The sequence below is a fragment of the Eucyclogobius newberryi genome, unplaced genomic scaffold (genome assembly GCF_026437365.1).
Source record: "Eucyclogobius newberryi isolate DKJ021-1_F unplaced genomic scaffold, fEucNew1.0.hap1 SCAF_3, whole genome shotgun sequence".
Lineage (NCBI taxonomy): Eukaryota > Metazoa > Chordata > Actinopteri > Gobiiformes > Gobiidae > Eucyclogobius > Eucyclogobius newberryi.
In genome coordinates, this window is record NW_027315945.1 from 29,319,839 (window position 1) to 29,372,357 (window position 52,519).

Sequence of the window (52,519 nt, forward strand, 5' to 3'; positions counted from 1 at the left end):
CTAAATATCTGCGTTATACCTAATCTGCGTTTCCAGGCAAATCCCTCCCGGGGACTACGTGACGAAGCCCAGCGACGCAGACTCGTTCTACAGCGACATGCCTCCGGGCGTCAGCACCAACTCGGGCTGCAGCTCCAAGAAGAGGTCAGCCTGCCTGTCCCACCTGCAGCTCTGCACTCTGTCCTTCACTCCCTCCATCCCATCATTCTCACAGAACCTCTCAGTGTTTGGCTTCAGGTGCGCCTTCATCATCATCATCATCAGCGCTCTGTGTGTGTGTGTGTGTGTGTGTGTGTGTGTGTGTGTGCGTGCGTGTGTGTGTGTGTGTGTGTGCGTGCGTGTGTGTGTGTGTGTGTGTGTGAGGAGCAGTCAGGACGGCTCACTGCTGTAGACAAGTTCACTAAGCGCTCCATCACGCTTGTAAGTACCATCTTTCCTTTTACAGTCTGTGAACATTTTGGGAAGTATAAAATGTTCACAGCTCATGCAGCGTCTGTGGTCGACAGAGTATGAATACAGTGTCTGTATTTGAATACTCCATTTTACCACGTCATGCCCTACATTTAGCTGCATATAACTCCGCTAAAATGGCTTCTTTTCTTTCACTGACCTCGTCCCTTCATCACACGTCCAGTTTACAACAGCTGCACCTCAACATTTACAACTGTCCTGACCTTTGACCCTGCTCTGACCATGTTGTGACTGTGCACATGTGTAGATCCAATGGGTTGTCCCACTCGTGGAGTGAGAGAATCCCAGATGCCAAACATATCTCTGACATCTGTGAGAACGGCCGGCCAAGGAGCAACTCCTGGCAAGGTAACAGACCAGTGCCACGGCAAAACCTCTGTGGAAACGACTGACTTTGTGGTGTTTCTCATCAGGAAATCTGAGTGGCAATCGTAAGAAACTGAAAGGGAAGAAGTTTCGTGCTCGCTCAAACTCCACAGAGTAAGTCTGATCTGATCCCCAAAGATATTTAACCTTTTTATCATAGTAAACTACACTTTCAGCATAGAGGGACGAGACCACGCAGTTAGACACTGTAGTTTTACGTTCATGTTATTTCTAATAGCAAACATGTGCACAGATCCTTTCTAAAATGTATAAATGATTGACCAAAACGATGTGCTTCTGAACTAACAAACTAGGCATGATCCCAGACAATCTAATAATCTTAGACAATATAAAGTGAATGTATTCTTGAAGTTTATCATTCCTCTTTGGTTAATCCCATGTGATCAGTGAAATGCAGACTGCACGATTGGCTTTGGCGTTGTTTCTTGGTGCATTTGGAGCTCTTGGTCTTGCATTAGTTTGCTCCAGCTCCTGTAGCGGCATGAGAGTGATGGAGTGGGCTTTGTGCTTTGGGTTTGAGCCTGTTTGAGCCTGTGACACTGGACACTGTTTGTGATGTTGCTTCATCTGAATCTCACAGGTCTGACACCATTTCCTCACCATTTTCTTGATGCATCTTGGTGTTTGTTCTGACAATCTTTGCTCTGCTCTGCTTTCCTAAAATATTTCCTCTCTCCTCCTCCTCTTTTGTGCTTATTCTGTGTTGTTTTCCATTTGTTTTATCTCTTTGTGTTGTGTTCATCACCCTCCCACAGGTATTTAACCCCTCCCGTCAAAGAATGTTATGATGTAACTAAATGGGTAGAAGACGTGAATAAAAACACTCGAGGACCTTACCTTAGGTATTATCTCCAACCCTATACTGTGCCCTCGCGCTTGTCTTTAAACGCCACTTTTAGTTTAGTTTGATTATTTTTGTCAGGGCAAGTTCAAATTATTATTTGGTTTTGTGAAAACATGAGTATCTGGCATGTTGTGTCCAGCAGGGGTTTTGGATAAAGCTGGATAAAACAGTGTTTACAAAAACAGTTTTGATTTAGACTTTTTCTTTGAGCTTTTTTTTGTTGCTTATGTTAATGATTGTGGCCTCTGTTAAACCTCTTGTATATATTAGAAACCTACTATATAATTTAAATATTATTTTAACACCCCCACTGGCTCTTTATTTGGCCTCCTCTTTGCTTCCTGTGTTTGTGATGTTGCATGTTGTTGTTGACGGCATGTGCCACCTCTTGTGCCTCAGCCTTGTGATGACATCATCACTGCGCTGCCACAACAAAAAGAAAAATCTCCCTCAAGGTCTATAGATGATAATAATGCTTGAGCTTCATGGTCAAAACAACAAGGACACAGCCATCCTCACCCCAACTAACAAATAGTGACCAAACACCACATCAGCGTGGACATCTATAGACCTTACAGTTTCTGAGAGCTTTTATAAAAGGGAGCACATTGTCAAAGAATGGAGAGATTTTACAGTTTCATCTGCTGTTGAGAAGGGCTTTATCAGTGTGGATACATTTCCAAACTCTGTCAGTGATTATGGGTTCAACTCATATTTTCCCAAATGATTTCTGAGTGGATTCTCTGGCCACGTCACAATTCTGCTCGTCTCCTCGACTCCTCAGCTGTCAATCACATCTACGGAGAAGAGAGAGGGAGGGATGGGAAACTATCTGTCTCTCTCCTCTTTGGCTCTCACTGGATTTACACCTGAGGAATTATGGAGGAAATGAAGCAGAATTGCGACGTGGCTTTAATCCCCTCGTCTCTGTGGGTTCTGCTCCCCTCCACTGTCTCAGGATTCGACATAAACGGTCGCTCTAATCGGCCTGTAGTGCGTGTCTTTGGCTGCGTTCACATTTAAGCACACGTCACATTCAAATTGGAAATAAACTGGGACTTAACACAGATTTAAACCAGGACTAGAACAAATAAAGCTGTCCCTAACGATTTATCTAGTTTATTTTTTCAATAGTTCGACTAGTCACACCATTATTTCTATTGTATTTGAGTCTTTATATAACATTATCAACCACATAAAGGTTGAAAAAAAGGCGTCTAGATAAAGAACATTTCCAAATAATGTACTGATCAAACATTTATGTTGTTGACTTAAAACCTTACTTATAGAGCAATATTAATTTTCTACCGCTTTTTCCCGTTGGGGGTCGCGGGTGACCCTGAGCCTATCCTGAGCCTATCCCAGTGACTTTGGGCCTTAGGCGGGGTACACCCTGGACAGTGGCCAACAGACATAGACACACAGATAACCATTCACTCTCACATTCATTCACTAGGGTCAATATAGAGCAATATTTCTCAGATAATTAATAACATGGTGTTGAATTGGTGTCAAGAGCGTTCTCTCTCTCTCTCTCTTTCTCCATTATTTTGACATTGTGACTTCTTCCTCGACTCGTGGGAAAAAAGCTCCCAGTCCGATCGCTGTCGCCGGTCGCTCAATGCACTCCGACATCGATCATTTGAGAGATACTGAATGTCGACACGTCTCTGCAGGGTTTTGCCTTCACAGAGACATGTGTTTTGTCTCGGAACAATCTCCTCTTGTGTAAAAGTGGAGTAGTTCAAGGATGCTGCAGCTCCAAAGTCTAAATTTAGAGCAGCGCTTCCCTGAATGAAGCCTAATTTACCCGTGGCCTACTCTGAACCAAGCTCCTGTCCAAAGGAGATGGGGCATTATTCTAACTTTGATTGTCTCTAATTTATAGGACGCTGTCTCCTGCCAAGTCTCCCACCTCGTCTACGGGGTCTATCGCCTCGAGCAGGAGATACCCTTACCCCATGCCCCCGCTGCCCGACGATCAGAGGAAAGCCAGGCAGGGCGCCAAGGTGAGGCGCTTACGAACATTTAAATAATAAACTTGTTCATTAGAATTAGAGTTCAATCGGTTTTGAAAATATTTGTTTTCTTTTTAATACCATCTTCTACACATATCATGGAGCTCAACACTTCGAAGTTCATTGTGGTCCCGGAAGCGGCCATTCATTTTTCCATTGACTTCTAGAAATGTTGAATTATGAGTTAAAAGTTCAAAGTTATAAGTTCAAAAGCGCGACAGAGCTAAGCAACTCTGTGGTAACTAATGTCCAAAAACACAAGTAAAACTTCGGTTTGTAAAGTTTCAGAGACAAATTTGAAATAAAATGACAGGTCTTGTGTTCATTATTTACCTGATGAGTAAGAGTTAATTGTAAACCTTTGACACTTTTTTCAAATTACACAAATCTGTTTTTGCAAATAATAGAAAGTAGAAAGTAAGTTGTAAAGTATACTGTAATTTATCGCTTGTCTTGCAATTTCTCCTTTCAGCTTTGGGAAACATCAATATAACTGCACTCTGGTCTGCCGCCGTGAAGGAAGGTCACTTTTTCTATGGATAACACACGCTAACGCTGAAATGACTCTTTGATCGAGGAGAACGTACAACGGACGTACGAGCGAGCGACTTCAGCGAAACAAGCGCCGCCGGAGCAGCCCAACTGGTCCTTTGGTTCATGTTTAGTGGGCGAGTTTGCACTGAGAACTCACACATAATCGCTGCAAAGAAGATTGAGCTGTTGACAACTTTCTTTTTTTCCGTAGGGGCCGAAAACCACTTTTAACTCGAGTCCACATCCACTCAATCCAAGTAACCCTTTTTTGGCCTTTTTGCGGGCATAATATACTGAACTTTACACAGGTGCAGAACATGTCTCAATATCCGTTTGTTCAGCCATTTTGACGCACGTGAACCCCGTATAGACACGCCTTCACTGTATAGCATGAGGAAAGGCCCGAGTTTGAGGCGGTGGTGAAACAGCGGACTTCACAATAAGCATGATGCAGGGGAGGTGTTTTGATACTAAAAGGCTCTCTGTACACGATAACTAACCCATATTTTATCAGCAGATCGTATTATTACCCCATGGTGGACATTTGTAAATATGTACAGTCACACACAATCGGCTTTCTCGCACTGGGAAAGTGGAATTGTGCTTTAGGCAAACACTAGATACCCGCGCTCATGATTTGTGTGTGTATTTTCCACTCCGTAAAGTGTTGAAATCGTCCCCTCCCTTTGCATTTCCCCGTCTTGAGGCCACAGTTTAATGTTTTTTAATACGTCTGAGCACTGGTTTTTGACATCTTGATAGAAAGTGTTGGTGTGTGATGCAAGTTTTGCGCAGCACTTTACGAAAGGAAACGTATTCATTGATTTTATGTACAGTTTATTGTGCCATTGCTGTTGGATGTGATGATTAGACCGAGATGTGTTTGGTGTAGTTAGAAACGCTACTTTTCACTGACTCTCAAAGATTTCCCCTAGTATTCAATTGAAATACGTGATTATTTTTTGGACCAATGTGCTGTTTTAATTCATTTATCAAAGCATGCCATTGACATTGGCTCAGTTTTATTAGACTGACGTGAGTGGTTGAAATAAGAGATGAAATGTGCGAAAACCGCGATTGAAAAATGCATTTTGGGTTTAACTGCGGTGACATATTTAGCCTTGTAAGCGATTAATTCTGCTGTATAGTGCTTGCTGTTTGAGCTTATGAAAGATATGATGACCAACAGCATGACCGCGCCCTATTCCTAACGATTTCCCCGCTCAATAATAATGTTTAGGAGTGATAAGACCACGGCATGTCACCGAAAGAACCCCTCGAATTCACACAATGTCCTAAAGTATTTGTGAATTCAACTTTTGTATTTGTAAGATGCACCATTCCTGTAAAATCATGTCAGAAAGCTCCCCGTTCTCCATTTTTGTTCCGATGTGGCACTTCATGTGTAACGATTATGGTTGTGTAGGTGATTTGCCTTTCACAGTATTAAACCAACTACAGTACATTTTTATTATCTATCTTTGTAATGATTTGTTTTTGTCAGCATTCAAACCGTGATTAAGTGCATTATTGTAAATGTGTATCGATAATACGATTGAGAGGAGCTGTGTTTGATAACTACTGTACATTTGTTCCAGGAGCACAAAACGTGGTTGTTTTTTCAGATTCCGTACGAGAGCGGAAAAACCTCTTGTACTTGTCTTCTGATGGGTTGCGTTCACGTGACATTTCAACATTTACAGTTGATTCCTTTTCGCTGGTTTTGCGAACGTCTCGATCTGGTTCGCAATAAATACCTCTGTAATTACTGGGTCTATCCACATGAAATGTATCGTGACTCCACAAATGAACCAAGGTGGAATTCTTTCTCACAATTTTATCAAAGACCTTCAGAATTATTCATTGTTACAGTAGTCAATGGAAAGGAAAACCAGTATGTTATTAATATGGCATACTTGACATTCTTTACAAAATGTTTCCATGTGATGTATAAAGAAAAATATGCACCAACTGGGGCTGGGCGAAAGTGATACAAATGAATACCTTGATATATAATTACTATTTAAATTGCACCTAGAGGTGGACAATATATCGATAATATTGTGAATGTTGTGGTTGAACATATGCTAAGTTCGAGTTTATCGTTTATAGTAAAAATAAACACTATAAAAAGCTGGTTATGTTAAGGATAAGGTGATATTTTTGCAGTTTTGTGATTCATTTATCATTTTTCTGATTAAATGCATTAGTTGAAGTTTAATAAAGCCATGTTTTAGCCCATTTCTGTCCAAAAGATATTGTCCAACCCTAAATGCATCAAAGTCTCACACAAAATCTGAATGAACCGTAACATTAACCACTAAAGTGCAGGAAAAACCTTGTTTGAAAGATTACACTCTTTTTATGTTTAATCTACTGTTTTTGCTGTCATGTGTTGAAGTTTTAATTATAGACATTGCACTCAATATTCTGTTTGCATAACCTTAAAAATACAATTGCGATTATATACAGTTTTCCACCTTCCCTCAAACGTCAAATAAAACGTGAACGCAACCTACTGTTTCCTTAATTTTGCCCTCTAAGATCCTGTGGCTGTGAGGAGAACAGGAGAAACTTTGGGCTTATGTATTATCGATCTCCTGTTCAGCCTCGAACATCGGCTCAATCTGAACTCGGCTCTCTGTCTCTCGGTCAGAGGCATGAATGTAAAACGCAAACGACTCACTCAGCCATCGCTCCAATGGCCAAATGTACTGACACACTATATCCACACTGCTGTTACGCCCCTTTGTAATCTTGTTTTACCTGTATGCTGTAAAGACTGACGATGCAAAAATCAATGCCCCTATTTTTTCTTCTTCTCTTAATCAGTATTGTAATATATTTAATAAAAAAATACTCTTTTATGGACAGATCCTAGTTTTTTTCTCTAATCTTTATTGGTTTCCCCGTTTATAGCGGCATTTGAGGACTTTTGACCATTCAAAAGACATTTAGATTTGAATCGTTAAATCGCTATGCAACGGTGCAAGATTTATCACTCTGAAACACAATTTATTTACAGAAATGAGCACATATCAAGTTACAATTAATTGTATTAAAGCAGCAAACAATGTACACAGAACTAGTGAACATCAGGGCCCTGTAAAAATGCATTTTAAAGTACATTTTGTGTGTGTTCCATAACTTATTTATAAACTCATTTATAACACCTTTGTTTGGTGACAGTCCAGTTCAGTCACATTTCTCATGTCCTTGGTAACAAACGTTGAATGTCCATGATTGTTACATGGGCCGTCTGAGTTCTTGCAGTTTCTCTTGAAGCACATCTTTAGTTTTAATCTCTTCCTCTTCATCGAGAGACTGTCGAATGCAGTTTTTAAGATGTTCAATCCCAAGTCCAGTGAGAGCCGAGATAGGAATTACGTCTTTAAAGTTTATGTACTCCTTTGGTATCATGTCAACATCCAACAGGCGACAAAAGTCTGTCAGGGGCCAATAACATTCATTAAATCGAGCAAATACAATAATTCTGCTTGCACAAATGATTAGATTAAACGTTTACATTACCTTCTGGGTTTTGAAGCTGTATTTTGAGAGCGGCAAGCTTTTCTTCAGCATCAGGGAGGTCCATCTTGTTCACCACCAGTAAAGCGGGTTTGGACACGAGCTCCTCCTTGTACAGCTCTAGTTCCTTGTGGACAGTGAACAGATTGTGGGCAGAACGTTCTAAATAAAATACTTCATTATTATGGTTCTTACCTTTGTCAGAAGCTGTATGGCCTCAAAGGCAGATCTGAACGGCGTTTTACTGGCCAGCTGGAAACCGCCAACATCCACCTGGTTTAGAGACAGTACAAATTAACTTTAAAATTAAACTTACAATTAAAATAACAGCTCCAAGCGATTTTGCCGTTTAAATAAATGTAAGTCAAAAGAATATACACCACAAACAGCAGCTGTTTAGTCCTCTCCACGTGTTTTAGAAACTTGTGTCCCATGCCTTTGTTTAAGTGAGCGCCTTCAATGAGCCCTGGGAGATCGGCGACTGAAATCTACCAACACATGAGTGAATAAAATATAAGTTCAGCACAAATACAACGCAATAGATAAACAGATGGACAGAGTCCTAAAATAAATGACTCACTAAAACACTAAACACTGACTGAAATTGACTAAAATAGATACATATAAACATAATCTTTACCTGTTTATGATCTCTGTACATCAGTTTCCCAATTTCTGGTTTTAAAGTTGTGACTGTAATAAAGAGTAGTGATGTTAAAAACATGTTTAATTTTCAATGAAAGTGTACAGATAATAATTAATTTAAAAAAAAAGTGATTTACATGCATAGCTGGCAATTTGAGGTGTTGCATTAGATATGGCTGTAAGAAGAGATGATTTTCCAGCATTGGGGAATCTGAGAAGAAACACGGGTTTAGAAATGAATTGCGTGACTGACCTTATGGACAGTTCATTGAATAAATGTTTGCAGTCTCTTACCCCACTAAACCTATGTCTGCAATTAGTTTCAGATCCAGCCTAATGTGCTTGGGTTTTGCTTTACTGGGATTAAATAACGAGTGGTATGAGCCTCCACTTGCACCTTTGGCGACCTTCACACTTTCTCCAGGAGCATTCAAGTGACCTTCAAAAGGAAAATGTTAAAATTATAACTTACACCACACAAAATGATTGGATTAACATAATTGCTCTTGAGATAATAGAATAAGAGTATTTCCTACCGATTACCCTGCCATTGTCTGTAGTGACAGTGATGCCGACAGGTGCCAGAACGCTACAGTCGTTGCCTCGCTCCCCTTTCAGAGACTTGACACTGTTCAGACACAATTCAGGTTTCATTACGTCACTTCTGTCATAGCGGATCAATAGTAAAATAAACACCAGACAGTAAATTAGAACTAAAGAATAAACTGTTTATTAGACACCAAGAACGATACTATCATATATAACAAGACAAACATATATATGTATTTATAGTATTTAAATGGAGGAGCCATTCAAAAAGTACATTGATTTAGTAGTAGTAATTCTAAATAAATGAGTTGATTTCTGACTCATTTTATTTCATGTGCTTGGTGTGTAAAGTAGCCTGAAGACAACTTGTGTCCCCCACAGTGCCCGACTGTAGGAAGCACTGGAAAAGTCTTGACATTTGACTTAAACAGCAAGATTATCTAGGCCTACAAACCTGCTGTTTACCCCTGCTCCAGCCACAAAGCGTTTCTGTGGATATTTGTCTTTCATCCTCTTTAAGGTCATGTCTTTGGTGGCCACCACAAAAACATCTCCACCATCTCCTCCTTGACCTCCCAGACGGGGCAAACCCATGCCGCCGCTGCCTCCGCGCACATACAGCCGCAGATTGTCCAGGAACTTCCCATACTGTAATAAAACATGCAGAATGCATTGTATATTAGTGTAAAGTTTAGCGTCTGGCTAGTTTGTAAGCTTTCTACGGTTTTAATAAGAACATTTTAACATTACATGTGTTTAAGATTATTTACTTGCCTTCCGGTGACAAATTCTGGTCAACTGAACCATCTTCTGTGGCGTTTAGGTGAATGTTTGTGTAGATTATGAAGCTAACGGCTAATTCACATGTTTCGGGAGAAAACAGGAAGTGAATTCCGGCAGCCCGTTCTGATTGGTCCGGTGTGAAGAGGGCGGGACTACTGCTGACACTCATTCATTTATAAATATTTATTTATTTGATTTATAACGCAAATAAAGTATACATATATAGTTTTCCAATTACCCGAGGCCTTTCTATTTTACTAACTTTAAAAATAAATAAAATAAATAAAGTTATCTATTAGGGCGTGTCTACAGAATAATCTCAAGAAATCAGAAAGACGTTTTATTGGCATTGTCAACCGAACAACCGAACCGGAAATTCACGAACAATTTAATTGTTTCGGCAACACATAACAAATAATACTAGTACAATACAAAACATAATAAAAAGGCACGCGCAAAATAAGGTGTTGCATACAATACACTTTGACTGCATATAATGTGGCCTACAGTATGGACAGAGTAGTACAAAACTAGCTCTGCAAATAGATAACAATAATAATAAAAACGTTGTTGTATTTTTTATTATGATTATTGTCGATTTTTACATAGCCTATTCCACAGACTCGGGGGAAAAAAATAAGAAAAAATAAGATATCAAAACCTAACACAAAACAAAAAAAATATTCTGTAGGAAAATATTCAGTTGCAGTCATCTGCACACTTTTCTCTGCTTTCAAGAATAACTCTTTTTCTAAAAACAGTGTCGAGATAACGACAACTGAATCTTTTTCTACAATGGAAGACTCCTGGATGAATGAGGGATTACACTGACTCGTTTCTAAAAACAACTTACATTTACCCATTTAAAATCTATTGTTAAAGTAAATGAGTCTATTTAAAAAAACATTATACTATGAAATAACTTGTAGATCTTTAAGAGAGAAAAAAAATCATATCAAGTCTTTTAATTAGTCTATAACCCACTAACCCATAGTTACAAAAGGATGCTGCGCCGCCGGTGAGTGCTGCTGTGCTGCTGCTGCTGTGCTGCTGCTGCTGTGCTGCTGCTGCTGTGCTGCTGCTGTGCTGCTGCTGCTGTTGTGCTGCTGCTGTGCTGCTGCTGCTGTTGTGCTGCTGCTGTGCTGCTGCTGCTGCTGCTGCTGTGCTGCTGTGCTGCTGCTGCTGTGCTGCTGCTGCTGTGCTGCTGCTGTGCTGCTGCTGCTGTTGTGCTGCTGCTGTGCTGCTGCTGCTGTTGTGCTGCTGCTGTGCTGCTGCTGCTGCTGCTGCTGTGCTGCTGTGCTGCTGCTGCTGTGCTGCTGCTGCTGCTGCTGTGCTGCTGCTGCTGTTGTGCTGCTGCTGCTGTGCTGCTGCTGCTGCTGCTGCTGCTGTGCTGCTGCTGCTGTGCTGCTGCTGCTGTGCTGCTGCTGCTGTTGTGCTGCTGCTGTGCTGCTGCTGCTGCTGCTGCTGTGCTGCTGCTGTGCTGCTGCTGCTGCTGCTGCTGCTGTGCTGCTGCTGCTGCTGCTGCTGCTGTGCTGCTGCTGTGCTGCTGCTGCTGTTGTGCTGCTGCTGTGCTGCTGCTGCTGTGCTGCTGCTGCTGTGCTGCTGCTGCTGTTGTGCTGCTGCTGCTGCTGTGCTGCTGCTGCTGTGCTGCTGCTGCTGTGCTGCTGCTGCTGCTGCGCTGCTGCTGCTGCTGCTGTGCTGCTGTGCTGCTGCTGCTGTGCTGCTGCTGCTGCTGCTGCTGCTGTGCTGCTGCTGCTGCTGTGCTGCTGCTGCTGTGCTGCTGCTGCTGCTGCTGTGCTGCTGCTGCTGCTGCTGCTGCTGCTGCTGTTGCTGCTGTGCTGCTGCTGCTGCTGTGCTGCTGCTGTGCCTGCTGCTGCTGCTGCTGCTGCTGCTGCTGCTGTTGCTGCTGTGCTGCTGCTGTGCTGCTGCTGCTGCTGTGCTGCTGCTGCTGTGCTGCTGCTGCTGTGCTGCTGCTGCTGTGCTGCTGCTGCTGCTGTGCTGCTGCTGCTGCTGCTGCTGTGCTGCTGCTGCTGCTGCTGTGCTGCTGCTGCTGTGCTGCTGCTGCTGTGCTGCTGCTGCTGTGCTGCTGCTGCTGCTGCTGTGCTGCTGCTGCTGCTGCTGCTGTGCTGCTGCTGTGCCTGCTGCTGCTGCTGCTGCTGCTGCTGCTGCTGTTGCTGCTGTGCTGCTGCTGTGCTGCTGCTGCTGCTGCTGCTGCTGCTGCTGCTGTGCTGCTGCTGCTGCTGTGCTGCTGCTGCTGCTGCTGCTGTGCTGCTGCTGCTGTGCTGCTGCTGCTGTGCTGCTGCTGCTGTGCTGCTGCTGCTGTGCTGCTGCTGCTGCTGCTGTGCTGCTGCTGCTGCTGCTGCTGTGCTGCTGCTGTGCCTGCTGCTGCTGCTGCTGCTGCTGCTGCTGCTGTGCTGCTGCTGTGCCTGCTGCTGCTGCTGCTGCTGTTGCTGCTGTGCTGCTGCTGTGCTGCTGCTGCTGTGCTGCTGTGCTGCTGCTGTGCTGCTGCTGCTGCTGCTGCTGCTGCTGCTGTGCTGCTGCTGCTGTGCTGCTGCTGCTGTGCTGCTGCTGCTGTGCTGCTGCTGCTGCTGCTGCTGCTGCTGCTGCTGCATCCTCCAACTCCTCCTCCACCACCTCCTCCTCCTCCGTGAACGCGCTTACGTCTGGTGCATGCGCACGTGACGACAAAGACAGAAGAGCCGGTGCCACACTGGATCATTTTCCTCCAGAAGCGTGATTTTAGAGAAACTGCTTCAGAAACAGCGGGACCTGAGTGATGCCCGCGGTCGTGCGCGTGTGATCGCCTGTGTGTGTGTGTGTGTGTGTGTGTGTGTGTGTGTGTGTGTGTGTGTGTGTGTGTGTGTGTGTGTGTGTGTGTGTGTGTGTGTGTGTGTGTGTGTGTGTGTGTGTGTGTGTGTGTGTGTGTGTGTGTGTGTGTGTGTGTCGGCATGTGGTCCTCCCCCTGACTCTGCCTATTTATACGGCCACTAGTACCACCACGGGTCGTGATAGCTGGACACTACTGGGCACAGAGAACAAGTCACAGTGCGGTAAGACGGCTTGTTTTGATCAAATGCAGTAAAACAACGGGAATGTTTTTGACTGCTCTTAATGATGTAATGACGAGGTGTGCCGCGTGCAGTTTCTCATATGGAAGCGCAGTCTTCACACGAGGGTGTCTGCTGGGGTCCCATTCCCCACTCCCGCACCACAAGTCTGGTGGGCTCTATACATGTGTATTTGGAGTGGGTTCGGTTTTGTGGGGAAAATTCTAGGGCCTATAATAAAATCTTGTGCCCTACAGCAGCATATTGCATAACGAAGGACTAGACAGTGGGATGCATTTGACTATTAATATCACAATGTGACAGTGTCATAACATGTTCTCAGCTCTGAGGATGCTGCTGTGAAGTGCAGATGATGGAGCTACACGCTGAACGTTGTAACCTGAGGATGCATCAAGCAGCTTGTGTTTCTGATGCAATAGGCACAGGACTGGAGTCACACTTTAATATGCACATGGCAGGTTTTCACTTTTTCTAATCATGATTTTGTTTGACAGGATGGAACCTGTGGTAAACCTGCATCATGGCTTTACATCAGTCGGGAGGGGAAATGAATACAAAATATTTAAAAAATCAGGAATGAATCAATAGCCTACACAAAATGATATTCAAAATGCAGACAGTGTATACACTCTGTCTGATACTTAAAATATATTCATTTAACACACTAATGCTTCAGATTCCTGTTACTGGTAAAATGTTGAGGACTTTTTACCATTAAAAAGAAAAAATATATAACATATTATCATTCTAAAACTCTTTACTAGTCATAACTATTGTCTAAATTAGACGAGCGTTGGCCCTTGTTTACAGTATTGTTGCTAGGTGACGGAATTACCTTTGTCACATCTGCCCATGTCCAATCAGGAAGTAAAATGAAAAACATCTACAGAATAGTCAAAGTGGGGGAAACGTAAGGAACAGGAAGCTGAAACCTGTCACCCGTTTTGATAAGACGAGTGGCCTGAACTGTCAAATGCACTTGGCTGGTGTTGGCGGCATTATACATGTGTTGCTAGATATCCAAAGCAGACTTCACAAAATAAAAAAAATAATAAGGCCTCCCTGAAACAAAAGATTAAATCAAGGTGAAAGTGAACCTTGGAGCTCAGATCGTTGCAACACATACTCGAGCACAAAGGCAAAATAAACCACAAAGGGACTGGTAACAAAGAACAGGCAACATTTACATAACTGTGCACTGTAACAAGAATAATGTTGCTGAATGCACTGAGATTTCCTAAAGTCATCTTAAAAAACCTGTTGGAAATACAGCAATGCCACAGAAATGAAAAATGAAATGAAAATGCTCACCTGCCAAAATTATGACATGGGGCACATTCTCCAAACTGGTGGAGCAATGTGTGGAATCTGAGCGCTTTCACTGATAAGCGTAAACAGTGCAGAGACGGTGGCTGCAGCCAAAGGGCACGACACTGTGACTGGATGTGATTTTATGAATGCAGTGATGTTTTGATTGGTTTGGATAAGGGGCTTTAGTTTGCTGTTGTGTTTTGGTGAGAGCGTAGAGACTATAGACTAGAGACTTCATTTGTCGACTTTATTGTTAAGGGCTTGGTATCTACTATTCTATTTAAGTAGATTTCATTAATGCTTCATTTAGATTTAATAAGACTTGTTAGAACTATTTTAATTGTTAAGTGTGTCAATTATATGAATGATTGTTAGTGGTGAGATGCAGCCTATGGTAGGAGGATGGGGATGTATAGGTGACATTGAGGACTTTTCACCATTCAAAATATATATTTTGTTGCTATGGTAATTGTCCTCCTTTTTTGAGATTGTGAAATCCATGGATAGGCTGCCACGAGATTATCACTATAAACATATTCGTTAACTTAATATAATTACTGCAAAAACACTTACATTCTTATTCATTTCAGAATTAGTTTATTGGTGAATTAAAATGTAAAAATGTCAGATTTTTTTGCATTTTATGCCAGATTTTAGTCTAAAATATGACACCGTTTGAGTGGTAAATTAAGTCAATTACATTTTTGTTCTACATTAACTAAATCTCCACTCACTGTAAGCTGAAATGGCGCGACAATAAACAGCTATAGAATATCTTCTCAACTTGTGCAGCCGCAGTTATTATGATGATTGTAACTGTCAGCATGCCAGGAGCACATTTCCATCCTGCTGCTTTTGAAAGAGGCGGCAAAGACATAAACCGGACCAGTGGGATTAAGCCCCACTGAGGAATGATCACGGGGGATTTGCTGCTCGGCGGGTGCACAATGACTCCACTGAACATGCTTCACGGCAACGATTCACAACACACCCAGGCCTACATAAATCTGATTAAAACTGGCCTTTGTTTTGGAAGCGGCAGTAGGGGTTAACATAGGCCCGTCCTGCCGCGGGCCATGTTAGACGGGACAGGGGTGTATGGGCGCTAGAATGGGGGCACGTTTTGTTGTGACGGGATGTTTCCACGTGTGTAGAGCTCCAGACAGACGGGGAGGGTCCACTGTGGGAACACAATGATCAGATGAGGAAAAAAAGTGTTTTTTTCCTGTGTGTTTCTGTATCAGCTGATCCGACGGGAGCTAAAGCAGTGTATCAATACAAAGAGCAAGCCGGTCTGTTGAAAATACTCTACATCTAGTCAAACCTTTCACACAAACTACCTCCTAAGAAAACATTAGCCACTTACCACTAAATCTAAATCAGGTCTGTAACAAGAATATACTGGGTCTAAACTGAGATAAAACAATGTCTAAAATGGGATAACACTGCACCATTGCTACAGTAGTCCTAAATGTGAACTAAAATTAGGTCTGAATTATTAATGGTGCACTATGTAACCTTTCTGGTAAGGAGATGCTACCTGTTCGTTTCCATCTAGATTATATTGATTGGAATGTTCCACACCACGGCATTGAACTTATGTTTTTAGTTGTTAAAAATACCTTGTAAAATATACCGCCATAATCTGAATCCAGCTGTTTTGCTCTTCAGTGCAGGCTCGGGCCCAGGCTGCTGCCATGCCTTTACTAGAAGAAACCACTATGCTACAAGAGCGCCCACCAACAATTCCCGTGGTTATCATCGGTACAACTTTTCCTCTCACTTTTCTATAGTATCAACTGGAGGTGTGGACCTGCAAGTCCTGACTTGGACTCAATTTAAATTAGAGTTAGAAGTTTGATGACTTGAGACTTGAATGAAGACTTAAAAAGGATTCAAACAGTGAGCTTGGACTTGACTTGAGACTTGCAAAACAAGAACTTGGTTCCACCTCTGGCACACACACACACATAACTTATGCAATAATGCATTTTGTGTTCCTCTCTAGGGAATGGGCCATCGGGTATTTGCCTGTCCTACCTCTTGAGTGGATACAAGCCTTATTTGGACAGAAAAACTGTGCATCCAAACCCAATACTGTACCGAAAACTCCAGGAGGCCAAGCACATACCAATCACTGAACAGGTATGACGACCAGAGACCCCAGGGCCATATATGAGACAGAATAATGATTATAGTATTTGTTTTCAGGACCTTGAATATTTGAGCGAAGGTCTCGAGGGGAGATCTAGAAATCCAGTGGCCGTGCTCTTTGACACCCTTTTGCACCCAAATGCAGATTTTGGCTTTGAGCTCCCAACAGTGCTTCAGTGGAGGAGGGACAAGACTCAGCACATTCCCCATGTGGTCCTGGGCCGGTCTACACCTGGAGGAGCCTGGCATGTACGACACTACAAGTTTAAACTGACTCTGGTTCTATATAAACATGATGCTCCTGTTTAGGCCATGGAAGGATCCATGCTGACCATCAGCCTGGGCATCTGGATGGAGCTTCCAGGTGTGAACTACAGAGACTTGACCAATGAGAAACACAGGTAGGAGCCACCTCAAGAGAAAATAATACATATGTTGTTTTCAGATCCCAAAGGCAGATCCTCTTTTGACTTTAGGGATGTGACCAGTGACAGAGCGACTCCCGAGGAGATTTCTTCTTATTACTGCAACTATGTGAAGCTGAAAGGGCTCCATAACAACTTTGTTGACAACACTTACGTTACATCTGTCCAAAAGCTGTGCCGTGGTCACAGCGAGGAGGGTCTGGAGAAGGAGCACTCTAGTCCAGACAGCAGTGGGGGTAGTGAGTGTGTGAATGGGGGGGCTCTATGGGAGGTCAGGGGGTACCAGCAGCTGCAGAACCACACTCATGTGCCCTTCTCCCTGTTTGCTGAGAACGTGGTCCTGGCCACAGGGGCATCAGACTCTCCAGTACGACTGGGTGCAGAAGGGGAGGACCTTCCATTTGTTTTCCACAGCATTTCAAACCTGGGGCAGGCAGTGAGCCGCAAGAAGCTGGACATAAACTCTGACCCAGTTTTAATAGTGGGCGCTGGTTTAAGTGCTGCGGATGCTGTTCTTTGTGCTTGCAACAACAATGTCAAAGTGCTGCATGTCTTCCGCAAAAGCACCAGTGATCCAGACCTCATCTTTAAGCAGCTGCCCAAAACTCTATATCCTGAATACCACAAGGTCTACCACATGATGTGTTCACAAACCCACAGTGCAGCCTCTTCCACTGCTCCTAACAGGCCACAAGCCACGAGTATTGCCTCATCAGTCTGTGCCAAGATGTGTCCAAAGCCCCAACTCCCCTCAGCCAAACTCACAGAGAACCTCAGCCTCTTTCCTGACTACACCAGTTTCCCAGAGCACTGTGTGGTCTCCTTCCACCCCGACATGAAGTGCTTAATTCAGGGAAACAACTCCCTAAAAGCATTCAAGGTCTCTATGGTTCTGGTCCTGATCGGGACCAATCCAAACTTGTTTTTTCTAAAAAGTCAAGGCCAATACCTCGGTCTAGACCCGACTAAACCCGTGTCATGCAAACAGAACCCCATTGACATAGATCCATACACATTTGAGTGCACCAAGGAACCAGGCCTGTTTGCAATGGGTCCACTAGTTGGGGACAATTTTGTGCGCTTTTTAAAAGGCGGGGCTTTGGGCATTGCATCCTGTCTGCTAAAGAGATACAAGAAAAAAGAACAGCTCATCAGCAATGACGGGAATAATATTATCTGAAACCAGTGTCAAAAACCCTTTATCAGTGGTAGGAACCATAACAACAATCATTTAAAGTAAAATGTTTTAATAAACATACCTTTAACTTAAAAAAACAAAATACAAAAAAAAAAAAAAAACACACACGCCATGCCCGTCATCCATAAGGTCTTAGAAGTCCAAACTACAATGTGCCAACTTCAAGTCAGTCTGTGACCTCATTACCATTGTACCTTATTTTTTCAGGGTTATTTTTTTTATAGGAGTATATCTGCGTTAACCATGGTTAGTTTACATTTGGAAGTGATCTGTTACTTATGATACTTATGATACTTATGATCGTAAGATTTGTTACCAGAAATCAACCCATCTGCAGGAACAGTTAACAATAACATTCTGCATGATGTGTGACTTGATATGACAACTGGTATATGCTATGTAGCAACGGTTTGAAGAAAACATCAAACCATGTTCTAATTTACAATCCATTCAATTACAAAGTTCAACTTCTAAACTTTGGAAGAAATCGCTCTCAAACTATTAATGGAGGAATCCAAACTAGTTGACATTGACATTGAACCTGGAAAATATATAAATTATATACGTTTTATAGTGTGTTTATTCTCATATCTTTTTAAATACATTTTACTCCAGTGACCTCAAACTACAGAATAGTAGGCTGCATTATGGTTGATCATCTTGATGAGGATTAAGCTTTAAGTTATGGTTTTCTAAGGTAGGCATTCATTTGTGCTAATTTAGTAGTACAATAAAGTTATTGAGAACATGTTTGTTTTATGCGACTTCAGTTTTCGTTGTATTTCAGTAAAAATATGCAGAGTGTTTGATGAATTAATGAATAGCAGCAGGTTGTTGGTTCACACCAGGGGCCTCATTTATAAAGTCTAAATGACACTTCATACACAAAGGCTGTGATCTCTTAAGCATAAACCTCCACTGTCCCTCCCTTTACCCCACAGACTTCTATGTGCATGCATAAATGATATTGGGCTACATTGAGTGCGCATGTTTATATGAATCTGAACATGTACTTGCATACTATGCTTATGGCTTAAAGCATGCACATGTTTGTGGAAAAGGGGCAACAGACATCTTAATAAATGAGACCCCGGGTACTTCTAGTAAAGAGGGACAAGATGTTGTAAAACTGGACAATCCTTGACTGTAAATTTAACTTGATAACATGTTTATTTCTCTTGGATATTTCGTTTGAAAAAGCAATAAGCTAAAAGTGCTTAAGGTCTCCTCACTTATAGTCAGATATAACAGTGAAACAGATGTAACTCTCGTTTGGAGGTGTCTCTGAACAGATCTGTTAAGTGCCTGATGGAGAATGGGCTTGCGCAAGTTCATTTTCAACACTTGAAATTCTTCATCGAGCTGAGCACACTGAACTTACTTCAGTCTGAAGAATGCTTATAATGCGCTAAGCTCTCTAAACTAAAGACTTGTTGATGTTTTGTATGTAGTGTTTTTTTATTAATCACAAATAAAACTTTTGAAAAAACATATTTTTTAACAATTCTTGCTGTCGATTACTTAATTTTAGAAACAATAATATATGATATAAAAGTGAAAACCGGGCAGAACAGTGGAACACAAACATTTAACATAATGACTGCAAATATCTGGACTTTTATCAGAGAATCAAAGAACCACATGGAGACAATCTCATCGTCTTCTGGCGATTTTGCTGGGGTTATACCTAAAACAAAACACAGAAGTTTGAGGTCAGGTGGGCGTATTCCTCTACGGCTGCATTCACATACTACTAAACTGGGACTAAACCTGCAACTAAACCAAATCTTCATCAAGATCAATCCAGGACAAGTGTGAATGCAGCTTACGTCCTCAGATGCTTTTTGGAAATGATAGAACAAAGCCAAATTAAGAGCTATAAACCAGAGACATTGTTTGCACAGTTTAAAGCAAACAGGCTTCTTTTAACTCAGGTCTGGAAGCTCACAAAAAAAGTGCAGTGTTTTCTTAGCGGTCGAGTCTGTTCCCCGGATACGCATGACTGAGTGGCCATGACTCAGTGATCAAACAGCGCGCTTCGACGCACACAAAATCAATATCACAGCGTCTCCTTTCTGCTCCGTCAAAGAAAACAGCGGCGGCTTACGTCACATCCGTTACCGCGGCAACCCTGGTGACGAAGGAGCTGCGCGTTTTGATTGGTTGAACGCAGCCGCCGAGGCCCCACGGTCCTTAACTCTCTTGCGTTGACATTGTCCGCGCGCGTGTTGAAATGACAAAAGACAAGTTTATTCCTCACCTAAAGAGGTCGTCTCCTGCGCTCTCATCTCGTCGACTCTGCAGCTCCTCCTGAAATGAAGATTAGACACAGAATAAGATCAAATGGTAAAATTTCTCATAAAAACACAGATTTTCGTACCCATGTAGACTAAATTGCGCTTTTTCTATCACATTGTGAGTTAAAACAAAACTTACTACTTTCTTTGTAAAGGAAAGGACAGGAAAATTGTCTAGTTATTTAAAAATGAAATAACCAATGCAGTGAATGAAACGCCGCTTTACAAATAGGGGCATTATTGTAAAAATGTCAAGATTTGGGAAAAATGTTGCGGCTGTGCCGCATAAAGACCGTAATGTTTAATGTTTAATAAATGATTAATAGGACTAACGCTAGGAGGAGTTCGTAAAAGTGTAAGCATGTTCAAAAGTCAGAGAATTGGCAATTTTCCCATTAGAATAACATGTGAGGCTTCTGTCATCGCTACGCCCTAACAAATATGACATGGGTCTCATTGACTTTTTTGAGACAAATTTCATAAAATAAAATTTAAAAACTGTTAATTCTAGCTCCAGACACCGTGAAAGATATCAAAAATAATTTGGATAACTTTTGATGTCCCACACCTCAACACCATTTTCACCTCATTTTAGTTTTTTCGGGGCCAACGCCCTGGGAGGAATTTGTAAAAGTACGACATTTGGAAAAACTTCTGAGTCATGCTTAGCAAATTTTGATCTAATATGGCCGACATTTGGTTGGTTGGACGGCGTCAGATCTTTTTTGGGCCATTTCCAATCTCGCGCCTGATTTGTATTTTATTCTTATATTCAGGTCTAACAGAATAATCGTACCGATAAATAACGGCTAAATGTATATATTTGACGATTCACTGTATTGATTACCCTTGATGAAAAATGTTTGAACACCCCTGATTTAGATACTGTAGCATCCAAGTTATTATTTTAAAGTGCGATCTGAACAAGTGACATTGATCAATCTTGCCACGTTTCAGCGACAGTACCTCTGCAGCGTCTTTGAGCCACTCGTCCAGGGCTGAGTTTCTGCCCCTGTTATGAGCCAGAAGATCTGCGCCTCCGATCACAGGAGCCGGACCACGCATCTGGACCTTTGGATTGAAACGTCAATATTAAGAACACTTCTACATCGATAGTACACGCAGTCCTGCGCGTGCTGTTACTTTCGGTTCACTGACTTTACGGAAACATTTGAAGTTCTTCGTGTAGCCGTTGCTCTGCTTGGGTTTGGTCACTTTTGTTGGCGGCTCTGACACTTTAAGATCTCTAAACTCCACCTGCAACACGTTCTTGGGCAAACAGTCATCCATCTTTGGTTTCTGTAAATAAACATATCAAATAAATATATAAGAAGGAAAAAAGGACACGGCAAACTAACTAATCATTATGGTTTGCACTGACATAGAACTCTGCTAATATAAAACCTCTAGAGAAAAATAGCTTTATTTTTTACACTTGCCTTAAAACTGGAACCAGTGCAATGATAACAATAACTAACAATAATGAAAACATGAGTATACAAAATATTATATAGAAAGTAAGTTATGATATTTAAAATGACAAAGAAAAGCAGATTTGATAGGATTTGTGTCTCGTTCTGACTCCAATGCAAACGCATCTAGAGTCTCACACTAACCTGCAGTTTGACAATCACGGGTTTTACAGGAACCTCGATGGCTTCCACTTTAAGGAGTTCTTCATCCTGCAAAATGTGACAAAATGAACTAAAGAGAGATGTCAAAACTTACAAAGACTCAAAACAAAGCGCACCTCGACAAAACCACTGCCACCATCAGAGAAAGGAAGTCTGATTTGGGTTTTATCGGCTGCTGTTTTAGCTGGAGCATGGCAGGATTTCTTATATCAGATATAAAAACACAAGTTATGATAAAAACAGCTTTGACACAAAAACAAATATGAGGAAAATGAAGTAATTGTATTCTCAATTATGTCAAAACCTACTAGTTTGACCTTTTTTTTTTGTATTGTTTGTTAGGGAATAAAAGTTGGGATGGATGGCCTTTTCTATTTGAGCGGGCCCTGATTTGTTTATATTGTGTTTGTTCTGTTTGAATAAAAATGTAGGCAATATTCTAGGGAAAAATGTTTGTGGGATTGATGTTTTGTTACACTTACTGACCTCCTGTTTTTTAATCACCGGGACCTCAGTGGCTTCCATTTGAAGGAGCTCTTCAGATTTCTCTTCGGAATGTTCAAATGCATCAATGTTTACAGATACATTTTGCTCTTTTATGTTGCCTGTTGTGCTTTCCCTCGAGGTTGATGGTTTTTCCAACTGCTGACATTTCCAGTCGTCTTGCTCATCTTTCCCCTGAAGTCGTTGTCTTTTGCCGGAAAACTCAGCTTTACCAACTTCTTTATGTGGTTTTGGATCGTTGGCTTTTGCCTGGCTTTGGCTTCTCCACGGCGGTTCGTCAAAATCCATATCTTGGGACATCAGGGACTCCAACTCCTCCAGTTCGATCTCCTCAACGTCTTTCCTCTTTTGACCCTGCGTGTTGTTTTCAGTCGCCCCTCGTAAGCTCTGCAACGCGACTGTCGGCCCCTTTTCTGAACGCGTTTCTTTAAACGTTTCTGGAGGCGGCGAGTTTATCGAAGAGTCCCGGGCAGATCGTTTTGGCTGGGACATTTCGGCAGTATTGTCATCCTCCAATTGCCTTTAAAGATATAAAAAGAGTTAGACCAAACTTCATTTCTTGTGGAATTATTTCAAAAACAATAATAATGTGTCAGAAGTGTGCTAAAATGTGTTTGTTTAAGTCTAGGCTGAGGTTCAAGTAGTGCATAAAATTGAATTGATAATAACGTTAAATCAAAATTGCAGAAATGTCTTTTACCTCTCTTTTGAAAGATAATGATGTGTGTATTGATTTGAGTTATCTTAATGTGCTCTCTTTAGTAATAAAAGACATGTAATTGAATAACTCATAATTGTGCATATCATCAAAACACTAAGACAAACTTTTACCTTTTCTTGTTGACCGGCTGAAAGAAGCTTGTAAGTGATGACTGCTTTTGGGGCGACAGCTTTTTGGGTGATCCTTGTCCAAAACTATTTGTTTTCTGAGGTTTTTGTGATAAAATCTTTGTACCGCCGTTGGGTTTTGCAAAGACCGGCTGCTGTCGAACACCCCTAGGTTCTTCTTCTGAAAAATAAAGAGTTGGAATAGTGTCTAGGCAAGATTTTTCACTCTCAGCACCATCTCTTGTAACCATATCCAAACCATATTATACCAGGCTTAAAACACAACACAAAAGGATTAAACTAATGTATTTTGACTGAAGATAAAAACTCAAATGTGAACCAAAAATTCAATATTAACACAGCGCTAGCGATGATGGCTCTCACCCCACGCCCGCCTTCCCCCGCGCCCGCCTTCCCCCGCGCCCGCCTTCCCCCGCGACCGCCTTCCCCCGCGACCGCCTTCCCCCGCGACCGCCTTCCATGTTTTCTGCTGCGTTTTGCAGCATACCAAACGACGCTCAGTAATTCACCGTTGATGATTGCATAGTTTGCGATTCAAATAGTTGTTTGTCCTGACAAATAGCAAGATCGTGCTGAACTCACGCCTGAGCAGGGAGAAAGCGAGAGAGCCTCGGTGACCCAGGACTTTTCATTGATGTTCAGGGGGGTCAAAAATGCCCGAGTTGTAGTAGAAAGAATAAAGTCTAAAGAATAAAGCCTAAAGAATAAAGTCTATAGTATTTAAAGTCTAAAGACTTTATTTTATTCCCCTCCTCCCTGTATCTCAGTCACCTAGCAACAGAGACCCGCCGCTAATGCTAAAACCGCTGCGCGAGAGGAAATGTCCCATCAAAATGAAAGAGGAAGAGGAAGTGAAGGCATTAATTGCGCCCCTGCTGGCCAATACCCGATGTGGGACTTTTCATAGATGTTCAGGGGGGTGAAAAATGCCCAAGTTGTGGAAGAATAACCGAGAATAAAAATAAGAAGAAGAAGATAAGAGGCTCTTGCCATTTCATGGCTTGAGCTAATAAGAAACTAGGCGAGAACAATAACTCCTCGCATTCCATTCCATGGCACGAACCAATAATTGACAGTTGCAAATTAAACATACTGTGAGATTCGAGGATCACAAGACGCAAACTGTGTAACAATGTTTGAGAAGTAAACCCAACAAATAGACCTTACCGGTACTCATTTAATAAATGAGACATAAACAATTGCGACAGTGGCAATAAACCTTTTCTGATTCTGATTCTTATAATTTTTGGGCTCAATATTCATCGTCTGCACCATTTACCGGCAGAGCTGAACCTTTGCTTATTTTTTGTTCTACATTTATGTACATTTGAGCTTTATTATAGACACTAACTACCATCTTAAGTGTTTAATTGTTATGTTTACTCGCAGCAGGTCTTGCTTTTGATTAAATTGTTGTTTTTTTAATTGTTTTACTGGGATTATCATGCTTTGGGTTAAATAATGTCATTATCAATATGATTTTTTACATCAGTATTTTCTGACAGGCCTCACAAGTTTTCTCAACTTTTACCTTATTTGACAGCTCTTAATTACACTTTGCAAACATAACACAGTACCTGTCAGTTTGGATTCCTCTATAGTTTGTCTCGACTCCGTTTGCTCCACAACGTTGAATGAGAAGTTGTGCGATTCAGCCACACAATATTGTGACTCAGTTTTCTTCTCTGTTCCTGGCTTTTTTGCTTTTGGTTGTTTTTCTGGCGTCTCTCCCACTGCTGAAACTCTCGAAACCTTTTGGCGAGCCAACCTGGTGAGGACACAGACCATTCAACAGCCTTTTCTTGCATAAATATAACACATTTGGCTTAACACTAATCATATATCCTTGTTCGTGGATCCCTTATGCATGCAATCGTTTAGTAATGAATTCAAACACTGAGCTCAAAATCACATAAATAATATGTCTATTACTATAAGCCATGTTTCAGTTGCTAGAAGATCTCTTAGGGCCCATTATACTCAACCTGCTATGCTATTTATATTCAAGTTGCTGCAATATATATATATGAAATTCTAGTTTTCTTTTGAAATGTTGTAGAAATCCCAACATGACAATGTACAGTAAAATTTGGAACAGGTGTGATATTTGAGCAATATAGGGATCTTTTTTATGGTTGATGTGTGAAGTACTTTGAATTGCCTTGTGTACGAAATGTGCTCTACAAATAAACTTGCCTTGCCTTGATTAATTTTTGCAGTATGGTGGTTTTTTGTGAATACTTTTTCAGTTCTTTTGGACAGTACAGTGCAGAGATATGAGGACATTCAGCAAATAGTCACAACGCTGAGGTTTGTGCTGCAGCGAAGCCTAAAGCCTTTAGATGGGACCGTATAACTGTTGTCATATCGTACCCTTGTGAAGGCTCGGTGTTGGCTGCGTAGGCCGTGATGTTCATTGACGGAGCCGGTAGCACAGTTTCATTCACTGCTAAACTCTGTAAACTCTGAGACAGCGACGCACTCGGGATCCTGGATTTCCCTTTAGGTAAAGACTCTAAAACACATAAAAACAAATGATACAAACAAAATTAACATTTTAATTATCTCTACAAAAGACGATATCTAGTTAAAATTATTTCAAATAAGTATATTTTACCATTACATGAGTATCTATCAAGTAAAAATATGTTCAGAAAATTATATTGTGTAAAATATACAAAGCCAAGTTAAAACTAGGGCAGTTAAGATATAAAAAGTTATTGTGAGAAGAAACAACACAATTTAAAATTATTCACAATGATTGACACCAAAAATGACAAACAAAAACATTCTAAAAGCCTTTTTTTTTTGGTAATTTATGTCAAGAAATTACCAGATAAAAAGCATTTGTTTAGATGCATGTTTAATTTTATTTTAGAAGAAGTCAATTAAGATAATTTTCACTTCTAAACATGCCAAATTGAAAAGTTTTTGATTATATGACCTCCCTCGCCCTGATCAAACATTCTCAAATCAAGTACCTCACTGTATTCATTGTACCCAATTGAACACAATTACACCCTTGAAAAGAAATATAAACAACAGAAATAGGATCTCACCGCTTTCTGTCAAACGTGATGAATTGCAGTGTGTGTCACAGGACGCGTAAACAGCCGCTAACCCAATCTCAGACTCTGTGATGACTCTCAGGCCTTTCCTGTAAAACAGAAGGTAGTTCCAATCCGTCAAGATTAATTAAAAAAAAATCTTGTTCAGGCATAGTCACCAGCACTTCCTTTAGCTTGGCAAATTATGTTTTAGAACACATTTTTATTTCATAATAATCAAAATTACATTTGGATCGCTGCCGTTTCCCTGAGTGTTTGGCTTTATCTACTGGCTGCAGAGGGAATTGCACACTTGTAGATGAACAGATTTTGACTTCTCACTTCCTGGTGATACAGTTGTACTGATCAATAATTTATAGACTTAAAAACAGCAGAGAAGATTCTCAGAGCCACGTCACAGATTGAGAAAACGTCAGTTACCCAGGAGATTCAGAATTAATTATTTTTGACGCTCGGAAGAGATGTTTTTGATGAGGGAACAATGTTAAAAGCTCAAAAAGGTACATTTATCATAATTTTGTCCTTTAAAATCACATTATACTATTTGCCATAGTAAGTACCGTACATAAAATAATACACAAATGTCCTCACTTTTCAACAATGCTCTTCACAGAGTTTACCCAGTCCATGGTGGCTGAGGACAGGACAGGTTGAGAGGCTGAAGATGTGACGTCGATCACGCAGCTCTGAGCCGACTCCAGGACGTCCCGTGGCAACGAGCCCTCGTCCAGGAGTCTGCAGCTCCCTCCTCCACAAGTGACCACTGCACTCAGGCGCAATAGCTACAAACACACAGGGAGCCATGATGTGAACAATAAGTCTCTATATTTCAAGCCTCTACTGCTCAAATCTTATACTGCTACTAATAAAGCCTAAGGCTCAACAAAATCTTAAAACAAATAAAATAATAATAATAATAATAATAATAAGGAAGAAAGATGTGGACAAATTATCACAGTGATCATCCATCCATTTTTTTAAACTGAATTTTTTATTTATTTATTCATTCTAGTTCTCAATCATAGTGGTTCAAAAAAAATAAATTAATCCTTTTGATTCTGAAATAAAAAGGATGAACAAAGTCTCACCTGCTTGGCATTTAGAAAAACAAAGGTCTTCCCAGTAAAAAGTTCTCTCCGTTCGGAAATCACTCCAATTTTAACCTTGTCTTTGTTTAAGCTAGGCTCATTTATTTCAGGTATGAACCTAAAACAAAAGACAAGGTTATTAAACACAGCAATATTTAGCCAATTCTAATCGTTTTAAGTGACTGGTATATTACTGGAAATACCTGTTGGCTTCAGGAGTAGGTGATTTATTTTGGACAGCTGTGTGGAGAGCTGAGAAAAACTCTGGTTTCACAATCGGGCGGCCACACAGAAGAGCACAAATTGTCTATATGGAAAAATAACACACCGTCACTACAAAAACAACCCAATGGTAATCCGTTTTGCTAAGTAATACAAATTGAATAAGTTATAAATTAGCATTTTTTCACATCAGTTTTTGCCACAGAAAAGGTTTATCTTGGTAAATTCAGTATGTACCAGGACTAAATCACAAATAAAACGAACTAAAGCAGGACCAAACTGATCCAACACGATCCAAACTAATGGTAAAGTCCGTCTGAACTACTAGGACTAAACATGGATTAACTTCAGCTTGAACTACGGAGGACTACAAAACCAAAGACAGTGATTTCCATTAATATAAAGACTATGGCAAACCCCCAAAGTCTAAAAACATCACGAACTATGAAGAAACTAAAACACAGCAAAAATCACAAGAAACTCTGCCAGGTCTAAATCAACTCGAGCACCAATGGCCGATGGGCTGACCTTGATGGTGACTTTGACTTGGGACATGACAAGGTGTGTGCAGTCTTGGCTCCACGACCCGACCAGTTTCCCGCCGACAAACTTCAGCGCATCAGAGAGAGAAGCCTTTGCACTGTTGTCCAAACAAGATGAACAAACCACAGGCTGCCAAGGCTCAACTCTACAACAGAGAGAGAGAGAGAAACATTTTGTATTTAATCCTTCTTGGATAAGGTACACTTTAGTGACCAAAGAGAATACAAAACAAGATCATAGAAATAAGACATATAGTCACAACGAGTTAAATTAATTATTGGTTATAACCATAATTTTGTTTTACCTGAACTTGCTTTTAAAGACCCCAAACGTAATGTTGCCCCCAGATGTAAGAGTGATCGGAGTGTTTTCAGCCAATTTCTGTCCATTGACAAAAGTGCCATATTTTGAGGAATCCTTTATAGTTAGTGTCTGTGGGGGGGAAAAGACATTATTACAACATTCTTTATAATCAAAATGAACAAGATACAGGTCTACTCTGAAAAAAACAAAAAACACTGAGCAAGTTGAGTTTCAAAGGAAACTCCACCACCAGTTGCTCAAAATGAAACTGAAACAAATGAGAAGCAAGGGTTTAAGTTTCCTGTTTATAGGCAATATTTTGAGTACTTTTGCCCATTCGAGATTTATTATATTATTGTATTGCATTCTTAAACCCATGATTACGGTATGAAATAATATATATGTAATACACTGAATGTCAATGTTCCAGAGGGCAAAATCAAAATAAATATCTTGATGTGTTTGCATTATCTCAATAGCAATACTCAGACAATATTTTAACATTGCAACAATGCCTGTAAATGTTTTGGTTGTAGTTCAAGCAGAGGTGGTTGATATATAGAACAATGTGTAATATCACAATTGTCGTTTAGGAGATTCTTAAAAGAACCAGTACATTTAGAGCTTTGCCTTTCTACTCAGGTCCTTCTTCCTCCCATTGGCTTTATTTGTCAAGGTAAAATGGGGATAAAACTGGGGAAGAACACAATTGTCGAGAGGCACGAAACAATTTTTTTTAAAATACATCTCCCACCTCTACTCCACAGTACCTACATCTTAGCTCTTTCCCACACGTCTCACCTGCTCCGTGATGCTGATGTGTGTGTGAGCCCGGCTGATGGACTGGTCCTCGGGCAGAAGGATGTCACAGTTTTTTCTTCCAACCACATAGTTTCTACCTGACTGTAGATAGTGGGTTTCTCCTGCAAATTATACAAATGTTACACCAGGTACATTTACATGGCCAAAATAATGTGGAGATCAGTTTAGATTTGTTTGTAATATGACAAAAATACAATGGATTGTAATATAATTTTTAATGCCATTTTTCTGCATAATTGTTCTTCAGATATAAATCAGAGTACTCATTAATTCACTCAGTCAGATGTAACTGTTTACATGGCATTTCAATAATCTGATAAACTCCAGAAATCAGATAAAAATCAGTTTTTTGTGTGTGCACGTAAACACAGCTACTGTAAGCAAATAGTTCATAATTGTTAATAACAAATAATTCAAGTTACTCTTCTCTCTCAGACACTGTCCGTTTTATACAGGTTTAAATACAGATTTTCTGTACTGGTCAGCACTATAATTCTGCCCCGTGTCTCAAAGAGATATTAAGCGATTTATAATATTACTTTTAGCTGTTTAATGCTGTGCAAATATTAAACGTTGATGTCGCCAGTGTTAGCCACATTTATTGCGTATATTTAATTATGAAAGCATTGATTCTCCAAAACAGATTACCTCCGGGCAGCAGGCGTGTTAAAATCCACATGTTACCAACACCGAAACGGTTTACGAAAAGCGCAAAAATCACGATTTCTTTCTACATTATTGAAAATCCCAACTTTTTAACGGAGCAAAGTGGACATCAGCCTCAGCGCACCAGAGTGACGTCAAAACCATGCGACGCCAGAGAAACTTCGCAATAAAAGTGATAAATGTAATTTTTCCTCAAACGTTTGCACAAGAAGATTCAAACAAAGTGACAACAGTGAGGCAAACAATTCATAAATACTATTTGTAAGTATTTTTTGTTAATTAATAATAGCGTTTTACAGCTTTAAACATTATTTATGAAATAATCTGTGTTTTCAAATTACATGAACTTCATGTAATTTGAAAACGTATATATTAAAAAATGCTTCATGATGAAGATTTTTTGGCCGATTTTAACTACCTTCTCAAATTAGCCAAGATCATATCCTACATGATACAACATATTTCCAGCAATAGAACATACATACAATCTACACAGTATAGAAACTAGAAACTTGATTTGCCCTAGTCTTTTATGTAAGACATTTTGAGTCAGCATGTGATATGATTTAACAAATGTTCAAAACGATACAAATTATAGTCTTTATTTGAAGGGACAATTAATGTACAGAGACTTTAGGCTTTAGAGGCCAGGGATGTCCTGCACCAGATTAGAGGATTCATAGCTAAATAGCTCATTTCTCTTTTGCAGTCCATGATCAATCAAAACAAAGCAGCACAGGACCAAAGGATGAGCTTAGAAACATAATACAAAATGGCAATGAATGGACATCCTACAATAAATTTAATAAAGTTAATATTAAATCATGTGGTAATAAGGTCAAATGAATACTACATTTCAATTGTTGACTCAGAATAATGGATCATTGTCAGATTTCCAGGGTTGTCCGTCTCCGGTCCGGAGGCGTCCTCGTCCCCACAGACACGGCAGCTTGCGGTTGGCCTTCATCACAGCGACACTGGTGCAGGAGTCAGGGTTTCGGATGATCTCGCACCAGTCTGGATAGTCCACAAGCTTCGATCCACTGCCGAGGATAGAGCAAGGTGAACAGGGTAAATTTACTATTAATATTACATTGCACTGGTCAGCAAAACTGAGGAATTTAAATTTTGAAATAATCATTAGCGTTTCAAAATACTTTTACATCCTTACTTTTACTGAATTTATGTAAAATATGTGAACTATAAAGGGAAGAAATTTGCTGTCGTATTATTTCTAACTGTCACTTTTCTGGTGGGGATGGGAAGTCCTCCATGGAGATGTTAGTGCTTTGCCCTGTAGTTCCACAATATGGCATTCAATTTTCTATCTCCATAGAGACAAGCATGTGGTGCTACCAGGTCAAACACACGTCAGATCTGTGCCAAAGCATCTCCGCTCAGAGCATGTTTGAATGCAAGGTATACTATGCAGTTAAATCATGATGGATGCATTTATTGCCATACTGTGGAACATTCCAGGCAAAGCCATAACATCTCCATTCAGACAAACAGGTGGCTGACCCTGCTCCAGAATAAAAGAAATATGAAATTAACAAGATATATAAGATATAGCTAGCGAATAATATATTAGTGGCCAATTTTTTTAAAGAAGGAAAATTACAGCAGCAAATTAGTAACAGATTCAGTGTTATACCGAGTCAGTACATAATATATTTATTTGGACACTCACAGATCACAGCAGCCCACTCCAAATGGCTCCATACAGACGCACTGGAGACAGTCAGTCGTCATCCAGCTTTCGCCCATGTTAAACGTTTGGTCCATGTATTCACAGCTCCCTAAATGATAAACACAGGTCATATATGAATCTTATTGTCCAAACAAATCATTGATTAGTTTTGCGTCATTTTATACCTATTGTTCACAGAGTTTTTTATTATACTCTACATTACGCTCACACTTTACATTCACTGCATCAAAATTTGGACTAAACATGTTCTAGATCAGGACTAAACAAGGGCTAAAACAAAACCAGACCAAGTCAACATCTGGACTAAAATTGACTCATATAGAACCAAATAAAACACCATCATATCATATCAATCAATCAATCAATCAATCATTCAATCAATCAATCAATCAATCAATCAATCAATCAACCTTTATTTATAGAGCCCTTTACAACACTTAAAGGGACCAAAGTGCTTCACAATACAAACCATACATTATCATATGGACAAAAAACAAAGAATATTGAATTAATATTGTAAATATTTTGTCACTTTTAAACTCTTTTGTGGGAGGAGCAGGATATATTGTAAGTCATTCACAATACAAAGCCATTGTAATTACATAAAACTTGAGGTGGTTTGACATTACTTTTACCTTTAGTGTTAAAGAAGCATTCTCCGTCGCTGTAGACACAAATACATGGCGCACAGAAGCTTAGGACCACCAGTAAAGGCAGGAGCCGCCCACTCACTGTGAAAGCCATATCTACAGTGAAACACATTGTCGTCAATTAATGCTAAAGATTTGTCCAGACTTTATTCACAAATCATCTTCCATTTTCTCTGCATGTTTTTTTAGAAAAAGATTTGTTCATATGCAATTCAAAGCCTGATATAGAGTTGAATTCTATACTAAAAATAGAGTTGAATTTTGTACTAATATAATTTATGTACCAGTTTTAGTATCAAAATAAAGTAACAAATATTTGAAATCCACTCTGTAAAGAATCTTTGAATTTAATCTTTGATAAAACCCCAAATTATTAAAGTTTTTTTTAACTAGACTCTCCATTATTCAGATGTAGATGTAGATGTCCCAACATATAATAATAATAAGGTTTTGGTTACAATTTGAATATAAAATTCAATCCACTTTATTGCTATAGCACATTTCCTGAACAAGAACAGTTTCCAAAGTGCACCAAGTACAAAATGACACACAAATAACAATTAAATCCACTATTCTTAAATACAAAATAAACATGTTAAAATAAATAACAGGTGAAATAAAAATGCCTAGTTTACAACATTTAATTGATGGAATTCTTATTTCTTGGAAAATGTTTTAATGAATCCTATTACCAATCGTGTCTCTCTTTAAGAATTATATTTGTCGTACCTTGTTTTGGGTGGTCGTTGTGTATTTGCCCGTGCGTGATGTTTCCTCTGCCTGCTTAAAGGTTTTCCTCCACAGACTGCTCTACTCTCTTCTCTCTCACATATTTATACTCCAACTATCTCTTTATCTACTCGCTCATTTTCTACCATTATTTGCCCTCCTCCCTCCTTAGTTTACACTGGCTTTATTACTGCCATCTCCGTCACTACGTCCCGGGCTCTTCCACTTAGCGCCTTAGTGCATACAGTGTGCAATATTTCAGATAACATTTGTCTCACACAGGCCGCCGTTTGTTTGACCCCGCCGCAGAGAAAAGCCCACCGCGTCCGAGGGGGCACTGACCAGCGGCCTTTTGTCCAAGCACAGGTGAATAAACAACGGCCTTTTGACATTTAGACAGTGGCAATTTGCATCACGCTATACTTCTCCTTCTTTTCCTACTGCCTTTGTCCCTTGCCCAATCTCCTGCCTGATTATTTGGGTCATAATTGAAATCAGTTATTTGAAACAAGCGTTTTTATGTAGTGGCAAGTGTTCACCTGTAGGGGCAGAATAGACTATAATTATTGGAAAGGATTCGTGCAGGGGTGGAAAGGAACTAACTACAAGCATTTGTTGAGTAATTGTACTTTTTCAAACCTGTTCTTCTACTTGAAGTTCAGAGTGATGAGTTGCATTTAAGGTCATAGTAGTTACTCACAAAGTAACACAAAAAAACAGCACCGCATTGCCTTCTCTGATTGGACAGAGCGAAGAGAATATGCAGATTGCAGTTTAAATCAAGTGAATTCAGCTTTAACCTGTTCAATTTGTCAAGTATTGGTTAAAGATTGATAAAAAAAAAAGTATACTAACTGTATTAAAAGTGACTTGTATTGACTTGCAATGTTTTTCAAGTTTTTGTTTTACTTTTACTCAGGTACAATTTTGGCAGCAGTATATTTTTTACACATTTTTAGCCATGTACTTTTACTTGAGTACACTATTTCAGCATTCTTTAGTTTCTACCCTTTATGTTTTAAAAGTGGTTGCGGCAAGGGGTTTTGCTCCAGGTTTTGAACAAGCGGCCTTATTATTCAGGACAGATACTCATTTTTTATTACATTATTTGCCACAATGTTCATAATCACAATTTAATGTTGACCCATCTTAAGATATCTGCTTATTCAACTGTGATAATTATTCTTATTTACTCATGCACATCATTTAAGCGCATATTTCATTAAGCTTATTATAGAACACACTGTGGCTCAGATCATTAATCAAAATATCTTTATAGTTCTCAGCTTTATAGCTGTTTCTTGTAAAGATTTGCATAGCTGTATTTGCATTCTGTGCGTTGTAAAAGCTGTATTGTAGACCAGACTTCTGCTATTTTTCCATCAGCCATCAACACAAGATACATGACGCATTGGATTTAGTGACATTTCTCTTTATTTCTCTTTCATTTTATTACTTTGTTAACTGTAGGAATCTGGCTTTTGCAAATTGCACTGCCTTAGCTTCAGAATCACAAGAAGTTTTATTGTCATCAGTCAACACAATTAGGAACTTTCTTCAGCATTAAGTGCAGCATAAAACAATCAGTAATAATATTAGTAAGATTCAAACTATGATAAAATAAGCATAATAAAGGAGTTTATTTCTGTATCGAAGTATCCCTTGGTTACAAAGGTTCCCTTAGCTGTATTATTTGAAAAAGTCTTCACATTAAGCGAGACATTCCGAAGGTTTTGAATTGAGTGGAAAGAAAGGTACAAATTCAATAAGATTTTATTAAATTGTCAAAAGGAACTCTGCTCTTTTATTATTACTGAGCCCAGAACACGACAACAGGTACAAAAAGTTGTCTTCTCAATCACTTCAAAAATAATTCATTTAGCAATTCATGATAAAAATGTGTTTGTTCATTTCAATGCTATTGCTTCATAATGTATTAGTTGTTATTGTTATTACTTCACTGAGATTGTAAAAGCCAGTGTAATAAAAACATTATTCTGTCCCACTTAACTACTCCTTAATTTGCCTTAACAAAACATGAACAAAGGCTTGAATGAACTTATAGATTATTAAGCATTGTTCAGGCTTAGAAACTACTTAATTCAAGTTAGGGTTAGGAACTAGGATTAGTAAAACAGAATCATTCTTAATATAGTGTAAGTGTAGTCATTATAAAGTGTTACCAAATATTCAGGTTTATCTTTCTTGGATACTCATTAAGCTTCTATAATAGAGTGATATTTCCGCCTTCTGCGCATTTTAAATTCTGACCTACAATAATATTCAATTACTTCTTTAACTGGCACCGCACTGACTGCATATTAGCCCCATCAATGCCAGCTCAGTCAGGCTTTCTAACTGCACATACACGATTACAATGTTCAATTAAATCAAACGCCGGAATGTTTTCTATCAATTATTGTATACTTTCTACCGTGACAGCAAATCAGAGATCCACAGTCGGATAAACATTACAGCTTATTCACGGGTAGGAAGTTTGGATGATAAAAGTAAGGCTGAACTGAGTCATTGATAGCAATTAGTTAAGCTTTTTTTTTACTATCACTGTTCAAAGTGAGCAAAAAGAATGACAGAAAACACATTGAAACATGAACCGGTGAACCATCATTTCAGAATGTGTTTGTAGAGCTCTAAACTACAGTGTCAGCAGGTTATACAAGACCGTTTCTCTGCAGCCTTCACGTTTTCATCATTAACAACCATTTAAATTGCAATATTGACCAATCTTGCAGCCTTTAAATGTAGGCCGTGGCTGCAGAGCCCGGGCGCAGTCAAATAGCCCAGCAGTTTCAGGAACCGCGGCACTGCCATATAGCCTCATGGCTAACCCTAAGCCTAACCCTAAGCCTAACCCTGACCCCAACCTTAACCCTAACCTTAACCCGGTGCGGTCTAAAACGGCGCGGGTAAAATAGCCCAGCAGTTTCAGGAGCCGCGGCACAAAATAACATGGCAGTTTCGGCCGCGTGCCGCGGCTTTGCAGACACTCCCTTAAATGTATTCAAAATGACTTAGCATGTAATTCATCTAAACAATAAGGCTTTTGTGCTTTGGATAATCTGGTTGGTCAGGTTTATCTATTTTGAGGCATTTCATGTTGCACGTTTACAGTCACAATAACATCTAATCAAATGATTCGCTTTGGGACCTGTTGTTATTTTCCGTAGTCGTAGTCCTGGTTTGGTCCCAGTTGCCAGCACCGGCCTCTGTGGGAATATGTTTGATATTTAGTTGACATAGATGTCACGAGAACAACCGAATATCAAACATATCAAACAGCGACCGGCCGAAATCAGACTCGAAACCTAGTGTTTCGTGTTACGTTTCAGTCTCAGTTTCAGGACTTTTGCCCATTCCCGAGCCTTCTTCATTACTCTGAAACCCAGGGATAAATAAAGACATCACCTGCAGCAGAGAAAAGACAAAAGGGACAGAAAAAGTTAAAGTACATTATTGGCACATTGAATGGAATTGTCAGGTTTCTCCACTCAACCATACACACAAACAGATGACATAAAAGGAGATATCTTATGTGGCTGTGAGGAAAAGAGTGACGCACACAGACTGAATATAGTCTTTGAATTTACTTGCCTCAGGGAGAGAGAAAAGGATTATGGGAAATAAGGAAAGGTAAGGGTCATTTGAGAAGAGGCACAGTTCTTCAAAATGTCACCAAGTAAGAATCTATACTCACCAGCTCATCGTATCCACGGTCCAAAATGAATGATAAAAATAAGGAAATGAAGGTATTTTGCAAATAACTGCAACAGCCCTCAAAAAGCACTGCAAAACGACCGTCTTAAATAAGTTAAAACGGCTTGAATAGAAATTGTTTAACTCGATTTAAGTACATTTTGACAATATAGAACTACGTTTTGCCCAGCATTTGAGAATAACTGCAAAAAGACCTCCAAAAGCACTGCTAGACGCCCGCTTAAGTAAGTTAAAATGTTGATTTTAGCAAGCTAGACATAGATTTTCATAGATATTAAGTGGAAGTATACTTCCACTATGGTGTTTTTTTTGTATATTAAGTGGAAATATACGAAAAAAACACCATGTTGCGCCTAAAAATAAATAATGAAAGGTGAAAAAAAGGCACTGATTTTGAAATAAGTAAGTAACTAACTAAAGCCTACTCCAATTTGCTCAATAGATAAAACATAAAACTGTTAAGTCAAGCAATGTTAACTTACTGAAGAGTGTCGTTTTGCTAATGTAGTTAAGTTCTGTAGAGAAGAGAGAGTGGACAAGTCAAGAGTGCAGGGGCATTTATATAGTGGAGAGTCTGTGGGGCAAAATTTAGGCTGCAAGTAATTAAGAGAAATATTGATCAAAAACTGCTCTGGCCTGCAGCATTTCCAGCCGCATTAGTCTGATCAATACGTGTGATGTCTAACCCGCTGTGATCCGCTCGTATGAACACGTCCAGAGACAGAAGCAGTCATCGCCGAGAGGAAGGGCGTCCCATCGGCGCGCAGAGGTCAATCCTGCAAAGCTGCCTTTTCTCTCAATTATTTAAAGAAAATTAAAAAATAAACGCTACTTTTTACTAGACTTTTTTCCAGACTAAAATGACCCCAAAAAAAAATTAAGTTGTTTTTTTCAAGGCTAAAATGACTAAAATAAATATTTACTTTGCTTTTTTCAAGGCTAAAATGACCCCCAAAAAATGACTTTGCATTGTATAAGGTTTTGTCTAACATTTTTTTACATTTTTCTTGTTGCATTTCACTATTCATCTCAATGTATTTTGTATGTTTACCTAATATTTTAATTTAAATATACAAATAACATTATTTCAAGGAATGTTAAATTTAGGAGTGGGCAATATGTTTTTATTTAATTTAGATATTGTGAATGAAAAAATACCTTCTTTTTTTTTTAAGTATGTAAGTGATATTCCTGCACTTTTGTGATTCATTTTACAAACATTTCAGAATCAAACCTCAACTAATACATTAAAAACATGTTTCAGCACAGTTTTGTTGGACTGACATAACATTGTTTGACTGTTGCTGTCGAGGGCCAATAAGTTGTATGAACTTAAATTTATATTTTGATATAACTAGACACTGAAAATGTATTTTCAAATTATGAGGCTTGAGACTATGTGTCCGAGTCATAACATAATGTAAAACGGTCATGCTGCACTCGAGTCAGTTTTGTAAGTTATAAGATAAGATAAGATAAGATATTCCTTTATTGTCCCACATGGGGAAATTTCATTGGTGCAACGCAGGTAGATCCAGAGGTAGATACAGAAGAACAGATCACTTATAGGAAGTCTGAAAAACACTTTCAGTAGAAGATCTCCTATAAATAAATAAAAACTCCCATAGACAAATAAATAAATAAATACCATTGCATGTGATCCCGACAGTAATTGCACATGAATATGTGTCACGACAGCACATAGATTGCACATGAATTTCACAGTAATTGCACATACGACAGAATTGCACATCAGTATTAGGTTAGGTCAGTATTGCGACGGGATAACGTGACGATCTCCGGGTAAGACGACTGTTCTCCGCAGTTTCATGAGTTCCTCCTTTGTGGAAACGCGGTACGGCGCCGGCCGGGGGGCGGGGCCGGAGCCGGGGGGCGGGGCCGGAGCCGGGGGGCGGGGCCGGAGCCGGGGGACTCAGAGCCAAGACACATCACAACGACACGACGAAAACACTCAATCCAGCCGAATAAAGTCAAAACAAGTTAATTTAAAGCGATTCCAGTGCGTGTCCCGATCGTTCGTGAAGTTCCTCTTTCATATAAACGTGTACATAAACGTGTACCGACGACACGCCGTACTTTAGCGCGGCCGGAGGGCGCGGGGGGGGGGGCTGGTGGGCTCGCTCGGAGCTAGCTCACGTCACAACAACACACAACAACCGCGGTGAAGTTAGTTTCACGTTGGACGTTGGATATTTGCCTCCGCAACTAGAGCGGGAGCTTCCTCTGAGTGTGCCCCGCCTGCAGTAGCTCGACACAGGGAGCTGCGCGCTGAAGTGCCGCTTGGTGCGCCAGTTAGGGACAATCTCTAAAGTACCGTTTGTTATCTTAAAAAATATAAACATATTTATAAAAAAAAAAAAAAAACATTGAGCATGAATCCAAGTTGCTAATCCTAGATGTCATAGTCCTTTTGGGCTTAAAAATTAACCCTTTGTAGATTTTTAAAGAATATTTTTAGTCAAAAAACAAGGATTCTTTTCAATAGCTCCTAAATGAGCGAACCTAGATAGTAAACGTTAAATGATTATAGTAGTTTGAGTCTCCGGGTATCACGCACACCTTTTACTTTTTCAATTTAACCCTTTGTTAATTTTAAAGGAATATTTTTCGTCAAAAAACAAGGATTCTTTTCAATAGCTCCTAAGTTAGCAAACCTACATAGTAAAAGCTAAGTGATTATAGTAGTTGTGGTCTCCAGGTATCACGCACACCTTTTACTTTTTCAAATTAACCCTTTGTAGATTTTTAAGGAATATTTTTCGTCAAAAAACAAGGATTCTTTTCAATAGCTCCTAAGTTAGCAAACCTAGATAGTAAAAGCTAAGTGATTATAGTAGATGTGGTCTCCAGGTATCACGCACACCTTTTACTTTTTCCATTTAATAACCCTTTATAGATTTTTAAGGAATATTTTTCGTCAAAAAACAAGGATTCTTTTCAATAGCTCCAAAGTCAGCAAACCTAGAAAGTCAACCCCAAGTGATTATAGTAGTTTGAGTCTCCAGGTATCACGCACACCTTTTACTTTTTCAATTTAACCCTTTATAGATTTTTAAGGAATATTTTTCGTCAAAAATCAAGGATTCTCTTCAATAGCTCCTAAGTCAGCTGACCTAGAAAGTCAAACCCAAGTGATTATAGTAGTTGTGGTCTCCAGGTATCACGCACACCTTTTACTTTTTCAATTTAACCCTTTATAGATTTTTAAGGAATATTTTTCGTCAAAAATCAAGGATTCTCTTCAATAGCTCCTAAGTCAGCTGACCTAGAAAGTCAAACCCAAGTGATTATAGTAGTTGTGGTCTCCAGGTATCACGCACACCTTTTACTTTTTCAAATTAACCCTTTATAGATTTTTAAGGAATATTTTTCGTCAAAAATCAAGGATTCGCTTCAATAGCTCCTAAGTCAGCAAACCTAGAAAGTCAAACCCAAGTGATTATAGTAGTTGTGGTCTCCAGGTATCACGCACACCTTTTACTTTTTCAAATTAACTCTTTGTAGATTTTTAAGGAATATTTTTCGTCAAAAAACAAGGATTCTTTTCAATAGCACCTAAGTCAGCTGACCTAGAAAGTAAATGCTAAGTGATTATAGTAGTTTGAGTCTTAAGTTGCCTTTTACTTAAATCAGGTTCTGTCTCCATGAATCATAATATAATATCATCTTGCAATCAACATTATTTCCAATGCACAAATCACATACAGGTGAGTATTCACAATTTTAACATAAGTTTACTGATTTCCTTTGAATTGGTGGAAATTTACCAATTTATTTCAGGAATATACCTACATTTTATACGTGCTACTGTATGTTACAGGTTGTATACACTGCATAATTTTAGCAGAGATAAATTCTCTGCCATGGATAAAATTGAACTGCATTTGCTATGACGCAACATTTGAGGAAAACAGCCAAAAAATTTCTGACCAGGACCTCCACAGGTAATGCACTATATTTGTTCCTAAAAGTGACATATCACAAATTAGGTCATTAATTCTTTTCCATTCTCTCTTTCTCAATTCTTTTATCAGCAATTACAGGATCAAGAAATATTATAACATTTCATTTGACTTTGACAATAATGACAACCAGGGCCTTCTCCAGAGAATGAAATGTGAAATTTCAGCCCACACATTTAACGTTACTACATCACTGCCTGGAATTTCTTAAGGAGTTCTGAGATTTTCAGACATCTGCAGTGCTTTTGTAAATTGAATAAATATTACAATTCAACCCCTGATTAGGTGCTCTTTTGGCTTGTGATTTATTATCATCCATCTTCCGCTTCTCCGGGGCCAGGTTGTAGGGGCAGCAGTCTAATCAAGGGCTCCCAGACACTCACTGCAGCTCCTCTAGGGGGATCCTGAGGCATTCCTAGGCCAGCCGAGAGACATAATCCCTCCAATCCATCTCCCTCAGTTGGCTCCTCTCGACATGGAAGAGCAGCGGCTTTACTCTGAGCTCCTCTCATGTGACTGAGCTCCTCACCCTATCTCTAAGGGAGCGCCCAGCCACACTGTGGAGGGAATACATTTCGACCGCTTGTATCCACGATCTTGTCCTTTCGGTCATTACCCAAAGCTCATGACCGGGTGAGGGTAGGAACGTTGAGCTTCAGCTCTTTCTTCACCACAACAGTCCGATGCAGTGACTGCATCACTGCAGCCGCTGCACCGGTCCAACTGTCAATCTCACGCTCCATCCTTCCTTTACTCGTGAACAAGACCCCGAGATATTTGAACTCCTCCACTTGTGGCAAGGACTCTCCACCGACCTGGAGAGGGCAAACCACCTTTTTCCACCTGCAGGAGGATCTGTAAGGGGCTGGTGCAGAGATACCTGGGCAGTAGTAGTAGTAGTAGTAGTTTTAGTATTATTATTAGTAGCATTATTATTCAAACGATAAATCTAATAGGATAGCCTAACGGTAATTTTATTTGAGAAAAAATCTGTAAAATTTGTATTAATTTCTGATGTTGGTGATATTAGGTGACAAAAACATATAGTCCATCAATTTTCTTTTATTGTAAACTGCACCAACAGACTACTGATCCATATCAAACATATGTGCCCAGAACCTCAAATCAGGGCCAAACCTGGCTAAAGACCATGTTTAAAGAAGTAATACATTTAGCCTCATCTTCTCCAGCCGTATCATAGTCTAAGGTAAGATAAGCCTTTATTTGTCCACACAATTGGGAAATTTAAGTGTTGCAACACAAGTAGGTACAGAAGTAAAAGAACAGATAACTTATGGAAAGCTTTTAAAAAAACACTCTTACTCGAAAAAAGTGAAATTGGAGCATTTTGATTATTCAATAGAATATCCATAATTCTCCTCTTTGCCTACTCAATAATTGTAGACCCAAGCAATATTATTCCTATTCTGAATTATTCTTATTGGTCTTACTACAATTATAATTTATACATTTTTAAATTATTATTATTATTATTATTATTATTATTATTATTACTATTATTATTATTATATAAAATGCAAAGGATATGGTAATTTTCATTGGCTAGTATACCAATTTGGACGTCACTCATGCTGTCTTCTCCTGCGCAAGTCATTATTTCCATAGTCTGTCCCGGATGCAAGGAAGGTCAAAGTAATTGTACAAATTTATATATCGAAGTATGCCATTTGAAACATGGGACGTGTTAAAAAAGGAAAAAAAACCGAAGCATAACGACCTCTGGGAAGAAGCAGGAGGGAGAGATGCATTGATAAATGCATTCAAGGATAGCGGGTTTAGTGGTGTAATTACACCTGGAAAATGGAGCGCCATTACGCATGTGGTTTTCGCCGAAAATCAACCTAATTTAGAAAAATGGTTGAAAACAATTTGGATGGAAAACAGAAGAGGAATCCGAGAAGAAGTTCTTCAGCGAGGTATGTTTCTTAATCAAATTATATCAATTAATTATATCAAAGGCTATTCTGAAAGTTATAATACGGGGGAAGCCTCGTGATAACTTATTTAAAGTTTAGATTGATAAATGTATTACCAGTAGTGACTCAGCCGTTTTAGAAGCTGTGCCACGGCTTTTGTAAACTTATTATTCTCTTTTTATTTGTATTTTTTTACATCGTTTCGTTTTGACCATCTCCATGTGCATTCAGCACACCGGTGGATTTCCACGGTGACGGGCCCAGTAGCCTAAAAAATCAGGCCTAATTATTTGATAATTGTGTTCTTGGCACAGGGATCTGGCATGCTGGGTAGTGTTGTCTTTCATTTGAGGCCTAGTCTGTCTTTAGTTCTAAATCAATCCAATACTTGAGTTGCGCCCCTCTCCAAATTGGAGATGTGCACGGGCAGCTCCGCAAGCCACTGTTTAAACAGACACAGAGAGATCAGGGGCATTGCTAGAAACAATGTTGGTACATATTCTATCAACTACAAGTATCAATACAGTCTTTAGATGATGAAAATTGGCCTCATATTCTAACAGAAACCACGAAAATAAGACGTGCGATGCCTCCAGCTGGTGCGGCAAACCGCGGAGCTGACACCGCGCGTGCGCAAAGTCAAATTGACTCAACTTGTTACAAATGTCGAAGTCATGTTTTTATAAATTTAAAATAAATAGTTTACAGTCTGTGAGCCACGATCTGTTCTGCAAAAGAGAAGAAGAAGGGCATTTAGGGACTGTGAGGGGCCCTCATATATAATTGGAGAGTATTGAGTTGCTATTAACATTGTATCTAAAATGCACTAAAATACAGAAAATGTAATTATTTTTGTAGAAAACTTCTTAGTAGATGCCACGTAGGATTGTCATCTATTCTATATTTACCAAATTAAATTGATAAAAAAAACAACTTCAGATGTAGTTACCTTAAGTTTAGATTATAGACATCAAACCCCTAGTACATTTTACACGTTGTGGGTAGGGTGCATGGGGGCACCACTGAGCAGTTTTGCTAAGGGAACCCAAATGGCTAGCAAGTTATCATCCTACATTTTTGGTTTTGTTTTTTGATTAATTTCTTCAATAAACTCACCCTTTTTTAGGAAAAAGAAAGTGTACACAAGTGGAGGCAAAAACAAACAAAGATGACCCAGTGCCACACTCTCAAGAGCCACACTCTCCAGAGCCACACTCTCAAGAGCCACACTCTCCAGAGCCACACTCTCAAGAGCCACACTCTCCAGAGCCACAGTCTCCAGAGCCACAGTCTCCAGAGCCACAGTCTCCAGAGCCACAATCACCAGAGCCACAGTCTCCAGAGCCACACTCTCCAGAGCCACAGTCTCCAGAGCCACAGTCTCCAGAGCCACAGTCTCCAGAGCCACAGTCTCCAGAGCCACAATCACCAGAGCCACAATCACCAGAGACACACGCTCAAGAGCCACAGTCTCCAGAGCCACAGTCTCAAGACCCACACTCTCCAGAGCCACAGTCAGCAGAGCCACACTCTCCAGAGCCACAGTCTCCAGAGCCACAATCACCAGAGCCACACTCTCCAGAGCCACACTCTCCAGAGCCACAGTCAGCAGAGCCACACTCTCCAGAGCCACAGTCTCCAGAGCCACAATCACCAGAGCCACACTCTCCAGAGCCACACTCTCCAGAGCCACAGTCACCAGAGCCACAGTCACCAGAGCCACAGTCATCCTCAGGTGACCATCATCAAAATATTTGTTGTTTTTTAATTAATTTCTTGAATAAACTCACCTGTTTTTTTTTTTAGGAAAAAGAAAATCTACACAAGTGGAGGCAAAAACAAACAAAGATGACCCAGTGCCACACTCTCAAGAGCCACACTCTCCAGAGCCACAGTCACCAGAGCCACAGTCTCAAGACCCACACTCTCCAGAGCCACAGTCAGCAGAGCCACACTCTCCAGAGCCACAGTCACCAGAGCCACAGTCACCAAAGCCACAGTCACCAGAGCCACAGTCACCAAAGCCACAGTCACCAGAGCCACAGTCACCAAAGCCACAGTCACCAGAGCCACAGTCACCAAAGCCACAGTCACCAGAGCCACAGTCACCAAAGCCACAGTCACCAAAGCCACAGTCACCAAAGCCACAATCACCAGAGACACAGTCTCCAGAGACACAGTCATCTTTGCCCCATCAGCAAAAATCCAAAAAGAAAATGAGACTCTGCAACGCGGGGCCACAGAAATTCAAAATATATATTGGCAAAGAACAGTGGAATGAAATAAAACCAAATTGTGGGGAAAACAAATTGAGAGCCCCGTGGACAACTATATTTTACAACGAATTTGTAAAAATGAGTCCAAGTTGCCCACTTAAATTTACTTATCAACATCTCCGCAAAAAAGACAGTCGTAAACAAAAAAGTTTGTTCTTTTCTGCTACAGCAATTTGTACTTTTGACAACTGTAAGGCAAGCTATCACTTCACCAGGGCTCATGAACCGTCTTCCAGTTTGAAAGCAGTAGCATTCAGGGTTACAAGAAGGGGCAAAATAATGCATGCCAAAAAACAACACAAATTCCGACCTGCAAAATATTCCAGGCGTGGAGCAATTGCCAAAGCTATAAAAAATGGAATAAGTAATTATTATTATTCACAACTCAAAAACACACCAAGAGACGAAATATTTGCTGGCAATGTGACAAAAAGTCTGACCAAAGATGTCCTTAAGACTATCAGTTCTGAGTTTAGAAAAACAAGGCGCCTTCATGCTGATTCACTTTTGGAATTAATGCTAACACACAAAATCATAAAAGAGAGTGGCAGTTACCCCACTTCAAAAGGCTATCTGTCCCGGTTGCAAATCGAGCCACTTTCAATTCACCTGGAGACTGAGGCCGGAATGAAAATACTGACGGAGCATCTAAAAAGAGGGAAGGTGGCTTTATATCTGGATGCAACTGGTGGTGTCATGAAAAAAATGGACCAAGGTAAACGCATTTTATATTATGCTTTGGTTTTGCCAGGGATGGGAAAAAATAACCCCCCCTTACCGGTGACAGAGATGATCACAAATAATCATGCCATCCCGTCCATCACAAACTGGCTCATGGAGTTCCAAAGGCATCTCTCTTTCATAACAAAAAGGAAAATAAGCCAAATAGAAACCGATTTCAGTTGGGCACAAATCCATAGCGTGTTGCCTGCCTTCAACAAAGAAAATATTAACAGCTACCTTGAAAGAGCACATTCAATTGTCCACAATGAGTCTGGAAATATTTCATTCACCGTAGTTCATCTTTGTGCAGCCCATATAATAAAAGCTGTTAGCCAGGCCATAGGCTTAAAAACAAAAGACAAGGCCATGAAGGAGTTTGTCCTGTACTGTTTTGCTGCTCTCCAAAACACTACGAGCCTGGAGAGAGCACTCAACATTTTTAAACACATGTGTGTATCTTCATTTCTGAAGAAGAGAACAGCAGGGTCAAACAGAGTCGAAGGGTCTTGGATGGTTTCATCTTACGTCATAAAATGGAGCCAATACTCGAGAGGTGCTCAGCGGATGAAGTCACAAAAGAGAGGACGCAAAAAAATATTGTGGCTTATTCCCCCTTTACCGCAGCGTTTGCCCTTCAAAGAGAACAGGCTCTGTGTGACATACTCTCTGAGGAAAAAACAGGCAGGGCAAATGGGTATTTTTGCCCGGGTGTGGTTGAGGTGCTCCTGAAACGATATATGGGACTATTCCCTCTGTGGAGTGGCATTTTACTGGGGGACCTAAAACGGTATACTGGCTCCGATGCATTGACTACCGTGACAAAAAAAACCAGAGACACCAACTGTCACGTTGAACTGTGGTTTGGACTGGTCAAAAATTCCATTCTTCAACGGAAACTACATTTGAGACCAGCTGATTTCATTAGGGTCTTGTTCACATCTCTGCAGGGACGGTATGTTGAGCACATCAACGAGAACAACTTCCCATTGAAAATTTTGTACACATCCAGTAGAGCGGTTAGGCCAAAGGATGATCACCAGGAGGCGTGGAATAAGAGAATCCGTTCAACTACTACCTCCAAGTCAAAATATTTCAACCCTCCAACAACACTGCCAAGGCCAAAGAAAATTAATGCAGAGAAACAAGATGAAGAGAAAAAGGTAACGTTCACATCTTTAAGAATATGTTTGTTTTATTCTACAGTGACAGCTCATCTCTTTGTATAATGTATACTATTCAGTGCAGTATTAAGGTTACTTTAACATTTTCTAATTTTCCACAGGTGGCTTCATTATGGAGAAGGCAGCAGACAGAAATGGTGGTATGTGCCATTGCGGCACAAAATCCTGGGAGTAGCATACTCATCCGTCACTTTGATTTGAATACACTGAAACCCCATGAATGGCTTAATGGAGAGGTAACAACAAGCAGTCCAAAAAATAATAAAGGCCTTTGTTTATTGAATAATAACCTTTTCCTCTCAGGTGATTGAAGGTATCATACATCATGCTGCCAACCATGAAAAAGTCCTGAACAAAATTTTTTTTGATGGACCCCTATACAGCTATGGTCATTCTGTATAAGGAGCAAAGCCAGGTGGAAAGACATCTATTATCGACTGTAAGTGTGTTTTTCTTATGTTACACATAGCTCCTGTAGATACAGAGAGACGGTAACCGAGAGTGAGGAACAGCAAAGAGAGAGAGATATTAAGTGAGATTTTTAAAAGACCATTATTGTGACCAATATTTGACACACCTTTATTTGGAAAAAAAAAGGTCAAAAAATCAACTGCTCCTCCCACAGTGAAGCAAAACCCCTGCGGTTCCCAAAAATCGACTCATCCCCGTTCATTGATTAAAGCCAAACTTAACCCTGAGCTAAGCCTGGATCATCCTCAGAAACAGGGTCCTCACACTGATCTAGCTCTGTCTGAACCCTCCACCCCTTGTTCCGATCCACCGCTATCTTGGCCTGTCCCAACCTGAAGCTCACCCCTTTTTCCTAGTCCTGTCAGAGTTACTACACCTTCCGTTTGCATGTGTCTGCCCGTATATGGATGGGTTTCCTTCTCATGCTCCATCTTCCCAAATCAACAGAAAATATGTACAATATGTACATTTTTTCAAGTGAAGGTAGTCCTGACTAAGCCAAGCTCAAGAGGATGGGTCAAATGCCCAGATATCACTACGGGGAGACCAAAGTGTACCTTAACAGTGAACACCTGTTCGAAAGGCCCTGAACATCTTTGACTGCCTGAGCCTTGACGGTCTGAGATCCTCAGAGTCCGAGATGGTTCACATGGCACTAACATGTCCAAGATGTACTGAGCCCAGTTGTTTTTGAGACTGTCACTGCCCAGGAAAACCCTCAAAAGAGAGGAGGGAGGAAGAGAGAGGGGGGGTGGGAGAGAGAAACAGAAGGGAGAGATGGAGAGAAAGAAAGAGAGGAAAGGGGAAGAGAACGCGGCTATGAAGAAAGAGCGAGAGGGAGGAAGTGAGCGAGAGAAGAATTTGACTAAATAAATGTGTTTTTTATTGGCAGGTAAAACTGACCAAGTATGATGCCATCCTTTCACCTGTGCTTGTTAATGACAACCATTGGAACCTACTGGTTTGTTTTTGACAAAAAGTGTAATGTTCACCCAATACTGCACTACAATACAACAACAGAATAATGCCTTGTTCTTTCAGTTCATTCATGCTGGAAACGGAACAGTATATTTGATTGACCCCGCCAAAAGTGCTTTGGAGATGGAGTCTTCAAGTCAGGCAGCCGAGAAATTGAAGTATGTACATAAGTTGATTGATATTACATGGGAAATGTAAAACTTTAAATAAAATATGTGTGCACAGGGTATATCTCAATCTGAGACACCTTCATCACCAGAAACGGGAGTGGAGAAACATTAACTGGAAGGGTGGGACACTACAACACCCTTTGCAGAAGGATGGATTCAGCTGTGGTGTAATAGTGGCTAAGGTATCATGTATTATATGGGGCATGGGAGATATAAAGGGCACTTGTTTTGACAGGGTCGACTGTGAGAAAGAGATCTAAAAAAGACCTAAAAGATTCTGTAATGTGCATTTATCATAGAGCAGTGTTTCTTAACATTTATTACCTCAAACCCCTACTTTTTCGGTAAGTGAAGGCAAGTTTATTTGTAGAGCACATTTCATTCACAATGCCATTCAAAGTGGTTCACACAACAGGAAAAATGAATTAAAATCACAAAGAAATGACAGAAAACACAAAACAGTTTAAGAAATAAAAGAGAAGAGTGCAAAGAAAAAATCCTTTCAGTCAAACACAGCTAAATAAAACTGTTTTTAGCTTAGGTTTTCAACATTGTCAGAGCAGAATCTGTCTCACATCTTCAGGAAGACTGTTCCAGATTTTAGCTGCATAAAACTGAAACGCAGATTCCCCATGTTTAGTCCTGACTCTGGCACCAGCAGGAGGCCGGTCCATGTTTTGTCCTGACTCTGGGAACCAGCAGGAGGCCGGTCCCTGAGGTCCTCAGAGTCCGTGGTTCATATGGAACTAACATGTCAGAGATGTACTTTGGTGCTAGGCCATGGAGAGACTTGTACACAAGCAGAGCTGCTTTAAAGTCTCTTCTCTGAGCCACAGGAGCCAGTGCAGAGACCTGAGAACAGGACTAATGTGATCGTACTTCCTGGTTCTAGTCAGTACCCGAGCAGCAGCGTTCTGGATGTACTGCAGCTGTTTTACAGCTCGTTTGGAGAGGCCAGTGAGCAGGCCGTTACAGTAGTCTAATCTACTGGAGACAAATGCACAGATAAGTCTGTCCAAGTTTAGACACTATACTTTTGATTTTGGCAATGTTTTTTAAAAAGCTACTGATTGAATTGACATGGCTTTGAAAATTCAAGTCTGAGTTCATTATTGCCCCCAGGTTTGTAGGTTTTAGAGTGAGACTCTGGAGGTGAACACTTTCTCTTTGTTTCTTTGGGCCAAAGACGATGATTTAGGTCTTGTCTGAGTTCAGCAAGAGAAAGTTGTTTTGCATCCACACACTGATCTGTTGCACCAGCAGGAGGCCAGTCCACACACTGATCTGTTGGATGCAGTGACAGAGTGAATCCACTGGCCCACATTCACCTGCTGACAGTGAAACAGAGATGTTGTCTGCAAAGTAACCAGACTGTGCCCATATCTGTATTGTATTTAACTGATCATGCTGTCCTCAATAAGGTGCTCACGCCTCTACTTTGGGCCCTATGGTTAAAAATAGAGGTTAAAAAATATGGTTTATATTAGGGCCCAGAATTTTCTCTTTCAGAATTAGAATAAGAAAGAGGCTTATTGACATTATCAATTAACAGGATTCACTATTATTGCATCGCATATTGTAATTTTCTTTGTTTGTAAATGTGTATTTTTAGATGGCAAAGCAGATAATGCAGGCTTTCCCGGCGATCCCCAACATCGAGTTCTCTACTACGAGAGGTAGTATGTACAAAGAGAGAAAGGCAATGGCTGTTGACCTCTTGCAGGGTTCAGGTCAGTAGTATGCAAAGTTAAAAACATTTTTTGTACAGTAAATAAACTAATAAGACTAAAACTACTTTTTTGGTAGTATTTCAAACAGAATCTAATTGTGTGATGTGTGCACACAAAAAAACACCTAAACTTCCTGGTCAGCCACCAGCAGGCTGGGTAAGAGTGATTTAATTTAGTTGTAATTATGTATTAACATACTGCATTCCTAAAATACCACATAATAATGTTTCTTATTTAATTTTATTATGACAGATTCAATGTGATGATTGTGACCGTTGGTTTCACGGGGAATGCGTTGGAATGTCAGAAGTTGACATCAACAACGCAGACGAAAAAGCATGGAAATGCCTTGTCTGCAACTGAGACAACCACACAACACCAACAAACTTGGCTTTCTCATTTTGTTTCAGAATGTTGTTATTCTGCTGGACACATATTTTCTATTTATTTATTTCTTACCTGTTGCAAACACATTAATAAATATGTATATTTCATCCAGTGCAATTTTATTCTAATGTACTTTCAGGGATTATCAGAATCAGAAATCAGAATAAGAAAAGGTTTATTGCCATTGTAAATGGACAAATTAAAAGGCCAGGAACTTCTTTTGGTGATTTTGATGCAACATACAACCAAGAACAATAATACAAACAGGATGTATAAAATTAAATAGGCCATGCATGAAAGAAAAACAATTTAAATTTAATATAAGATAAAAAAAAAAAAAAAGACTTACTATGTACACAAGATTTAAAGTTGACTTTACTTTACAAGTGCAGTGATTGATTAAATCATGGTTAAAATGACAGTGTTTAAGAAGTGTTCCATGAGTCCAACAACAGAGGGAAAGAAACTTCTTGTGGTGGGAGGTTCTGGTCCGGATGGACCGTAGCCTCCTGCCTGAGGGGAGTGGTCTCCTGCTTAAGGACTACTCAAATAGTCCAGGGTGAGAAGGGTCGGTGGTGATCCGACCTGCTCGTCCAAGAGCCCTGAAGACGTACAAGTCTTGCAGAGATGGCAGCGGCAGAAGGAGCAGCAGTTTGTGTACAGGGAGAAGAGCAGTGGAGAAAGTAAAGAGGGTTATGAGAGGTTGAGCCCAAATGAACCTATGGAGAAGCTACATTGTCAGGGGCTTGAGGCCCCCGGTAAGGTCACCCAAGGCAAAGAGGTCCTGGGTGACGGGTCAGACCAAGAGCGGCTCAAGAAGCCCTTTATGCTGAATAACAATGAAAGGCCTGTTATATCGCCCAGATTGGAATTGAAAAAGTAAACTGTGTGTGATACCTGGAGACCACAACTACTATAATCACTTGGATTTGACTTTCTAGGTCAGCTGACTTAGGAGCTATTGAAAAGAATCCTTGTTTTTTGACAAAAAATATTCCTTAAAAATCAACAAAGGGTCAATTTGAAAAAGTAAAAGGTGTGCGTGATACCTGGAGACTCAAACTACTATAATCACTTAGGTTTGACTTTCTAGGTCAGCTGACTTAGGAGCTATTGAAAAGAATCCTTGTTTTTTGACAAAAAATATTCCTTAAAAATCAACAAAGGGTTAAATTGAAAAAGTAAAAGGTGTGCGTGATACCTGGAGACCACAACTACTATAATCACTTGGGTTTGACTTTCTAGGTCAGCTGACTTAGGAGCTATTGAAGCGAATCCTTGATTTTTGACGAAAAATATTCCTTAAAATTCTATAAAGGGTTAATTTGAAAAAGTAAAAGGTGTGCGTGATACCTGGAGACCACAACTACTATAATCACTTGGGTTTGACTTTCTAGGTCAGCTGACTTAGGAGCTATTGAAGAGAATCCTTGATTTTTGATGAAAAATATTCCTTAAAAATCAACAAAGGGTTAATTTTTCAGCCCAAAAGGACTATTGCATCTAATATTAGCAACTTGGATTCATGCTCTATATATATATATATATATATATATATATATATATATATATATATATATATATATATATATATATATATTTTTTTTTTTTTTTTTTTTTTTAAATATAAATACGTTTGATATTTTTTAATAACACATTTTTAAACAAACGGTACTTTAGAGATTGTCCCTAACTGGCGCACCAAGCGGCACTTCAGCGCGCAGCTCCCTGTGTCGAGCTACTGCAGGCGGGGCACACTCAGAGGAAGCTCCCGCTCTAGTTGCGGAGGCGAATATCCAACGTCCAACGTGAAACTAACTTCACCGCGGTCACACACAACACAAGTTATATAGTGTAACTATAACTGAGTTGTTGTAACTAATAACTGTAAGATGATTAATTTATGGTCAATTTAGGAATGTAATAAATTACCAGGCTATAATTACA

At 40.0% G+C, this 52,519-nt stretch overlaps 5 protein-coding genes across 9 annotated transcripts in view; 2 read left to right on the forward strand and 3 right to left on the reverse strand.

Moving 5' to 3' along the window:
* Positions 1-5,591, forward strand: part of adam22 (ADAM metallopeptidase domain 22) — a 75,487-nt gene extending 69,896 nt beyond the window's left edge. Inside the window, exons 27-31 of one of the 3 annotated variants that reach the window (XM_072461347.1) lie at positions 37-237; positions 719-819; positions 885-951; positions 3,591-3,711; positions 4,193-5,591. In XM_072461347.1, the coding sequence (XP_072317448.1) occupies positions 37-237; positions 719-819; positions 885-951; positions 3,591-3,711; positions 4,193-4,213 (511 nt within the window). In that variant the 3' untranslated portion in view covers positions 4,214-5,591. The remainder of the gene's footprint in view (positions 1-36; positions 238-718; positions 820-884; positions 952-3,590; positions 3,712-4,192) is intronic. The other 2 variants (XM_072461348.1, XM_072461349.1) reach the window with 2 other exon arrangements.
* A 1,759-nt stretch (positions 5,592-7,350) lies between these two features.
* gtpbp10 (GTP-binding protein 10 (putative)) lies at positions 7,351-9,865 on the reverse strand. Its single transcript, XM_072461158.1, has 10 exons — positions 9,751-9,865; positions 9,431-9,624; positions 8,964-9,055; positions 8,722-8,866; positions 8,565-8,638; positions 8,423-8,475; positions 8,163-8,270; positions 7,978-8,055; positions 7,786-7,909; positions 7,351-7,700 (listed from the first exon to the last, which is right to left on the reverse strand). The coding sequence occupies exons 1-10, from the start codon at positions 9,781-9,783 to the stop codon at positions 7,501-7,503; spliced, it is 1,101 nt and encodes a 366-aa protein (XP_072317259.1). The 5' UTR covers positions 9,784-9,865; the 3' UTR covers positions 7,351-7,500.
* A 2,791-nt stretch (positions 9,866-12,656) lies between these two features.
* On the forward strand, positions 12,657-18,025 carry osgin2 (oxidative stress induced growth inhibitor family member 2). 3 transcript variants are annotated; one of them, XM_072460057.1, is made up of 6 exons: positions 12,657-12,809; positions 15,815-15,902; positions 16,147-16,283; positions 16,350-16,541; positions 16,602-16,693; positions 16,769-18,025. In XM_072460057.1, exons 2-6 carry the CDS (start codon positions 15,836-15,838, stop codon positions 17,895-17,897), a joined length of 1,617 nt encoding a protein of 538 aa, XP_072316158.1. In that variant the 5' UTR covers positions 12,657-12,809; positions 15,815-15,835; the 3' UTR covers positions 17,898-18,025. The 3 variants fall into 3 exon arrangements, with proteins under 3 accessions (XP_072316158.1, XP_072316157.1, XP_072316159.1); XM_072460056.1 differs by having other exon boundaries at positions 12,674-12,809; positions 15,810-15,902; XM_072460058.1 differs by having other exon boundaries at positions 12,674-12,809; positions 15,810-15,902; positions 16,602-16,656; positions 16,738-18,025.
* Positions 18,019-30,065, reverse strand: nbn (nibrin). Its single transcript, XM_072460055.1, has 17 exons — positions 29,894-30,065; positions 29,225-29,346; positions 28,425-28,552; positions 28,106-28,265; positions 27,559-27,662; positions 27,356-27,473; positions 26,859-27,049; positions 26,259-26,356; positions 25,573-25,714; positions 24,777-24,967; positions 23,182-23,359; positions 22,333-22,870; positions 21,829-21,894; positions 21,371-21,511; positions 21,179-21,283; positions 20,176-20,225; positions 18,019-19,602 (listed from the first exon to the last, which is right to left on the reverse strand). Exons 1-17 carry the CDS (start codon positions 29,922-29,924, stop codon positions 19,569-19,571), a joined length of 2,397 nt encoding a protein of 798 aa, XP_072316156.1. The 5' UTR covers positions 29,925-30,065; the 3' UTR covers positions 18,019-19,568.
* Positions 30,066-30,453: 388 nt separating this feature from the next.
* msmp2 (microseminoprotein, prostate associated 2) lies at positions 30,454-32,366 on the reverse strand. The gene is made up of 3 exons (XM_072460874.1): positions 32,258-32,366; positions 31,602-31,710; positions 30,454-30,954 (listed from the first exon to the last, which is right to left on the reverse strand). Exons 1-3 carry the CDS (start codon positions 32,364-32,366, stop codon positions 30,780-30,782), a joined length of 393 nt encoding a protein of 130 aa, XP_072316975.1. The 3' UTR covers positions 30,454-30,779.
* Between the last annotated feature and the right edge of the window lie 20,153 nt (positions 32,367-52,519).

Coding starts and splice junctions, on each gene's coding strand:
- msmp2 (XM_072460874.1), bottom strand. CDS start 32,366: ATGGCTTTCACAGTGAGTGGGCGGCTCCTGCCTTTACTGGTGGTCCTA. Junction 31,711..32,257: donor ATGCTTCTTTAACACTAAAG/GTAAAAGTAATG, acceptor TTTATCATTTAG/GGAGCTGTGAATACATGGAC. Junction 30,955..31,601: donor GGAGTGGGCTGCTGTGATCT/GTGAGTGTCCAA, acceptor TATCCTCGGCAG/TGGATCGAAGCTTGTGGACT.
- osgin2 (XM_072460057.1), top strand. CDS start 15,836: ATGCCTTTACTAGAAGAAACCACTATGCTACAAGAGCGCCCACCAACA. Junction 16,284..16,349: donor ACATACCAATCACTGAACAG/GTATGACGACCA, acceptor ATTTGTTTTCAG/GACCTTGAATATTTGAGCGA. Junction 16,694..16,768: donor TTGACCAATGAGAAACACAG/GTAGGAGCCACC, acceptor TTTTGACTTTAG/GGATGTGACCAGTGACAGAG.
- nbn (XM_072460055.1), bottom strand. CDS start 29,924: ATGTGGATTTTAACACGCCTGCTGCCCGGAG. Junction 20,226..21,178: donor GGCTCAAAGACGCTGCAGAG/GTACTGTCGCTG, acceptor TCTTCATTTCAG/GAGGAGCTGCAGAGTCGACG. Junction 19,603..20,175: donor GCAGGAGACGACCTCTTTAG/GTGAGGAATAAA, acceptor GTTTTGTTTTAG/GTATAACCCCAGCAAAATCG.
- gtpbp10 (XM_072461158.1), bottom strand. CDS start 9,783: ATGGTTCAGTTGACCAGAATTTGTCACCGGAAG. Junction 8,271..8,422: donor TGTACAGAGATCATAAACAG/GTAAAGATTATG, acceptor ATGTGTTGGTAG/ATTTCAGTCGCCGATCTCCC. Junction 7,910..7,977: donor CCATACAGCTTCTGACAAAG/GTAAGAACCATA, acceptor ACTGTCCACAAG/GAACTAGAGCTGTACAAGGA.